Source organism: Vipera berus (assembly GCF_964194415.1).
Source record: "Vipera berus genome assembly, chromosome: 17".
Taxonomy (NCBI): Eukaryota; Metazoa; Chordata; class Lepidosauria; order Squamata; family Viperidae; genus Vipera; species Vipera berus.
In genome coordinates, this window is record NC_138220.1 from 1,297,817 (window position 1) to 1,365,202 (window position 67,386).

The 67,386-nt window shown below is 48.7% G+C and overlaps 5 protein-coding genes across 5 annotated transcripts in view; all 5 read right to left on the reverse strand.

The window, feature by feature from the left end:
* EPHB2 (EPH receptor B2) overlaps positions 1 to 8,483 on the reverse strand; it is a 20,835-nt gene extending 12,352 nt beyond the window's left edge. The window contains 2 exon segments of the mRNA XM_081341407.1: positions 5,797 to 6,481; positions 8,424 to 8,483. Coding sequence (XP_081197533.1) covers positions 5,797 to 6,481; positions 8,424 to 8,480 — 742 coding nt within the window. The 5' untranslated portion in view covers positions 8,481 to 8,483.
* An 11,362-nt stretch (positions 8,484 to 19,845) lies between these two features.
* On the reverse strand, positions 19,846 to 22,483 carry C1QB (complement C1q B chain). The gene is made up of 3 exons (XM_081341445.1): positions 22,288 to 22,483; positions 21,466 to 21,638; positions 19,846 to 20,662 (listed from the first exon to the last, which is right to left on the reverse strand). Exons 2-3 carry the CDS (start codon positions 21,635 to 21,637, stop codon positions 20,079 to 20,081), a joined length of 756 nt encoding a protein of 251 aa, XP_081197571.1. The 5' UTR covers position 21,638; positions 22,288 to 22,483; the 3' UTR covers positions 19,846 to 20,078.
* Positions 22,484 to 23,982: 1,499 nt separating this feature from the next.
* C1QC (complement C1q C chain) lies at positions 23,983 to 26,293 on the reverse strand. The gene is made up of 3 exons (XM_081341447.1): positions 26,115 to 26,293; positions 25,353 to 25,531; positions 23,983 to 24,701 (listed from the first exon to the last, which is right to left on the reverse strand). The coding sequence occupies exons 2-3, from the start codon at positions 25,528 to 25,530 to the stop codon at positions 24,145 to 24,147; spliced, it is 735 nt and encodes a 244-aa protein (XP_081197573.1). The 5' UTR covers position 25,531; positions 26,115 to 26,293; the 3' UTR covers positions 23,983 to 24,144.
* Positions 26,294 to 28,425: 2,132 nt separating this feature from the next.
* C1QA (complement C1q A chain) lies at positions 28,426 to 30,535 on the reverse strand. Its single transcript, XM_081341446.1, has 3 exons — positions 30,396 to 30,535; positions 29,682 to 29,851; positions 28,426 to 29,137 (listed from the first exon to the last, which is right to left on the reverse strand). Exons 2-3 carry the CDS (start codon positions 29,842 to 29,844, stop codon positions 28,566 to 28,568), a joined length of 735 nt encoding a protein of 244 aa, XP_081197572.1. The 5' UTR covers positions 29,845 to 29,851; positions 30,396 to 30,535; the 3' UTR covers positions 28,426 to 28,565.
* A 13,961-nt stretch (positions 30,536 to 44,496) lies between these two features.
* EPHA8 (EPH receptor A8) lies at positions 44,497 to 57,173 on the reverse strand (the record flags this gene model as incomplete). The annotated part of the gene is made up of 15 exons (XM_081341408.1): positions 56,513 to 57,173; positions 55,008 to 55,163; positions 53,963 to 54,298; positions 51,098 to 51,222; positions 50,172 to 50,334; positions 49,644 to 49,740; positions 49,316 to 49,383; positions 48,682 to 48,807; positions 48,318 to 48,503; positions 47,755 to 47,816; positions 47,002 to 47,211; positions 46,567 to 46,716; positions 46,078 to 46,268; positions 45,676 to 45,831; positions 44,497 to 44,611 (listed from the first exon to the last, which is right to left on the reverse strand). Exons 1-15 carry the CDS (start codon positions 57,156 to 57,158, stop codon positions 44,497 to 44,499), a joined length of 2,787 nt encoding a protein of 928 aa, XP_081197534.1. The 5' UTR covers positions 57,159 to 57,173.
* Between the last annotated feature and the right edge of the window lie 10,213 nt (positions 57,174 to 67,386).

A 67,386-nucleotide genomic window follows, 5' to 3' on the forward strand; every position in this document is an offset into this window, starting at 1 on the left:
ATTCCAGGATCTTTGGCTGTTGGGGTCCTGCAAAAAGCCCCTTCTCTTCCCTCCCTCTGCGTTGCAGACCCCCGCCCCCACCCCTCTACTCACCAGGAGGAAGTCTAGCCGCTCCTTGAACCCCCCCCATCCCTTTCCTCATCCCACCCCCACCCCAAAATCCTCCCCCCAGCCTGGTGACTCGTATCGGGAGACATTGCAAAAACCTCCAAAGGGAGACATCAAAGCAGGGCTCTTGTGGAAAAATGGCATCTCTCCAAGTTACTCAGAGAAGCTCTGGTGGCTGCGAGGTCGAAACCCAGATAATCTTATCTGCGGCCTTAAAAAAGAACAAAAGGGAGGACAGCGGACCGGATAGCCGCCTCTTTCATCCCGTTGGAAAGGTAGAAAGTCCAGATTCAGGAAGGGGGAAGAAGGCTAAGAGAGCTTTCTCGGTCTCCTACGGTTTCTTTCTCCTTCTTCTCCTCTCTGCAACCCCCTCCCACCTCCCTTCTTGCCCTGATGAGGTTCCCTAGTTGGGTCATGAAACGTCTGCAAGGAAACAGCCAAGATCAGAGAGCAGCGGGGATGCCTTTTGCCCCACATTACAACCTTTCTCCCCACCGCTGTCAAGTGAATCACTGCAGTTGTTAAGCCGGGAACACCGTCATTAAGTGAATCCGGCTTCCTCCATTGAGACTTTGCGTGTCGGAAGCTGGCGAAAGGGGAATCACGTAAGCCCCCGGGACGCTGCGAAAGGTCATCGACATGAGTCAGCTGTCAAGCATCTGAATGCAAATCACGTGACCGCGGAGATGCCGCCCTGGTCGTTAAGTGTGAAAACTGGTCCTGCGCCCGTTTTTTTCTGTGCCGTTGTAACTTCGGAAGGTCGCTAAATGAACTGTCTTAAGTGGAGGACCAGCTCTAAATTAGATTTGTGTTCCGATTCTGTTGTGGTTGTTGAGTTGTGGGCCAGCGAGGAAGCCTGAGTCAAGGCAGCCTGGATTTCCCCGCCCCCCCCAAGAAAAAATTGAGACGGCGGCACGTCGCTAAAAGGGACGGGAACATCCGAAAAGCTCCGGGAGAAGGGAGAGTTTGCCGAGGGACCCCTTGACCTCCCTTCCCGGCCTGCCCGAACTGCGGTTGGCATTTTGATCCAGAAATTAAATTAAAACCGTGACGGAGGCCGTTGATTAAAAGAGAACGCGAGACTAATTAGAGGCTCTGCCACCGGGCTTGTCAAAAATCGGCTGCGCTAATTAGCTGCTTGTTAATGTCACTTCCCGGCGCTTTGTGGAAATAGGAGCCACTTTTGTTGGGAAAATTAACCCGGGAGGGGTGGGGGGAGGGGGGTGGAGAAGGGGGGGCGGGGGGCGGTTGGAGAAGAGGCTTTGATTTTTTATATGGGTGCAAGCCCCCCCCGGACCCACCTCTTTTTGAAGCAAGTTTTATAGGTGGTCCTCCACTTACGACCATCATTGAACTAGGAATTTCAGTCACTAAGCAAGACAGTTAAGTGAGCCTTTCCTGATTTCCTCAAGAAGACTCTTGAGAAGGCAAGATTGACTGAACAGAAGCTGTGAATGCTCCAACACTGGGGGTTTTTAAGAAGAGAATGGACAGCCATTTGTCTGAAATGGTCTAGGGTTTCCTGCCTGAGCGGGGGGTTAGACTAGATGACCTCCAAGGTCCCTTCCAACTCTGTTATTATTATTATTATTATTATTATTATTATTATTATTATTATTATTATTATTATTATCATCATTATTATTATTACCATGTGACTAAATTATCCAACGCGGGGATTCACTTAACAACCGTGGCAAGGAAGGTCGTCCAATGGCTTAAAACTCTCTTAAACAACCGTCTTGCTTAGCGACCAGAATGTTGGGCTCCATTGGGCTCGTACGTCGAGGATTACCTGTACCGTCAACTTGGCAAGTCTTTAGGGGGAGGGGGGGAAGGCCAATCCCTTCTCAGCTAGCTTTCTACCAGCAGGGAGAAGGAGCCTCTCTTTTTTTTCCCCCAGGCTTGCTAGAACTCCCGACGCCTGGCGCTTTCGACATGTAATGAAAAAGCAGAATTAGATTCGGGGGAGAAATCCTCTCTGTCTCGCTTAATGCAGCCCAGCTTGCCAATTTAAAATTTATTTTATGTTATTTCCTTTTGGATCTGTCTTAATCCTCGCAAGGGGAGGGGGCCGAGGACCCCCGCTGAAACTGAACACCGGGGGGGGGATTTGGATGGCTCCAGAAATCCATGCCCTTCTCCAGCCCAGCTGCTCAGCTGGGGAGGGCAGGTTTCCAGAGCCAGAGTTGGGATGGGGCTCAGCATCAACCGGTCTAGAGAAAAGAGGGATGAGGGGGGACAGGGTAGCAGTCTTCCAGTATTTGAGGGGCTGCCCCAAAGAAGAGGGGGGTCCCCCTATTCTCCAAAGCACCAGAAGGGAAGACAAGAAGCAACGGATGGAGACTAACCAAGGAGAGAAGCAACCTGGAATTAAGGAGAAACTTCCTGACACTGAGAACAATCAACCAGTGGAACAGCTTGCCACCAGAAATTGTGGGAACTCCCATCATTGGAGGCTTTTAAGAAGAGAGAGGACAACAGTTTGTCTGAAATGGTCTATGGCTTCCTGCTTGAGCAGGGGGTTGGACTAGAAGACCTCCGAGGTCCCTTCCATTGATTGATTGAGTGAATGATTGATTGAAATGGTCTAGAGTCTCCTGCTCCAAGACTTCCGAGGTCTCTTTCCAGCTCTTCTTCTGATTGATTGATTGATTGATCGATCCTTGGCCACGGGAACTGCAGCCAGCCAGCCACGCCAGCCGGGCACGGCTTCCAGCTGCCGAAAGCGGTTTCCATGGCAACGGGCTCGGAGCCCAACTGGGGCTTTGCAAGGAAAGCCACCAGCGCTGCATGGTTGCAAAAAAAAACACAAAACCCAGACAAAAGCCAAAATCTCGCCATCAGCCAGGAGCTTTGCAAAGCTTTTCATCTCCCCTCCCCCACACAGGGGAGGAGGAGGGGGGTCCTCTCTGGGACCATGGGAGCAACCTGCTCATCCCTGGCCTAGCCAATCAGGGTTGAGGGTCTGGCTTTGGAGGCCCATAAACGCCGATTGCTTTGTCTGCGCCGGGCGGATGGGATGCATGCAGGACTCTGGGGCCACGTCGTCGCTAAAATTCGGGGAGCGTGCAATGGTTACAGAAGTCTCCAGCACCCGTTTTTTTGACCTTCACTTGGTGGAAAAGACACCCTATACCTGTATATCCTAGGACAGACTTCCGGAAAAACGAGATAGCAACAAACATCATCCCCAAAACAGTGGGGAAAAGAGGAATGTAGTTTGAGCCCCTCGAAAGGAGAAACGTAGCTTGACGCCCCGAGGAAGAAAAACGTGAAGTCCTTGGAGAAGATACCCAGATGTTGGGAGGTGTCCACATCTCCAAAGATCAGAACTGGACAAGTCACAGTCTTCCCTGAGACCCTCAAAAGTTGGGCTTTGAAGGAGCAGGAGAGGAACATCGATGGCTTTGGAGTTCTCCAACTTTGGGTCTTGGAGAAAACTCTTTCTTTCTTTCTTTCTTTCTTTCTTTCTTTCTTTCTTCTTTCTTTCTTTCTTTCTTTCTTTCTTTCTTTCTTTCTTTCTTTCTTTCTTTCTTTCTTTCTTCTTTCTTTCTTTCTTTCTTTCTTTCTTTCCTTCTTTTCTTTTCTTTTTTCTTCTTTCTTTCCATTCCCCCTCCCCTCTCTTCTCTAACTCCAGTTCTCGGAATATTTATTTATCAGTTGTGAGTCATTCCTTGGATTTACTTTGTGGATTTTTGTGGTTGCTGTAACCGCCTTCCAACGACTGCCTGGCTGATGCCTCACCTTCTTGTCATTTTTTCACTGGCTTTGGAGATTAAAGCTGGGAGGAGACAACCCACTAACCCCTTTTTCGGCTCCGCGGAATACCCTGAACTCAGAACTAACCCAAATACAGGGAGTCCCCCAACTTACAATGCTTCGTTTACTGGAAAAGTTACACCATCACTGAAAATAGCGACCTAGGACCATTTTCCCACACGACGGTCGCAGTAGCCCCCGGGGTCAAGCAATCCCCTTTTGAAACCTTCTGACCAGCCAGGCCGATAGGGGAAAGTCATCACCATGTGACTAATTTAACGGCAGCGATTCACTTAACAACGGTGGCAAGAAAAATTGTAAAAAAAATCTCTCTCTCTCTCTCTGTTCTTTGCATTTCAATCTTGGTCTTCCTCCCTCTTTTTCTCTTTCTTTCTCTCTCTCTCTCTCTCTCCCTTTCTCTCTCTTTCTCCCTCCCTCCCTCTCTCTCTCCCTTTCTCTCCCTCACATTTTCTTTCTCTCTTTCTCCCTCCCTCCCTCCCTCTCTCTCTCCCCCTTTCTCTCTCTTCCTCCCTCCCTCTCTCTTTGAGCAGGCAACCTGGTTGCCTCGTGGTTCCTTCAGAAAGGGGGTGCGGCATCCCCCTCCCACACTTTGTGCCAACAAAGGGGTGGGTGGGAAAAGGGCGGAATTATCTTTTGCAAAAGAAGGTGCCGGACCTCGCAGCCAGCTGCCCATCCCACGCCTTCCCTCTTGCAGATTGGCACCCTGGCCGGCTGCTTCCAGGAGGGTGCCGGTAACAGAAGCCGATCTGTGCCGCTTGGCAAGAAGGGCGAGGGAGGGGGCCGTTGTGCCAAGGACACAAAAGCCCCCACAGCTGTCTGTTTGCAAACAAGGCTGCTCAGCCAAAAAGAGGCGTCTGAAAGCAATAATTGTCTTTAATTAAAGGAGCTGGATCGCAACCGGCAGGGACCGCAAGGCGCCTGCGCCAGCATCACATTCAGCCGCCTGGTGGGGGGGGTTGGCAGAAGGAGGGAGGGAGGGAGGGTGGCATCCTTCACACCACGCGTGTGCACACACACAGACACACAGACACAGACACACACAGAGGGAACCGCCTCCTCTCCCTTGGGATTTGCAAGCAGCGTTGCGTACAAATTCCGTCTCACTTCAGCTTCCGTCTTCATCTTGGGGCTAAAACTCTGACCGCTGCACCCCGCTGCCTCTTCTGGCTTCTGATCCAGAGAAGCGATGGACAGTGTGGTGTAGTGGCCAGAGTTTGGCAAACAGATTGGGAAGGTCCTGGTTCAGCTCCATCAACAGACTCAATTGAGTTTGGCTCTATCATCTATCTATCTATCTATTTACCTACCTACATATATCATATATATATAAAATCTATCTACAAATATAATCTCTATCTCTATCAACTAATTACCTACCTATCCATCTACCTATGTACTTACTTATCTATCATCTTTCTCTCTCATCTCTCTCTCCTACCTATATCTATCTATCTATCTATCTATCTATCTATCTATCTATCTATCTATCTATCTATCTATCTATCTATCTATCCATCCATCCATCCATCCGTCTATCTCTGGCCAGCAAGCCTCAGGGTTGTTATAGGGGGGGGAAAATGAGTGCTTGCCCTGAATTGCTACACTTCAACCTTCAACCTACTGTATATATTTATATACAGCAGTTCAATGCTAGCCCTGCCCTTGCTTTTTCCCTCTGCCCTCCCCGTCCGCCTTTCCTTGCGTGCCGTGCCATCCAAGACGACAAAGCCGAGAGCAACAATGGGCGAGCTTGCCGTGTCTTCCAGGTACGAGAAGAGAGACCCAAAGCCCGTGTAAACGATACACGGAAAAGTGTGACACCCAATTTCAGCATAGCACAAAATGTAGAAAACAGGCATTAAAAAGAAACGTCCGGAGAATCTTTCCTGGGAAAGATTCACGTACCCCTGCAGACGGTGCCGTTCTCCACTGATTCGTAGCCGGATTTGCACATGCAGCGCCCAATGGGCACCAGCCACTCGCCGTCCCCATTGCAGTACAGCTTGATCGGCACGTCCACCTCTTCGGCATTGGGGATGCAGGTGCCTCTGGCCGCCACCAGAGACGTACTCTCTGCTCCGGACAGCGTCTCTTGGAAGATGGCGCCGTTCTGGATGATGCGCAGGCACTTGCGGTAAAAGACGCGCACGGCGATGAGGGACATGCAACCGCCGTAATCTTGGAAGGCCAAATAAAATCCGTTTTTGGAGACGGGTCCGAAGCTGCGGACCTCGGTGTTGATCTTCATCACCCGCCCGCCCAGGTCCACCTGCGAGAAGCTCTCGTCGGCCGCGATGGTGTCCACCTTGGTCCAGGGGTTTTCCATCCAGGTGGGGAAGCTCTTGGTGGCAGCGTCAAAGTCCGACTCGTAATAATAGAGGTTGAAGGTCTCCTTGCAAGATCCCGGCACGTTGGGGATGCTGCTACAGTCTCGGACGGAGAACTTCATCTCCACGTGGATCCGATGGGCGCCCCTTCGTCGGATGTATTTGGTCCGTAGCCAGTTGTTCTGGCTGGATTCGAAGACGTTGCACACTTGGTACGTCCGGATGGTGTTCATGTTCTCGTCGTAGCCGCTCACTTCTTCCCACTGCAGAGGAGAGAGAGAAGACACCCCTGGGAGATCTGCGGGAAGACTACAAATCACATGCACCCCTCCCTGGCACAAGCCCAAATCTATATCTATCTATCCCATTTATCATCCATCCATCCATCTACTGTATCTATCTATTGAAGACGTTTTGCATAAAAACAATCCCTTCTTTTTTCTAGTGCTATTTTCACTTCAAATGTTCACTAAATGACGTGTCGTAAGTCGAGGACTACCTGTAAACCTGTTCCATTTTTGTTTCCTTCCCTAGATGAAAAAATGTCCAAAAATTCAGGGGAAAAACTAAAAGCCTCCCCAGAAGCAACCCGGAACTAAGGAGGAATTTCCTGACAGTGAGGACAATTAACCGGTGGAACGGCTTGCCACCAGAAGTTGTGGGTGCTGCATCCCTGGAGGCCTTTAAGAAGAGACTGGGCAGCCATTTGCCTGGAATGGTATAGGGTTTCCTGACTGAACAGGGGGTTGGACTAGAAGACCTCCCGAGGCCCCTTCCAAGTCTACTATTCTGTTATTTTGTTATTGTGTATGAAAGTGTCTCCAGCTTGAGCAGGGGGCTGGACTAGAAGACCTCCAAGGCCCCTCCCAACTCTGTTCTTCTGTTATTCAATTTCCATTTGATATCGCCAGCGTTTTAAAACCATTGGGGGGGGGGTTTATTCTGATCCTGCTGTTTGCATTGCGCCTGGCCTTGTGTTCAAAATGGTGGAATCCAGAGTATTTTATTCATAGGGATTAAACTGCTGGGAAGAGATTCTCCCTGATCCGGTGGGTCATCTCGGGGACAAAGAAATTGGTAGAAAATCACCCTGGAGTCATAAACAGGGATTAATGATCCCTCCGCTTCAAAGAAGCCAGCAGCTTTCTGCAGAGAACAAACCTTGTCCTAAATTCACACCGCTGTGTTTTTCTGTGTTAATATCCCAAACCGTCAGGAATAAAAAAAGTGATTTTTTCCCCCTCACCCTGATTTCCCTTGCACCCTTCTCTCGCAGAGACCCCCGCCTCTGTTAAGCGCCGTATTTTTAAAAATCTGCTGCGAAGTTAATTAATCAACTAATTGCATTCATTAGCGCTGTCAGCCTTATCGGAATTATTCCAGGAGTTTATGGTGTTCCAAGAGAAAATTGCCAAGAGGTTTTTTTTTCCGTGATGCAATTTAAAAAACGAGCATGGAACGGTGATTGCTGTCTTTTTCTCTCCCCCCCCTCCCCCCCGTATATTTTTGGGGAGGGCTCTGAAATTGGTTTGGGGAGAGGGTTGTTTAAGGCACACAAAATTACATGGATTTGTATGCGGTGTGTTTCTCCTCTGTCTGTCGGTTGCCTGCTGCTTGATGGCACAGCCCAGGTGTGCAGAGATCCCAGGTTGAGTGCGGAGGGAAGGAGAGAGGGAGAAAAAGAAGGAGGGAGGGAGGGAGGGAGGAAGGAAGGAAGAACAGAGGGAGGGGAAGAGGAAGGGAGGGGAAGGACTGGACAAGAGGGAACGAGGGAGGGAGAAAAGGGAAGGGAGGGAGGGAGGGAAAGGGGAAGGATTGGATGGGAGGGAAGGAAAGGGAGGAAAGAGAAAGAAAGAAAGAAAGAAAGAAAGAAAGAAAGAAAGAAAGAAAGAAAGAAAGAAAGAAAGAAAGAAAGAAAGAAAGAAAGAAAGGAAGGAAGGAAGGAAGGAAGGAAGGAAGGAAGGAAGGAAGGAAGGAAGGAAGGAGAATAGAATTTACCACTCAAATCAATTGTTGAACATCTTTGCTGTTTTGCTTGGCCGTCTCCCAAACCTGCATATCTGGAAAGCGAACCCACAAACGGAGGGGTCCCGAAACGTTTATCCTCCCAACAACCTGGAAAGAGACCCCCACGCCAACCCCCAAGGCCCCTCCCTTAGGTGCTGCTGGCTTTCGAGCCCCCGTGTCACCCAAACCCAAACTCACCCCTGAAACCGGGTGCACCGTCCAGCCGAGCTCGGCCGTGGCCGTGGTAGAGTCCATCAAGGTTTCTGCAGGCAAAGAGAAGGCAAACAAACCTGGTTAATCCCATCGTTTCCCCCCCACACTTTCGCTCTTTAGCTAAAACGTTCCTGCTTTGCAAATTTCTGAAACGGGGAGAAAAATATTGCAAGCTCTCAAAGTCAGCATACAGGTGGTCCTTGGGGTATGACTACAACTGAACCCCAAGACCTGTGTCGCTATGTGAGGAAATTTGCTAAACCAGCTTTGCCCTGGTTTTTTTTTACAACTTTCCTTGCCCCATCGCTGCAGTTCGTCACATGGACTCTGCTTGCCAGGAGGTCGCAAAAGGGGACGCTGGGGCTGTCGTAAAGACGAGTCAGTTGCCCACTGTCTGAATTTTGATCACGTGACCACAGGGGGGGGGAAGGAGGGGAGATGCTGCAACGGTCGTAAGTTTGGAACAATGATCAATAAGTCACTCTCTGCAGTTCACCAAACGAACTCTTGTGCCAGCACCGAAACAGCTCACACGCACACTTTCCAAGTTTCCAGTTAAGGAGATGCTTTTCAAATCCACATTTGACCTACTTTTTTTTCCTCTTTCTTTTCCTTTTTCTTAAATTAAAAAAAAAATCCTAAATATAATTCCAAGCAGGTATGTAACCCAACATCTATCCAAAATGCTATTTTCTGCCATCTCTGCTTGCAAAGGTCCCCCCCCCCGCCACATCGCCAGGAGCAAGTGGGTTTCCAATGTGCAAGGAGATTTTTCTTTTCTTTAAATAAACAAATCCGCAAATCGGAACGGCTCATTCCAGCTCATCGCTCCCAAAGGGAAACCTGTTCTGGCATCTTTCGCACCAGGGGCAGCTCTCCCAAGGGGGAAGCGGGATTCGTGTAACAACTAACTTCACAACCGCAGCTCAGTTGTGGCCATACCTTGAGGACTAGCGGTACTCATCCTTCTGTAAAAATATGAGTTTATCAACAGACAAATATAGAGTAGAATGGAGTTGGAAGGGACCTTGGAGGTCGTCTAGTCCAACCCCCTGTTCAAGCAGAAGAATCGAGACCATCTCAGACAAGCAGCTGTCCTTCTGGAAAAAGACGACTTTATCAAACAGACTTTCTCAGTAATCAGGGTCTCGGCTCCGGAGTGGGACCGTGGGGGGGGGGGTGTCTGTCCCAATCTGACACTTGCTTTGGCAACTGGATCATATTCCTGGGTGGCTGGATTTTTATTTTTTAGGGTGGGGGGTAGTTTGGGAAGAATGTTCTGCATTATGTTATATAGAAGCATCCTCCATTGATAGGCGCTTTGTATCTGATCCGATGTCTTTGAAGATGAATTTAGTCATTTCTCTTTTTAAAAAAAAAATGTAAATAAAATAAAAATAAAATAAAATAACTAATGGGGTCTCCAGCAAATGGAAGAGCTGGCAAACGTTCAGGGGAGAAAATTGCCATTGTCTCCCGTGGCTTGGATGACTTTCTTTTTTCTCAAGTTTTGGCAGATAAATACTCTTCTCTGCTGATGTGTTTTTAAATATTTTTGGATGGAGGCAGACCTGCCTCCAGGCGCCTCGCTTTTTTCGATTCTCTGTAGCTCCAGATCTATCTGCTTGCCCCCCCCAAAAAATAAAACCCCTTTCCTAGAGCTGATAAAAAGATATTTGGCTGCCAGACAGATCTTCCACCAGCCCTAAAATACAAGTGCTCAGAGATCCTTCACGTTTCTTCCACCGGTATGGACAACTAAGAAATTTGCTGAAGAACCCAGAATACCTCACCATTGTCAAATCTGGCCTTCTTATAAACTGTACAGGTAGTTCTTGACTTACGACAATTCATTTAGAGACCGTTCAAAGTCGCAACGGCACTGAAAAATGTGACTTAGGACTGTTTTTCACAGTTACGACCTTTGCAGCATCCCCCTGATCAGGTGATCAAAATTCAGGCATCCAATTCGTATTTACGACGGCCGCAGTGTCTCCCGGGATCCGCTTTTGCGACCTTCTGACCGGCAAAGTCAATGGGGATTCACCTAATGACCGTGGGAAGAAAGGTTGTTAAATGGGGCAAAGCTCCCACTTAAATGTTTTGCTTGGCAACAGAAGTGACAGACTCAATTGCAGTCGTAAGTCAAGGACTACCTATCAGAATGATTTTCCTGTAACCAGACTTTTAATTATTGTTAATATTATCGTGCGGCGATTTACACACACACACACAGACACACACCACACACACCTGTTTTCGTCCACAAGTTTTCGTCCGTGGGAAAGTTCTGGATAACTAGAAATCTCAGATAATCTCAGCATCCAAGTCTTGCAGCCCACGGAAATATATCTGTGGCGAAACATCTTTGAGATTCTTAGAAAGAAATAAACAAACTTCTATTCAGGAGAAGCTGCTGGAGATATTTCCGTTTGTTTGCAAACAAAAGTTGCCGGCTGCTTATTTTATTTTTAGACTCTAACAGGGTTTCCCCCACACACACACTCTTTTTAAGATTGCAGGTGGTCCAGATTCAATCCTCACCATCTGCAAGCAGGGCTGTGAAAACGTATACGGGAAAAACCTTGATTTATTAATTGAGCTATTTGTTATGGCGGCTTGTGTGCAGCTCCCATCTGGGGCTTCCTGTGTAAGCTCAGTTCCAGAGCTGTAACCGGAGCGAAAGAAACCCCTCATAACCACAACTACTTAATCGTAATTCATTCCATCGCGCTGAGGAAACGTAGGAGAAGCAGTCGTAACTCCGAGTTGATGTAGCTTTCAGGAAATCTTCAAGGCTAATCCCATGTAGAGCTATTGCAGTAGCCCAGCTGAGTGGTGACCCCAGCAGGGTCTGCAAATTCAATATTTCCCCCCACCCACCGAACTCGGTAGTCTGGAAAAGGGTTGCAAGAACGGAAAACCGAATGAGCTATCAAGTGGTCATCTGCACGCTGCCCATAACGCTCCAGTTTGTTTGTAATCTCACGTTAGCGCAGATGGGGTGTTATGCCAAAACAAGGTTTGAATCAAGGTTAGCTAAAATCATTCCATAAAAGAATGCATAAAAAAAAATCCAGGACCCATGACTCCTGTAGAATTGAAGTTCCTGCATTGTTCATAAATTATCTGCAAAGTTGTGGCTGTCGCAGTGTCCCCGCGCGGATCCTGGTTTCCGATGCTCCCTGCTGCTTTCCCAGAAGGAACGTCAATGGAGAAGACAGCAGGAAGCCAGCTGTGTTGCCCGCCAATGGTGATTCTGTTTAGCTGTCTGGGTGACTAAATATTGAGTTATTGTTGAAGCTCATTTGCCACTAAAATTATTTTTCAATTTAAGATGATGATGATAGATAGATAGATAATAGAGATATAATAGGATAATAGATGATAAATATAGATAAATGATAGATTAGATAGATAGATAGATAGATAGATAGATAGATAGATAGATAGATAGATAGACGGATGGAGATAGATAGATAGATAGATAGATAGATAGATAGATAGATAGATAGATAGATAGATAGACAGACAGACAGACAGACAGATAGATAGATAGATGATAGATAGACAGACACATACAGATAGATATAGATAGATGATAGATTAGAGATAGACAGATAGACAGATAGAGATAGATAGATAGATAGATAGATAGATAGATAGATAGATAGATAGATAGATAGATAGATAGATAGATAGATAGATAGATAGATAGATAGATCCCGGAAAGATCTTCTTGATGAACCTCAACTGGGTCAGAAATCTCAGCTATCGGATGTCGCCCAGGACAAAACGGTGACCACTGTTCCATTTGCTGCTTCTTGGGGCAAATTCTGACTGGCGTATTTAATGATTGCTTTTCCGAATTCTCCCCTGGCATCCAATGAGTGGGTTCTGCTAAGCCACCAGAATCTAACCAGGTTTAATGTGCTGTGCAAATTGCGGCCAGGAGAGCTTTACTCGACGGAACGGAAAACTTGGCAGCGTGGAAAACAAAAGGTTTTGAGGAAGGATTTGTTCCAAGGAAAGCGTTCTCCCTGATGCAATTTCCTACCGTCTATCTGATCGCAGGATCCGAAAAGCATTTGTTTTTTGAAGTCGTAAGAAGACCCCCTCGGAAGGCCCTAGAGACAGCCAAGAGAACAATGGATCATTGAGTAAACCTGCAAGGGTTCACCCTTGAGACACAAAGGACCAGGCTCAAAATATTTTAGACACGTGACTTGAAGACCTATCTCCTGATGATGGTGATGGTGGAGAAGAAGATAGCCAGAAGATTGAAGCAACTCTAAGGGGAGATAGAGGCACCATTGGAAGACCTGAAGGACCAAGTTAAGAACAGATCATCCGGAGAAGGTCCATCTTATGGGGTCACTTGGAGTCCGAAATAATTGGATGGCATTTTATCAACCAATCACCCCCAATATATTTCTCCAAGGCTACTTCCCACGGGGCTTGCTTTAGAGAGGACTTCTGCAGGATTGGACAGTCCAGGTTTTCCTACTTGGATACAGAAGAATTTAAAGATTAAGATTCAATAGGAGCTAGAACTTTTATTTTCCGGACTAATGAATAAACAGAAACAAATATCTCCCAGATTATTTCAATATTGCGGCCAGATTATTAGACAGACTGAGACGTAAGGATTTGATGCTTTGCTTTACCCTATGGAGGAATGGTGGATGAAAAATTGGCAGATTTTTGAGATGGATAAATTAACTTCTTTGATTACACGTCTTCTTGGTAACTGGACTTAGGGACTTTTTGTGTAAAAATGGGGGTGGGGGAAAAATGAACCTGCAAGACAGCGACCAGCGTCAAACAAAACAAATGCCAACATAAAATTTGTAAATATAATTTAAAGGGTTCATAGACAGCGTCAACGTTCCCCAGAAGACAAAATTGGGAGGCGCCAAAAATTCGAATACCGCCAATTATTTCCGTTTTGCTAAAAGCTGCCATTATCCAGTGGTGAGACGAGAGAATAAATGTAATTTTAGTAAAAATTAACGCCCCGCTCAGCCTTGTGGCATTCAGAGGCAAATCCAGACACTTTCAGCCAAAATAAAACGAAACGAAACGAAGAAACAAAAAGCTGGACGGTGAAATTCATGAAATGAATATTTGGGGTAGAATATTTTCTAGGAAAATGACTTTGGTTTGTGTAATTAATCGGTCATTCGCTAGTGCAATATAAAGGCAGAACTGATTGCAAAGACCAGAGAGTCTTCACTTTTAGGCCAGGTGGGCAGCCTTTAAATTTAATAGATAGATAAAGGGATGGATGGATGAATAGCATATGGAGAGACAGACAGAGATAAACAGATAATAAATATATAGAGAGATGGAGAGATGGAGAGATAATAGACATAGAGAGACAGAGCTAGAGATAGATAGATAGATAGATAGATAGATAGATAGATAGATAGATAGATAGATAGATAGATGGATGGATGGATGGATGGATGGATGGATGGATGGATGGATAGATAGATAGATAGATAGATAGATAGATAGATAGATAGATAGATAGATAGATAGATAGATAGATAGATAGATACAGATAGACAGACAGGCCAACTGCCCCAAAGGGGAAATTAATTTGGGGATGGAATTGATTTTTGTACCCCTCAAACCCGTCCATCCGCTCGAGCACATTTTTCCCCCCACGCCCCACTCGAGGCACTTAGAATGTTCCAGAAGCGACTCCCCCAATGTGAAGGAAGGTGAGGCCAGATTTAAGGAAGAATCTTGAGAAAAGAACCAGGTAGGTGGGAGGTGATTCAAAACAGGTATGCTGGTGTTTTTGAACCTCATGCCGGATCAAATTTAATTTTGAATTCAGCAGCGCATTAAAATGTTCAAATTCCATAAACCACTCTCGGTGATTCCCACAATTCAAACAACAGCAACAATCCGAGAACCGCCGAACCCCATTTCAGCTTAATGGGACTCAGAATTCACCTGCCAAGCGGGATCAAAATGAGGCCACTTTTTGCAAATTTTGCCAATTTGCCCGCTTTTTACAATGGAAAATGTTCCCTAAAGGGAACAAAAAAAATGGGGTGTGTGTGTGTGTGTGTGAAGCAGGAATCCCACCCATCTCCCATGAAAACGGAATTTCGGAGGAGGAATTTGGAGAAAGATGAGAGCCAGAAAGGAATTCCAACCCATTTTCCCCACCACAGTTATTAAAATAATAAAATAAAATAAATAATAAAATAAAATAAATAATGAAATAAAATAAAATAAAACAAGGTGTCCTTCAAACACCAGGCCCCCATCATTAGAGGCCTGGGGGGGTCAGTTTTGTGGGCCCCCTCGTCCCAACGTTGCAGCTTCAAGTCCAGCGCCTGTGAAAGCCACAATGACGACACATTGTGATGCCGTGGGTCCCTCTGATGACATCCTTCATGTGCCGCCATAACCAACTCGCTTCCCACATCCCTCTTCAAGACAGACCAACGTTTCTCTTCCTAGGAAAGCCCGTCTTGCGCCAAAGGAGGCTGGCGAGAATTTGGGGGCTGAGGGGGGGGGGATTAAAGGCACTCTGAAAAGTCTAACCTCCCCCCCTCCCCAAACCCCACATGGCATCCCCCCATTTTTTCCTCTCCCCCTTTTCTTCCTCCTTTCTTCTCCTCTGCCTCCAAAGCCCGGGGGCTTAAGCGCACCATCCGTATGTAAAACACTGCAGAACCCCCAAAATTGCAAGGGAACCCGGCGATCTTCTACGCGCGCGCGCACACACACACACACACACGCACACCCAAAGGAAACCAGAGGGTGTTCCCCCGACAAGGGCCGGGGTGCAGCAGCCAGGGAAGAAAAGCCGGGGTGGGGGCACCCCCAAAGGCCAGGGCTCTGGCCGGCCAAAGCCGGGGAGGCGGAGGCACGGAAGCCAGCTTCCCAGCCATTTGCAACCTCCGCCGGCCAGCCGGAGCCTCTTTTCTCCTGCCCACGCGAGACAGCAGAGACCCCCTTCGCGGTGGGGCTCAGCCTTGTGGGAGAGGTGGGGGGGTCTTCTCCGCCGCCGCAGCCGCATCCTGGGCTCGGTGGGAAGAGGGGGAAGCCCCCCTGCCCTGCCGCCAGGCTCCCCACGCGCGGGGGACGCCCCGGGCGCCCGCGGGCGCAGCCCAGACCGCCCCCCCGCCCCGCCCCCCCCCCTCGCCCGGGATCCCCCCACGCCGGGCCGCCCGCCGGAGCCGGGAGGGCGGTCCCGGGTTGCCCCCCGCGGCGGCCATGGCGGCCCTTCCCCGCCCAGCGGCGGGGGTCTCCGGACGAGCCCCGAGCATCCTCCCCCGACTCACCTTCCACGGCGGCGCCCGGCCGCGGCAGCAGCAGCAGCAGCAGGAGCCGGAGCGCGCCCGGGCCGGGCGAGGGGCTGGGCGGGGGCGGCGGCGGCGGCGGGGGTCCCATGGCCAGGCGCTCTCGCCGGCTCTACGCGGCCATGGAGCTCGGCTGGCTGCCTGGCTGGGAGGGAGGGAGGGAGGGAGAGGGAGGGGGGATGGAGGGTCGCGGGGGGGTGGGGGCGGGGGCTCTGCCCGATCTGGCTCCGAGAGGCGGCGGGGGCGGCGGCGGAGGGCGAGGCGGGGGTCTCCGCCGAGCTCGGCCGGGCGCTGCTGATGCTGCCTCCGCCGCCCAGCGCGGGGAGGAGACTGGCGCGGGAGGCGGGGAGGGGGCGGCGAGCGCGGGGTAGCCTCTCCGCCCGCCCCCTCCCCTCCCCTCCCCTCCCCTCCCCTCGCCCGGCCGGAGAGGGGGGCGCGCGGTGGAGCCTCCGCGGGCGGGCGCAGTCTATCGGAGGGGAGGAGGAGGAGGAGACACAGGATAGGAGCGGGAGGGGCTGCCTGGGATTCCCCCCCCCGGGGAAAAGGCGCTCTCGAGGGTCCTGAAATGGGCCGGGAGTGGGCCGCAAAGGCAGATCTATCTATCTATCTATCTGTCTGTCTGTCTGTCTGTCTGTCTGTCTGTCTGTCTGTCTGTCTGTCTATCTATCTATCTATCTATCTATCTATCTATCTATCTATCTATCTATCTATCTTAGAACATGTTGGAACAATTACTCAGTCAAACAGCTTCCCTCCAGAAGTTGTGAATGCTCCAACACTGGAAGTTTTTGGTTTCCTGCCTGAGTCGGGGGTTGGACTAGAAGACCTCCAAGGTCCCTTCCAATTCTTTCTGTTCTCTCTCTCTGTCTCTCCCCACTCTCTATTATCTATTTCTCTCTCTATCTATTCTCTCTATATGTTTATGTATATGTATATGTATATGTATATGTATATGTATATGTATATGTATATGTATATGTATATGTATATGTATATGTATATGTATATGTATATCTATATCTATATCTATATCTATCTATCGATCTGTGCGTGTGTGCATGTGTGTGTGTGTATGTATATATAATTTATCTATCTGTCATCTATTTATCATCTCTATCTCTCTTTATCATCATTTATTTACTGAATTTATTTCAAATGACTGGGTGGCTGACAGCACAATAAAATTAGAAACATTAAAAATCCTCAAATATCAAATGACAAACCACTGACTTAACGACATACAGCCCTGAACACAGCCCTGAACTAACCCATCTCCAGGGAAGCTTCTGATTTACCAAATTCCTCCTCAAAAACTAACAGCTCCCCACCCCACCCCACCCCAATAAGCAAAGAGACCAGCTGGAAACACACACACACACACACACCCAGAGAGATAAGAAATCTTGACCAAAACTTCAGTTATCGGCCCACCTTCCCCTTTTAACGTTGAGCCAGGGGATTTAGGTGTAAAATCCTTCCACCATAAACTTTATGGAGACGTTTTATCACAGTCCATAAATTTCCACTTCAACCGAGACTGGAAAGGGGTTTATTTAAGGGGAGGGGGCAGTTTCTGCCAATTCCCTTCTTGGGGAGGGGGCAATGAAACGTCAGAAGTCAATGGCCCACTGCAAGAAAAGTTTTCTGAAATGCAGAATTGGCTTTAAGCCAGTTCCAAGTTGGGCAACCTAGGGGGAGGAGCTTATTCTCATGGGGGGGGGGGGGTTGAGATGGGACCAATTCTGGTTATAAGCCAAGGACTATCTGTATTGGGGGGGTCTCTGTCCCCTTTCATTGCATCTTCCAGGATATCAAGAAAAAAAAACACAATTACAGCTACTTGGCAATTGGGACACCCCCCCACAAAATACAAGGAACCCTCAAGTTACAACCACAGTCGACCCCCAAATTTACGTCACTATGCATGAGACAGTTAAGTGATTTTTGCCCCGTGTTACGGATTTTCTCGCCACCGTTGTTAAGAGACTCTGTATTATGAAACAGGCCATATTATGAAACATGCATTATCTAAAAACTATGACCTAGAAGATGCTGCAATTTTAGCATCTTTAGGATATGCTATGCTGACAATTGAATTTGATAGGTTATTGAAAACAGGAAATGAATGATAGATTCATGATAGAGAGAGAGGGAGAGGGGAAAAGGAGAGAGTGTGTGAGAGAGAGAAAAAGAGAGATGGGGAGAGAGTGAGAGAGAGAAGGAAGGAAAGAGTTAGGGGGAGAGAGAGAAAGAGAAAGAGAGACAGAAAGAAGAGAGGGAGGCATTTTCTCCAGCTTGGTTTTCTCTGGGGGTGGAAGTTGGGAGGGGGGGAAAAATGGGGGCCATTATATATTCCTTTTTTCCCCCTCTGCTGGCTATTCTTTTCCACCCCCCCGCTCTTTTCATTCCTTGAAAGCTCTGGGTTTTGGAGAAAATACAGGTAGTCCTCCACTTACGACGAACAAAACAGAGTCCAAATTTTTCGTTGCTAAGCGAGACATTTGCTAAGCGCGTTTTGCCCCGTTTTGACGACCTTTCTGGCCATTAAGTTAGGAACACGGTCGTTAAGCGAATCCGGCTTTCCCCATGGCCGGAAGGTCGCAAAAGGGGGAAAAATCGCGCCAGCCTGGGATGCTGCGACTGTCCTGTCCTAAGTCTGAGTTGGGTCGAAACTGCAAGGTGCAGAGTGGCCGGGGCTCCCCTGGCGAAGGAAAAGGGGGTTCGGTTCCCGTTCCGGATCGTTAAAAGGGGACGGAGCGCTGGGAGGGGCTTTCGAGGTCCTCTAGTCTAGCCCGACCTCCGTGCCTTCTTCGCTCCATCCCAGGCGCGCGCCGAGGCGCGCGCCGAGGAGGATGGGTTTCCTGGCTGCAAAAGGAGTGGAAGCGGGGTATGCTGGGAAGTGTGTGTGGGGGGGGGAATGCCCCGAGCGGACCCCCCGGCCGGCTGTACGCGCTCCTCTCCGGCCGTCCCCATGGAAACCTCCAGCCCGCCCCAGGCCCACCAGCAGGTTTCTGGGTCACGGAAGACTTGCGCGTCGCCCCCGGCCTGGAGGAGACAAGAATGCGGGGGAGGGGGGGCACTGGAAGAGGAGGGGGCGGCTGACGAGGGGAGCCCCCCCAGGCCTTCCCCTCGGCCCCTTTGGAAGTGGGGGTGCAGCTGCAAGTTGTCCCCTTCCTTCCTTCTTCCTCCCTTACACTCCCACTTCCTCCCTCCTTCCCTTTTCCTTCCTTCCTTCCTTCCTTCCTTCCTTCCTTCCTTCCTTCCTTTTCATCTTTCTTCTCTTTTCCTTTTCCACCTAGTTTGCTTTTCATCCGCCTGGGAGGGGGCAGATGGGGGGGGGGAGCTGCCCAGGAATCCTGAGCCTGTCAAGCTGCCTTCAGACTGGACAAATGCTTGCGGAGGGGGGGCAGGGGGGTCCGGGGGGGGGGGGGCGGGCTAACTCAACCTTCTTTGCTTGCTTTCTTTGCAACGTCCCGGGGAAGGTCTGGATGCTAATCCTTGAGCGTCTAGCGCCCTCTGCTGGCTGCATCCAGGTCACCTGAATGCTGGACAGAAGAGACAGGTGATCCTCTACTTACAACAACTTGTTTAGTGGCTGTTTGAAGTTACAACGGCACTGGAAAAATTGACTTATGGCCGTCTTTCACACTTATGTCCGTCGCAGCATTCCCCTGCGGTCACGGGATCAAGATTCAGACGCTTGGCAACTGACTAGTATTTATGACGGTCACAGCATCCCGGGGTCACTTGATCCCCTTTGGCGACCCTCTGACCAGCCAAGTCAACGGGGGAAGCCGGATTCGCTTAACAACTTCCTCCCTAAGTTAAAACCGCAGGGATTCACTTAACATCCGCCGCAAGAAAAGCCGGGTAAGCCAGACACAGCTAGCAGAGGGCGCTAGATGCTCAAGGATAACCTCAAGCGGACACTAAACTGACCGCTGTAAGCTGTGGACTCCCTGTAAAGACCCACAAAGTCTTTCTCACACCCTCCAGATCGTAAACTCCTCCCCCCCCGCTCTTCCCGAGGGGACTCACCGTCCTGAAACCCCTGTTCGAATCACCCAGGAAATCCGGGAAACCTTTCGTCAATGGTCATTTATTAGATTCATTTGCAAAGGCGGCAGAGAACTCAAGTTTGGTGCGTTCCCTTGAAAACAAAAAATAGAGGGCAGGGGAGAAAAGCAGGGAGGGGGGCCAAGCAGAAGGAGGGAGACCGGCGGGGGGAAGAGGGTTGCAACTCGTCCGTCCCCTGCGTTATCCCTTCGGGGTGCACGAGAGATGGACACCCCCCCCCCCCGAGGTAACACATTCAGACATTTGCATCAGGGAAGAGCAGGAACCCGGAGAATATGCTATCCGACCCTTCTATGCCCCCCAGCAGTGAGTTCTTCTCCGTCGGCTCCAGCCACACCATCTCGCCCTGGGCCACGCGGAGGACCAGCCCGCCAGTGGTCACCTGAAAGGTGTTCAGGGCGTAGTCGCAGAAGGTGACCACGATCTCGCTGCTGGCGCTGCCTCGCCCCTTCTTCAGCTGCAGACACAGGTTGCCCCGAGAGGTGGCATGGTAGGAGAAGTAGTAGATGCCCGGGATCTGGCAGGTGAACTGACCGTAGCGATTGTTGTAGTGGTTACCCACGTTGGTGATGACCCGGTCAAAGCGGACCGGTCGAGCTCGGCTCGGGATAAAAGTGGTACCCCGCGTGGCCGAGAAAGCGGACTGGTGAGAGGCTTTGGCGACCCCGGATTCCCCCTTGGGGCCCCGGGGCCCGGGGGGCCCAGGGGGACCTTTGGCCCCGGTGGGCCCCCGGGGTCCAAATTTCCCTGGGAAACCTGCAGTTCCCGGTTCCCCTACTTCTCCAGCGTCCCGGAAGTCTTCGACTCTTCCAGGTGGGCCTAGAAAAGAGACAAAAAACAAAAAAAGACAGAGCGGTGGATGGGGAAGCTCCACTGTGGCTCCTACTGGGCACTGAGCTCCCCCCCCAGCCTACCTTGTAGGGTTGTTGCTGTGGGTGCAGACTAAGGGGGTGGGTGGGGAAGAAGAACCGGGATTGTAATGGGCTGTGAGAATCCGCTTGAGGGACAGGAGGAAGAGCAGTGGACGGATAAGAGGAGTCTGAGTCCTCGGAAGAAATGTACTTGGAGAAAGCATCTCAGAGAAGATCCCCCCCCTTGTTCTTCTCTGGAAGGGAGGGAGGGAAGGAGGGAGGGAGGGAGGGATGAAGGAGGGAGAATTTTTCTTCTCCTTCTTTCCCATCTCCTTCTCCTCCTTCATCCTCTTCTCCCTCTCCCTCTTCTTATCCTTCTCCTTTTCCACCTCCATCTTTCCTTTCTCCGTCTTCTCCTCGTTTGGGACCGCCGCCAGCAATCTGCCAGCAATTGCAGCGACTGCACGGCCCCGAATGCTAATTATGCCCGTGCTAAGGCAGCTCCTGCAGAACTGATTTGCCCCCCCCCCCATCCTCGAAATCCCATCAAACTTTCTGACAAGCGGTTTGGGCTAAGGGAGGGCAAAGCTTTGCGAAGCTCCTGAGCCGGAGACTTTGTTCGCCCCTGGGGGGGTGCTGTTGCAGTACACCTCCTCCGAGGCAGGGGGCTGGACTAGATGACCCAAGCTCCCTCCCGGCCTTTTCCTTCCCCTGCCTTGGAAGGGAAGGTCTCTGCCCACCTTAAGAGGGTCCTTTAACGGACGGGCTTACCTCGCTCTCCTTTGCTCCCGTCGACTCCATCCTGGCCGTCGGACCCCGGAGCTCCTGGCATACCGGGGGTCCCTGGGATAAGTGGGGGCCCTTGACAGCTGCTGGCCTGGGCCAGCCACGCCGCAGGCAGGCAAAGCATCAGCACCCCCACCGCCACGTTGGCGCTGAGCATCCTGGACGGACACAAAACGGAGACAAAAGAAGAAGAAAACGTTTCTCTTCTCACCCAAGAACTGAAGAAGCTTCTCGGATGAGAAATGAAATGTTTTCCGAGAAAAAACAACCACAGCAGCATGTGGAGATTCTCTGTCATCCGGGTGCCGGTTGTCCCGAAGGTGCTTTTTCCAGGAGGCAACTGGACTTCCCTGTTTCTCTTTGAAGATGTTTCGCTTCTTGTCCGAGAAGCTTCTTCAGCTCTGACTGGACGGCGGGGAGAGGAAGGATTTTGTGAAGCGCTTGTTTGGTTTCCCCAAGGGACAGATCTGCACATGGCTCAATGCACCGGACTGTCTGCAAGGAGGATAAATCCTGCCGTTCCCCACCATCCGAAGAAGCCGAAGAAGCTTCTTGGACGAGAAGCGAAACCTCTTCAAACGAAAGCAAGAAAGTCCAGTTGCTTCTCGGAGAAAAAAAAGCAACTTTGGGACAACCTGGTGGGTCCTTTTGTGGACCCCACCCCCCAAGAATCTGTGATTCACCACTGACATAAACACACACACACACACACACACACACACACATCTTGCAAAGGTGCTGAACTCCACGGCAAAAAATGTCCCCCCCACACACACACAACCCCCCCAAAAAAGGTCATTTTCTTACCTGGCACTTCTTTCTATGCCCTCAAGCTAGCAAGTCTTAGCTGCCACCCGTTGCTGGTCCGCCCGGTGCTGTTGGAAAAGTCAAAAGCGGTTTCCCGGATGGGACACGCGTGTGTGTGCACACACACCTCTGGGCTTCAGGCTGCTGACCTTCCCCCCCCCTCCTTCGTCCAAGTTGTGTTTGCCACAACAAGGAAACTGACCTAAGCTTCTCCTTTCTGCTGGGTGACACCCTCCCTCCCTGTACCCTCATCCGCCTTGCCAGCACTTTCACATCCATCCTTCTCACGGCTGGGGAGGGGGGAAGCAGGATGCGTCTCGGAGTTTTTTCTGCGACCTCTGCAAAAAAAAAAAAAAGGAAGGGGAGTGCTGGGTTCCTGGTGGTTTTTGAGGCTTTGGGTCTTATTCCCTCTTTTCTCTGGCTCGGGGGTGGGGGGGTGGGGAGCATTTTGCAATCCGAAGCAGCGTGTCTTTGACATCTCAGAGAACTTTAATTTTGCTTGGTGTGCAAATGCCAAAGGTTCCCAGCCAGCCAAAGGGAGGCGGAGGGTGACAACTGCAAAATGGTGGGAGAAAAAGAGAAAGAAAGAAAGAAAGAAAGAAAGAAAGAAAGAAAGAAAGAAAGAAAGAAAGAAAGAAAGAAAGAAAGAAAGAAAGAAAGAAAGAAAAAAAGAAAGAAGATAGATAAATAGATAGATAGATAGATAGATAGATAGATAGATAGATAGATAGATAGATAGATAGATAGATAGATAGATAGATAGATAGATAGATGGATAGATGATAGGGATGATCTTGATATACATATATATATACTGTATATATATACATATATATATATATATATATACATATATATATGTGTGTGTGTGTGTGTGTGTGTATAAATTGTTTTAAATGTTTGTTTTAATTTTGTGCTATTTATATGTTTCAGCTTTTAAAATTTTTGTATTCCAGTTTTCTTATGCTGGTTTCTGACTGTAATAAATATTTGATTGCTTGATCGGCTGATTTGGGTGTCTGTGTTATTCAACTCTGAACCAAAATTAATAAACTTCAGAAACCGCCTGAACTCTAATGGGATGAGAAATTGCAACGCAGTCAGAGTTCTTCGTTGAGCGGGGTGCAAAATCAGGTGCCACTTCAGAGGGGCTCAACGCAGGAGAGAGAACTTGGGGCTCAGATTTCGAATGGTTCATCCTTAAACCATCCAGGTCACCCAAGTGAGTCATTTATTTCATTTATTCATACACTGTATATACTGTATATTTGCATAATGTAATGCCCTAAATTGCTGATTCTCAACCTTGGCAAGTTTAAGCGGGGTGGGCTTCAACTCCCAGAATCCCCCAGCCATTCTTTTAGCAACCTTTTAAGATTGGTGGACTCCAATTCCCAGAATCCCCCGGCCATTCTTTTAGCAACCTTTTAAGATTGGTGGACTCCAATTCCCAGAATCCCCCAGCCATTCTTTTAGCAACCTTTTAAGATTGGTGGACTCCAATTCCCAGAATCCCCCGGGCATTATTTTGGCAACTTTCTAAAGATGGGTGGGCTTCAACTCCCAGAATCCCCCCCCCAGCCAGCATAGCTTGGCAATTCTGGCAGTTGAAGTCCACCCGTCTTAAACTGGGCAACGTCGAGACGCATTCCCGCGGGAAGCAATGGCGGACAAGCAAATCAAAGACAACTTGACTGTTGTTGTTTTTGGTTTTTTTTTTCAATCACAGTTACAAACTCTTTATTTTATCTTATTTTTCGCAAAGCGGAAGAGACCTGGAATGAGAGCAAAGCGAGGGGAAGATCCAGAAGGAGCCTCCTTGTCGGCTCGCGAGCCAAGGTGCCTACCCCGGGAAAGTTACTCAGGGAAAAGCAGGAAGCCGGAGAAGACGCTGTCGGCCCCCGCCACGCCAACCATGCCGTTGTAGTCGTTGACCGCCAGCCAGACCTGGTCTCCGGCTTGCAACTGGAGCAAGATCCCTCCGGAGCTGACTTGCTTGGGGTTGGAGAGATGGTCGCAGAAGCTGGCCTTCTTCTCCCGGTTCTGATACAGGTTGACGCAGAGGTTGGACGTCAAGGAGGTGTGGAAGACGAAGTAGTAGACGCCCGGGATACGGCACGTGAACTTGCCCGTGGTGGTATCGTAATCGTGGTAGGTGTTGGTGATGTTGCCGTGGAAGACCACCGGGGCGTTCTTCACCGGATGCTGGTGGGTCTGGCGCTTGACCGAGAAGGCCGATTGGTACATGAGCTTGTGGCCACCAGGATCTCCGGCCTCACCTCGTTCACCTTTGGGACCGACGTCTCCCGGGGCACCGGGAGCCCCCCGAGGTCCGTTTTTCCCCGGCAGACCAGAAAAACCGGGAGGGCCTGGTTCTCCTTTGGGTCCGTGGCTTCCAGGGAGGGCTGGAGGACCTAGTGGTGGGAGACAAGGTCAGTTGGAAGCGGGGGGAACATCAGCCAGCTAATCTGCAACTTACTACCATAACAGAGTTGGAAGGAGCTTGGAGGTCCTCTAGTCCACCCCACTGCTCAAGCAGACCATATACCCTTCCAGACAAACGGCTGTCCAGTCTCTTCTTGAAAGCCTCCACTCACAATTTCTGGTGGCAAGTAGTTCCACTGTTTAATTATTCTCACTGTCAGGAAGTTTCTCCTTACTTCCAGCTTGCTTCTCGCCTTGATTAGTTTCCATCTGTTGTTTGTTGTCCTGCCTTCAGGCGCTTTGGAGAATAGGTGGGAACCCCCCCTCCCCTCTTCTCTAGGGCAGCCCCTCAGAGATTGGGTTTGGGGTTTATTTATCTGAAATTCACCTCTGTCCTTTGTTTTTCCCACCTATTTTCCTATTTATGATACGCAGTCATCATAAATAGCCATGGCAATGAGGGTCCAGCCAGACTTGCAGAAAGATTGGCAGAGGCAACCTCAGCTCTTTTATGACTCATGGACTTCAACTCCCAGAATTCCTGAGCTGGCTGGCTCGTCCATGAGTCATAAAAGAGCCGAGGTTGCCTACCCCTGACCCAGATTGTTAAAATGAGGAGGGGGCAAACAGGAGTTACTAACCTGGTTCTCCTTTGGATCCCTTATAACCATCTCGGCCATCTTTCCCTGGAGGTCCCGGGACTCCGGGGAGACCCGGTGCCCCGTAGACATAACTTAGGGGATCTGCTGCCCAGCAGGGATCTCCCAGGATCAAAAGGAAGAAGAGCCAGACCAGCATCCTCGCCCGTGTCCTGCCCATCCTGCAGGGAGATAGGATCAAGCCATGGTTGTTGTTTGTTTTTGCAAACTTGGCCATTTAAAAATATGTGGACTTCGACTGCCAGAATTCCCAACTGGAAAGTCCCAAAATGTGGACCGTGGAATTCTGGCAGTCGAAGTCCACACATCTGAAAATTGCTAAGATTGACAAACATTTAAAAAGGAAAGCTTTTACTGGGGTAAAACCAACAGAGTGTTGGTTAAGAACTTAATAATAGAGATAATAATAACAACAACAATAACAATGGAAAAAGAGGGAATGGAAGGGAAGGAAAGGAAAGTGAGAAAGAGAAGAAAAAGAAAGGAAAGGAAAGATTGGGGTAACCTGATTATTCTTCCCCAAACCTCAATCCTTCTGCCTTACAGGGAATTATAAATGCTTTTGTCAAGAATAAATTAATTTCCCAGCTGATCTGCCAATCGCTTCCCCCCTCCGTTTCCAAATTCTGCTGGGCTCCTCCAGTTTTTCGAGAGGAACCAACTGCTGTGCCTTCCCTAGAGAGAAAGATTTATTTCCTGAACCTTTGAAAAAAGACAGAAAATTCTCTGGGGAGGGTCTCTTACCTCTTAGGGACTAGATGGGGTCCTAGCAGATCTGCAAGCAACAGGAATTAAACAGTGGCCGGCTTGTTCAGGGCAGAAGAATCGGCTTGCAGCATCATCAGACTTCATGAGGAAGTTGGTGGTCTCCAAAGAAAAAAAAAATAAGGAACTAGTCCACCACATTGTGTGTTTCTCTGTTGAATCTAAAACCTCAGCATCAACACTTTTGCTGCCTTGTAACCAGATAATTTCAATCTTCCCCTTCCCCGGAGATGAACAAGAGCAGGAGAGATTTAGCGGAAAATCTGAATTCAGCAATGAAAACTACTCACCAGGTGGCCTACCTCCTAGGAATGTTGTGAAGGTGTAGGCAGGGTGCCCTTGCTTGAGCAAGGGGTTGGACTAGAAGACCTCCAAGGTCCCTTCCAGCACTAGGATTCTATCTTCAATCAAACGGCTGTCCGATCTTTTTTTTTTTAACCTCCAGCGATTAAGCACCCACAATTTCTGGTGGCAAGTCGTTCCACTGATTAATTGTTCTAGCTGTCAGGAAATTTCCCCTTAGCTCTAGGTTGCTCCAAAAGGCAAGTCTTTGCATTAATTAAGGTAAAGGTAAAGGTTCCCCCGCACATGCGTGCTAGTCGTTTCCGACTCTAGGGGCCGGTGCTCATCTCCGATTCAAAGCCGAAGAGCCAGCGCTTGTCCGAGGACGTCTCCATGGTCATGTGGCCGGCATGACTGGACGCCAGAGGCGCACGGAGCGCTGTTACCTTCCCACTGTGGTGGTCCCTATTTTTCTACTTGCATTTTTAACGTGCTTTCGAACTGCTAGGTTGGCAGAAGCTGGGACGTGTAACGGGCTCACTCTGCTACGCGGCACTCGGGATTCGACCCGCCAAACTGCCGACCTTCTGATCGACAAGCTCAGCGTCCTAACCCACTGAGCCACCGCATCCCTTTTTTTTGCATTAATTAGTCAGCGATAAATATAATTAAAGCAATCCATAGCGCATCAGTGCTTCCAGGTCAGAAGAAGATTGTGAAGAAGCCAATAATTTAAATTATTTTAATATAAGCTTATTATGGAGAGATTGGTTATAGGCCCGACGGGTGAAATTCACAGGTCTTGTGGAGAGGGGTGAATTAACTTTTTCCGATTAGAGAAATTATCTTCACTAAACAGAATAATGGAATAACGGAACTGGAGGGGACCTTGGAGGTCATCTAGTCCAACCCCCCTGCTCAAGCAGGAGACAAGTGGCTCTCCAATCTCTTCTTCAAAACCTCCATTGATGGAGTATTTATTGATGGCTGTGACAGACATTTTCCGCAAATGTCTGTAATTGATTGATTTCAGGCTGTGTTCTCCAGGAAAAAAAATTCCGAAAAATGGAATGTTAAAAATCCTCAAATGGAAGGGTTGGAAGGGAGCTTGAAGGTCACCTAGTCCATCCCCTCCCTGCCATTATTACAGCATCCCTGATGGGCAGCTGTCAAGCTGTCCTCCTTTAAAATAGCTTTTGCCACCAGGACCTTTGATCTGATCTCTCCTCCCCACCGAAAACTCCTCCTTTTATGTCCATTTCATAGAATGAGCGTAAGGGACCTTGGTGGTCATCCAGTCTAACCCCAGGCAGGAATTCGAATTAGTTTATAAAATCTGGGATGGTAAGATTGGACGGGACATGGGGGGGAGGGGTGTCATCTAATCCAGTGCTCCCCAAACTTTTTCCTTTTTTATTCTTTCTCAGAAAATTTTATCGACCTTCAAGAACCCATCGTACGCTCCTTTCTTCAGCATCGTCATAACTTTGAACCCACGGCCTGAACTCGAAAGTACAATATTAATTTCATTGTATTCATAATTTTATAGATCAGTGGCACTGTGTGCTGCTTTTAAAATAATTCACCGTTCTGGGGTTTTTATATTTTCACACACGTTATATGTTGTGTCTAAGAATTTTATGCACCAGCCTGCAATGTGTTAACGCTATACAAAAAAATGAATAAACTTATGTCTAGGTGTTATTAACCATGTAGTATTCTGTTCTGTTCTAAATAACAATTGCAGTTCTCTCCTTCCTCCCTCCCTCCTTTTTCCTTCCTTCCTTCCTTCCTTCCTTCCTTCCTTCCTTCCTTCCTTCCTTCCTTCCTTCCTTCCTCCCTCTTTCTTTCTTTCTTTCTTTCTTTCTTTCTTTCTTTCTTTCTTTCTTTCTTTCTTTCTTTCTTTCTTTCTTTCTTTCTTTCTTTCTTTCTTTCTTTCTTTCTCCCCCCCCTAAAGCCCCTCTCCCACACGGCGCAAGGTCCACCACCATGAATTTATCAGCAGACGTTTGACCTTGAGAAGATTTTTATTTGGCAGCAGCTAGGAGGGGAACCTGCCTCTCAATCTGTCGGTCAGGCCCAGGCCTCCCTCACAGGGGCAGCGTTGCCAAGCGAAGCATTGCGTTCAGCCAAAGGGGGCGTTCTGGGTCAAGCCTTGGTGGGGAACAAGAGGAAGCCACTGAAGACGCTGTCGGCGTCCGAGCCCTTGTAGATGCTGGACCCCCCCGGGGGGTCGCTGTCCAGCCACACCTGGTCCCCTTGGGCCAGCTGCAGGACGCTGCCCCCCGAGTTGACCTGCAACAGCCCCTGGCTCTGGTCGCAGAAGGTGGCCACTGCGCTGTCCCGCTGCATCAGCTGCAGGCAGAGGCTGCCCTTGGAGACTACCTGGAAGGTGAAGTAGTAGTAGCCGGGCACCCGGCAGCTGAATTTCCCCGTCTGGGTGCTATAGGCGTTGTCCTGGTTGGTGATGCTGTGGTCAAAGACCACGGTTTTGGGGGACAGCCCGGGGGAGGGGTCCTTGCGAGAAGCCGAGAAGGCTGTCTTGGGCTGGTCCTGAACGTTGCCCACTTGGCCCTTGGGGCCCCGATCCCCCACTGGCCCAGGGGGGCCCATGGGGCCGTCCAGGCCTCGGAAACCTTGGTTGCCTGGCTGCCCCGGAAGACCGGGATCCCCCGGTTCGCCTTTCGGGCCCCGGATTCCGCTGCTCCGGGTCCCCATCCCTGCAAGGAAAGAAGAGAGGAAAAATCAGGGGGGGAAGGGTCCTCGGGAGGTCTTCTAGCCCAACCCCCCACTCGAGCGGGGTCAAGGGGCGTCAGAATTGATTGTGAGGAAGCCAACATTTGGAATTATTTTGATGTAAGATTATTATGGATATTAGGCACGAATTCCAGGATGGAGATGGGGTTTGGGACTCCAGGCTTCTTCCCCCCCGTTGAAAGAAAGGGGCCGTGTCCCCCAATAGTAGCAACGGGCAGTCGGAAACAATGCCGTGAAACGGCATGCAGGTAGCCCTCAGTGAGTTTGGCCCCATTTTACAACCTTTCTTGCCACGGTTGTTAAGAGAATCACTGTAGTGTTAAGTTAGTCACACGGTCATTAAGCAGATACAGGTCCCCTGCCCATTTTTTGCTTTTTTTGCATTTTTGCTTCCTTGTTTATGCTTTGCTTTGCTTTATTCTTGGCTGCGATTATTATTATTATTATTATTATTATTATTATTATTATTATTATTATTATTATTATTATTATTATTATTTTATTTACCTGGTGCACCCATGTCTCCTTTTTGGCCCGGCCTTCCACTCCTCCCTGGGGCTCCTGGGTGCCCGTCTCTGCCCTTGGGTGCTTGGCAGACGTTCTGCTGAGGGGCCACAATATCCAGGGTCACGATCAACGCAGCGAGGGCCAACCACGAGCGGCCTGCCATCTTGACTCTGTGGCAGAGAAGAGGGTGAGAGAACCTCGTTCCCCGCCTCCTCTTTTTCTCCTTCTTGGGGAGGGGGAAGGAAGTGCCCACCACCCAGAGGTTTCTCACACTCTGCCAGCCATGGAACCATTTTCAAGGCTTCCATTCGCAAAGCCAGGCTGTCTATTTTCTGACAAGCCACTTTGAGCTACAACTGTTGGGAAGAAGGCTAGAAATGAAACCCCATTTTGTCCTGAATTGTCCAGTAGGGGGTTGGGCTGGATGACCTCTGAGGTCCCTTCCAAACTCTGTCATTCTCTCCGTTATTCTGTCATTCTCTCATTCTGGGAGTTGAAGCCCACCCACCCATCCTAAAGTTATCAGGGCTGAGGAACCTCTTGCTGGGCAGAAAATCCAGGAGAACCTCAACAGATTTCCTACAGATGGACCTCCACCTTTCCTTCCAACCATCTGGTGAACAAGAAGGATTGTCCATCAGGGGCAAAGTTGGGGAATAAAGTTGAAATCGAATTGAAGTCCCTTCCGGAAGGAGACTCTAAAATGCCACTTACCTGCCTGGAAAAAAAAGACGATCCAGACCAGATTTCTGGAGACAAATGTCTCCCTTTGCTGAGTGCAGGAACGGACAACCGGATGGAGGAGGTTGGCTGAGTAAGGCAGCACAAAGTTTCCCTTCCTCCTTTCCCCTTGCAATTGCTTCCTCTTCCTCGCAGCCCCCACCGGCCCCCAGCAAATTGGGTCCATCGCCTCCTCCTTCCACGGAGAAGGGGGAACTCACGAAACCTGCAGACACAGAAACGGGCTACTGACTTATGGACTGGCATTGCAGTTATTCCTACAAAATACGGTGGAGATGTTTCTACCTGATTTTGTATACATCAATAGTGTTAAGAATTGTAATTGTTTAATGAGAGGGAAAGGGGGGAAAAATAGGGGGAAGAAAGGAAGATCAAGGGAAAAATACTGGATGGTGCAGTACTGAATAGATTCACACTGAAGAAGTTAACGTTAAATGCGTGAACCCAGACCACATGTTTACTAAGCTTTAAAGATTGTAATTTTTTTAAAAAATTACTAATATATATATATATATATATATATATATATATATATATATATATATATATATAGTTTCTAGAAAGAGTGCAGAGAAGAGCAACAAAGATGATTAGGGGGCTGGAGGCTACAACGTATGAAGAACGGTTGCAGGAATTGGGGATGGCTAGTTTAATGAAAAGAAGGATTAAGGGGAACATGATAGCAGTCTTCCAAAATTTGAGGGGCTGCCTTAAAGAACAGGGGGGTGGGTTTCCCGCCTTTTCTCCAAAGCACCTGAAGGCAGGACAAGAAACAACGGATGGAAATTAAATCAAGGAGAGAAGCGACCTGGAACTAAGGAGAAACTTCCTGACAGTGAGGACAATCAACCAGTGCAATGGAAGTTGCCTCCAGAAGTTGTGGCTGCTCCAACACTGGAGGTTTTTAAGAAGAGACTGGACAACCATTTGTCTGAAATGGTATACGGTCTCCTACCTAAGCAGGGGGTCAGACTAGAAGACCTCCAAGGTCCCTTCCATCCTTATGGTTCTATGTTCTTACAATAAAGTAGAATTAACTTATCTGCTCGTGTTTCCTGTCCAGCGTATCAGATATGGCTGCTATGTTGTAAGTCTAGAGATACAATTATCCCCCTCGTCCTTTATAACCTAATAAACGAGGGTCTCTTCCGAGCCCATTGTTTAGCTGAGGGCTACACAGTCTCTTATCTTGTAAAACGACATTATCAGAATCTTGCAAGTCTTATTTTGATCGCTTAATGACCTGGCAAGATATAAAGTCCGGCGCGTATGAACTGTGGCAAGGCCAAACAAGATGGAAAACATCTTGCTGAACAAAGCTGAACAAAGCTTTAATCCTCATTGTTATTATTTATTTACTGTCTCCTGACCAGTTTTGATGAAGCAACAGCGAAAGGAACAGAGGCCTTCTGCTTTTCGGCTGGAAAACAAATTCCTTCCTTTTTTTCTGACCCAGCCAATTTTCATCACTCTGCAATTTTTTGATCTCGTGCAATGCAACCAGAGATAAATGAAAGCACCCAACAGATTGGGGGAATTTTTTTTTAAAAAAGGAAGAGGACACTTTGGCGGGGGGGGGGAAGAGTGCCTTGCATCTGCCCTTCCAGTTTTGGGTGTGTGTGTGGGGGGGTCAAACCTCTAGGCTGCATTGGCGAAATCAGCTTTGGTGGCGTTGTGTAAAGAGGGAAACCAGCGCTGATCATGTGCAGATTGCTCCCAATAAAAACTATTCGCTATTTTTTTTTAATTAGGCCCTTTTCTATTTTAAATTTTATTAAAAATAGGTTGGGAAGGGAAGATCTGGGGACCACCCATAAAAAGGAAAATGTCAGATCTAAGAAGACAAAATCAAACCGACTGCAAGAAGAAAAGTAAACTGCGGCATCTTAACTTTCTGTGCAATCATAGAATGAAGACTTGGAAGGATCCTTAAGATCATCTAGTCTGGTGTTCCTCAATTTTTTTTTCCTGTTTTTGCATTTTTGCTTCATGCACTGGCATTTCTTCTGTCCAGCAGGGGGCGCTCTTTCTCTAACCTACAAATGGTGAGATCTATTTATCTGTCTATCTATCTCAGGAGTCCCGCATGGAAAATCCGCTAGATTCAGAATTAAAATATCCTGAAAGAGGAAGATTTTGCTCTGCAGAAAAGATGGCCTGCGCCCGCCTTGCGAGTTGTGTTCCAGCTTTGTGATCAGCCGCCATCCCATCCCACAATAAAAACACACAAATAGAAAATCTTTCTTTCCAAGAAAAAGGAAACTCAATTGATGCTTGTATGTCCCTTCTTCAGCACAGATCTGAATTCTATTCCTTACAGGGTTCAAAGATATAACGGGGTTGGACTAGATGACCTCCAAGGTCCCTTCCAACTCTGTTATTTTGCTATTTTCTGTTATTCCGAGTGGAGATTCTCAAAAAACCCCACCACTCTTGACATGTTCAGTCTCCGGTACATCTTCACTGATGCCAGTCAAAGCTGGCAAAATTGGGCTAAATCTTGAGCTGGCCCCGAGGGAGGCCAAGGGACCGAGGCTGTAAAACCCTCATTCAAGACAAGGAAGGGTCAGTCTGGGTTCGTCCAGCCCAGCAATCATGATTAAAATTGCTACCCGGGGATTCACGGTGAACTTTTGAATCCAGCGCGGAGGGACGGGTTGGCGCCGGCCTCATTTCCATTCGCGGTGCTCTGAAGAATTCCCTCCGGGTTGATTCCCCCCCCCCCCCGCTCTCATTTACTGGCACATTTGCAATTTGCTAGTTTGGTAATTAATTCCACGGCTTGCTAGGATCTAATGCCAGGATGGGGAGGGTGGGTGGAGGTGGCTAAGAAGAAAGGAAGGTGGAAAGAGAGGGATAGAAAGATACGCTCACCTGGCCTGGCCTGGTCTCTCTTCTCTTCTGCATTTTTTGCATTCTATTCTATTCTATTCTATTCTATTCTATTCTATTCTATTCTATTCTATTCTATTCTATTCTATTCTATTCTATTCTATTCTATTCTTGCCTTCTGGTCCTTCTGCGGTGGTCGTAAGTGTGAAAAACGATCCCTTTTTACATTGCCGTTGTAACTTTGAACAGTCACTAAAAAACTGCCGTTAAGTCGAGGATGTCCTGTAGATTCATACGATGTTAGCCAGAGAAAAATAACTTCAGTTTGGGGCAATTGACTCAGGTTTGCGTAGGGGGTAAGCATCCTTCAGGCAGCCAAGGCCCCCATGCCCAGCTGAGGGGCTGAGCTTGACCTCCTGAGGTGGACCCGGAAGGCCAGCCCTGCACCCCCCCCTCAGGAGCCACGTGAAGAGAGGTATTTGGGGAGCATTTTTGGGAGCCCCCCCCGTCCCTTCTCCCCGACACGCAGCTAATGGAGCCACCCCCCCGCTGTGGTTCTGTGCCAGTGGCTAATTTAGTGGAAAGGCCTCCTGTGAAGCGACAAGGGTGCCTCCTCCATAAAAGCCTTCTTCTCCAGGCAGAGCGGGAAAGTCACTGGCGGAAGGCGGGTCTGGCCTGAGCGGATTTTGCCCTGAGCTGGGGCACCGCTGCCCCACCGATGGCTGCAGGGCAAGGGGACGCTCGGGGGGGGGGCCTGGAGGAAGAGGAGGAGGAGGAGGAGGAGGAGGAAGAGGCTACCCAGGACAGGTGAGTCCCGGCATCTAATTCCAGATAGGTGAGTCACACTAGGAGGAAGGAAGGAAGGAAGGAAGGAAGGAAGGAAGGAAGGAAGGAAGAGACAAAGAAAGAAAGAAAGAAAGAAAGAAAGAAAGAAAGAAAGAAAGAAAGAAAGAAAGAAAGAAAGAAAGAAAGAAGGAAGGGAGAGAAAGAAAGAAAGAAAGAAAGAAAAAGAAAGGAAGGAAGGAAGGAAGGAAGGAAGGAAGGAAGGAAGGAAGGAAGGAAGGAAGGAAGGGAGGGAGGGAGGGAGGAAATCCTGAAACCGTTCTCCATTATGTTTCAGTCTCCAGGCCTTTAATCATCCTAGTTGCTCTTCTTGAAAAGGCTCCGCGCAGGGTGTCAGCTGTTCCGAGACAGGCTGCCTTTTGCAATTGACCGATGGGGATTTTCTCAATGCTGAGAGTGTTTAAGGGGTGCTCCGTTTGTCTGAAATGGCCTAGGCTAGGCTAGGGTCTCCCGCTTGAGCAGGGGGTTGGACTAGAAGACCTCCGAGGTCCCTTCCAACTCTGACTAAATGCAGAGAGCATGTATTTGGCTGCAAACGGGCCCGCTAAACTTAAAAGGCAGGGGGCTTTCTCTGCTCAGCCAAGGCAAGAATCAGGGAAAGGCTGAGAGCAGCTGGGATTAAGGAGATGTTTGACAACTATTCTGCTCTAAGCTGATCAGAGGGAGATCCCTCTGCATACCGATCAAATCTCCAGATACAAGGCCGTGATTTTCAATTGCCTCTGTTAGGTTCCTCGCCGACTTTTCAAAGCCTTTGAGGATTTGTTGAAGGAGACTCGCAAAAAATATAACACAAACAAACAAAAAAACCACAGCAATTTGGGAAGCCCAACAACAAGCAACGTCTTCTAGCCTTTAAAAATGGACAGAAATCTTTTTTTGGGGAGGGGATGTCCGGTTTTGGAAAAAAATGGGAGGGTGGTGGAATTTTTGCAAGTGTGTGTGTGTGTGTGTGTGTGTATCTCTCTGTGTGTGTTTGTGTGATTTTCCTGCCTCGAAATATTTCTTCTGCAGCGTTCCTGATTTCCCTTCCTTCCCTTAAATATATTGATTGATTTTTAACCAGCCAGAGGGCGGCAATTAAAACCATCAAAATGAGAAATGGCTCGGATTGCAAAGAGCGAATTCTAATTTGCAGACAAAAACAACATCGGATGGCGGAGATCCGAGCAGCAGAGACGCAAATGGCAAAGGAAAAAAAAAAATTGGAGAAGGAACTCTGCTCATGTTCAGAGGAGACAGAGCCAGGCAGGCCGTGGAAGAATGGAAAGACAACGTCAGGGAAACTTTGTGGTGGGTGCTCTAAGACTGGAGGTTTTTAAGAAGAGATTGGACAACTATTTGTCCGAAAAAGTCTAGGGTCCCCTGCTTGAGCAGGGGGGTTGGACTAGATGACCTCCGAGGTCCCTTCCAACTCTGTTATTCTGTCTTTATGTCTCAAGGCTCACGGAAAAGGAGATCCTCCTTTTCTCAAGGCTCATGGAAAAAGGGGGGGTCTCTCTGTCCTTTCAGCTTCCTTCCCCCCCACCCGTGAGGATGTGACAGCCCTTGTCTTAGTCATGATGGATCATGATTATAATTCTTGGCGTGTGCCGGCTTTTCTGCCACTTCAGCAGCAGAGTTTCAAACCCAGACGCGGCGGCCCTTGTGATGTGTCTGTTTGAGAAAACACCGCTCTTCTCCTTCTTTCTTTCTTTCTTTCTTTCTTTCTTTCTTTCTTTCTTTCTTTCTTCTTTCTTTCTTTCCTTTCTTTCTTTCTTTCTTTCTTTTCTTTCTTTTTCTTTGGGTGGAAAGTTCCAGTTGGTGTTGTAGATCTGAAAAGGAAAGGAAAGGAAAAGAAGGGGGGGGGGGAAGACAAGAAAAGAAAGGAAAGGAAAAGGAAAGAAAAGAACAAAACCACACCATGACACAGTGGCACAAGGGAGAAGGTTTTATACCCAAAGGGCTGCCAGGCTTCTTCCCTGAGCATGGGGGAAGAGCAGGACCTGGCAGCGTGCCGGCCTTTAGAACTGCCCATCAAATCTCTCTTAGGATCCCCCCGGGGGTCTCTTTTCCGTGCCACTGGTCTTGAGAAATGTCTTGGCGTTCCTGGGATTTGCTTCGGGACCTGAGTGCGAGGTTCACATCTCGCTTTGCGCACCCCTCCGTTCCCCAGTTTGCCGCTCGCCTGGATTCTTGCCTTGGCTTTGTCCTAGAACTAGAATAGAACAGAAAATAGGAATAGAATAGAATAGAATAGAATAGAATAGAATAGAATAGAATAGAATAGAATAGAATAGAATAGAATAGAATAGAATAGAATAAGAAAATTTTAACATAGTAGGGTAAAAAAGTGTGCATTAAATCAAATCTTTCTCAAGTAACTAACTTCCCAGCCTGGCTGAGCGAAAAAACCTGTTTTTCTTTTTTCCCTCTGTGTCAACTCACAGAGAGGAAAATAAAATTTATTTGTTCATTTTTTTCAGGGAAAGAGATTCAGTTCTCAGCCCCTCAAGTTGTTGGGCAAAGCGAACACAACACAACTGTTTTTCCGGAACACAAATTAGAATACAATTATATATATATATATATACATTGCTGGATTTGCCATGCAGATTTTTCAACCCAAAACAGCATGTTTTTGAAAGGGACATCAAAGGTGCAGGGTGGAAAAAATTGTATAAAAATGCATATGGATGTGAGGTCAGCCAGTTTTGTGTTGAGAAGGACACACAAAATGAAACGAAAACAGCCCGTTCTTGGATTTTAAAAAAAGATCAGAAAGAGTCTATCCACGGAATAAGTTACCCAAAGTCGGAGAAACAGCCTGCTTGCAAATCTGAGTCCTTTACATATTTACATATTATATTCAATGTTGAATATTTAATACCTGTTGATGTATGGTAAACCATTAACCCCAGATCTGGGGGGGGGAGTCTGTGGATTTTTATGCAATTCCCAAAGCTAATGAGGGTGCGAATGAGGCATAACTCAAACAAATATAATGCTGCTACAGACCAGAAGTAATTAAAAGTAATTTCAGACCTGTCCTTTCCCCCTTTTCTGATTTTCTTCATGATTTTTCACTTGTCTTCTTATTGGTGAGGTCAGCTGCAGGGCCTCAAACCTGGCCAATATTTACCCTGCCCAAAAAACAAAACCTCCCCATCTCTTTCATCTATCTATTATGTCTCTCCCTCTCTCTTCTATCATCTCTCTCTCTCTCTCTCTCTCTCATCTATCCTATCTCTCTTTCTCTCCTCTATCTATCTATCATCTGTCTATCCTATGTCTATCTATCCATCTCTCTCTCTCTTCTATCATCTCTCTCTCTCTCATCTATCCCATCTCTCTCCTCTATCATCTGTCTGTCTATCTATCTATCTATCTATCTATCTATCTATCTATCTATCTATCTATCTATCTATCTATCTATCTATCTCTATCATCTGTCATTTATGATCTATTGGTCTAATAGTAGTTAGCTATCTACCTACTTATTTCAATCCCAATAGTGTTCAAATACTGCTCTGCTATTCGGGAATAATAATAATAATAATAATAATAATAATAATAATAATAATAATAATAATAATAATAATAATAATAATAATAATAATAATAATAATAATAATAATAATAAATAGCCCCGGCACCTTGAATCCCCTATGAACCCCGCCTGGTGGATGGGGCGGAGGTGTGACGTGGGCATAGCAGGGAGAGTCTGTGGAGACCCCCTTGGGGGACAGGACGAGGGGCTGGGCAGATAAGAGGCAGCTGAGCCTTCAAAAGGAAAAGAGGGTGGGGGGAACCCTCCCTCGTTCCTTCGAGTGTGGAAACACGGAGGAAGAACACACTTTCAGACTTGCCAAACACTCTCAAGGTCACCTTACCGTAAAAGTAGCATTAGCGCTCACGTGCTGTGCTTTTGGCTGGACCGCCTCGCAGGGCTCGCCCGTCGTCACCTGCTCGGCTGCCGAGCAGTCTCCAAGGGCAGCCCCGGAAGGGTGCACAGGGCGGTAGTCCAACCCGCAAGGTGAACAAAGCCGCGACGGCAGCCTTACCGCTTGCTTTCTCTCCAGCTCGCCGGCTTTCATTCCTGCCGCAAATCGCCCGGCAGGCTGCGAAGGGAGCCGGGGAAAACTTGAAAAGCCGAGCAACGTATGTTTTTATGCTTTTTAAGATGTCGAGCCGAGTAGAAAAGTTCAACTTTAATCGGCCACGGCTTAGAGCTGCAGTTTGACACAGATAAGGAGATGAGGAGGCTTTGAAGTGGCTTCTGATTTTTTTTTCTTCCCCCCGTGCAGTCAGAAAAAAAGTTTCCTATTTATGCAGTGTCTGGGGGACGATCCCAGGATGCTCGGCTCTTTTTTTTCATTATAATATATATTTTCCATCCACCTTGCAGAAACGGGCCCTGAATCTCAACGCTGGCTCTGCGCCCGATGCTTGCAAGGCAGGTTTTCCTGCTTTGCGTCCCCTTCTCTCCCTCTCCGCTTCCCGTTCCTTGCTCCAACGGCAGTTGGGTGGCTTGCCAGGAAGGCCTGAGTCAGTCCTCAATGTACAACCGTGGCGGAGCCCCAAATTTAAGTCGCTAAGCGAGACACGTGTTAAGTGAGCTTGGCCCCGTTGTACGACTTTCCTTCCTACGGTGGCGAAATCAATAAGGGCAGTTGATTAGTTAGGAACATGGTCGTTAAGTGGACCGGGCTTCCCTCCCCCCATTGACCTGGCTGGTCAGAAGGTCGCAAAAGAGGATCACGTGACCCCCCCGGGGACGCTGCGACCGTCGTAAATGCGAGTCAGTTGACCAGTTGCATTAGGAGCCCTGTTAATCGGGCTAGATTGGGTCTGATGCCAGCATATTAGCTGCAGCTGTCAGAATTCACACACACACACACACACACACCCTAAGCTCTTTGCTTGCCTGGAGTTAGGAAATTAATATCAAATTATATTACTAATCAGGATCGTGCTGGCTCAGCAGCTGAGAAGGGCGGTGGAAATGAGGGGGGGGATGGATGAGTTGGTACCATTCTGCAGGCCCCCCCCCCAAAATATAGGGAGGTGCTGGTGTTTTAGAGGCCAAGTGGTCCTTGAGGCCACAATTTCCTTCCCTCCCTCCCTTCTCTCTCCTTCCTTCCTCCCTCCCTCCCTCCCTTCTTTCTCCTTCCTTCCTTCTCTTTCTCCTTCCTTCCTGAGTTAGATGTTAAAGGAAAATCTCCAGGCGGCAAAATCGGTTGGCCTGCCCTGAACGGGGGTAGCCCCTTTTTCTCCAGAAAGTTTGGAGAAATTTGAGGTGTCCTTGATGACTCTTTAAACTTTCTTGCAGACTGGACTCCATGAAGCCCGAGTTGCAACATAGGAAGTTCAAAAAACAGCCACTGGGAGATGGACCTTGGAGTCCCAGTGGACGATGGCTTAAATGTGAGCCAGCTGTGTGCGGCGGCAGCCAAAAAAAGCCAACACAATCCTGGGTTGTGTAAACAGAGGCATAGAATCAAGATCACAAGAAGTCTTAGTACCGCTTTATAAGGCCACACCTGGAATCCTGCACCCAATTTTGGTCCCGTTACGAAAAAGATGAGCAACTAAGATGATTAAAGACTTGGAGACTAAAACCCACGAAGAAGGGCTGCAGGATTTGGGTTTGGCTAGTCGGTGTAAACCCTGGTCAGGCAGGAGACCCTCTCCCATTTCAGACAAAACATTGTCTAATTTCTTCTTGGAAACTCCCAATGTTGGAGCATCCACAGATTCTGGAGGCAGGTTGTTCCACTGGTTAATTGTTCTAAGTGTCAGGAAATTTCTCCTTAGTTCCAGGTTGCTTCTCTCCTTGGTTAGTTTCCATCCGTGGCTTCTTGTCCTGCCTTCGGGCGCTTTGGAGAAGAGCTCGACTCCCTCTTCTTCGGGGCAGCCCCTGAGATATTGGAACACTGCTGTCACATCACCTTAAGGACTAGAAACTTGAGAATGCACAGCCTCGCTGCTTGTTTCTTATGCTCTGGCGTGCACGGAAGGTATAATAAAAAACGAAGAACCTCTAAAGAGCCAAAGTGGAAGAAAAAGACATTTATTTCCCTTTTTTTTTTCTTTAAAAAGAAAAAAAAAAACCCTTTCCTTGCACTCCTGCCAGCATCAAGAGGGGAAATTAACTCCAGGCCGTGCCAACCCTTGTCGGGCAGAGTAGAGCCGTGTTGTGACAGCCGTAGCGTGTAAGGAAGTCACTGTGCAAGAAGGAGCGTGTCAAAGGGTCCCGGGAGAGAAGCAGGGACCGTTGCTTAGCTGTGACTTCTCACACCCACTCCCTCTCTCTCTCTCTCTCTCACACACACACACACCCCTTTCCCAGCAGGCTCTGGAGGGGGAAAAGCTGGCGATTTAAGGTAGCCCAAAGGTTGTGATGCAAAACAAGCCACTTGAGTTCAGCTCCGGTTTGACAGCCTGGAGACCCCTTCGCTCTCTTCTCGCAGACTTCCCAGCTGCCAATCCTTCCTTGCACCCTGGATGGCCGAGCATCCCGCCGGCAGGACTTGGGCTAACTCGGCTAATGTGACCTGCCCACTTTTCATCTAGGACATAGCTGGCAGGGACCTCCGAGGTCTTCTAGTCCAACCCCCTGCTAAAGGGAGGAGTCCTTATACCATCGATCGCTTCTCAAACAGCCTCCAGTGATGGGAGCGCCCACAACCTCTGGTGGCAAGTTGTTCCACTGATGAACTGATCTGGGATTATAGAATTAGAGGACAGCCGATTTGAAAGGGACCTTTGAGGTCTTCTAGTCCAGCTCCCTGCTCCAGACCATTCCAGGCAAAGGATTGTCCAATCTTTTCTTAGTTTTCTTAGAGTTTATGACCGTACCCTGAGGTTATAGGAATTGCAGGCTCCTGCAGACAGGAGACAGAGTTGTAGGTAGCATCATCAGTGCTAGGAGGAGGAGGAGGAGGAGGAGGAGGAGGAGGAGGAGGAGGAGGAGGAGGAGGACTGAGGGGTCCTTGCTGCTTGGTTGTTTTCTTGCAGACGTTTCATGACCCAACCAGGGAACATCATCAGTGCTGGAAGGGAGTGGGGGTTGTGGAGGAGGAAGAAGAGAAAGAGGACTGTGGGGCCTTTGGTGCCGGGGGTTTTCTTGCAGACGTTGCATTACCCAAACCAGGTAACCTCATCACCCCACAGTCCTCCTCCTCCTCCTCCCCCCTTCTAGCCCTGATGATGTTCCCCGGTTGGGTCATGAAACGCCTGCAAGGAAACCACCCAGCTCAGCGAGCACCAAGCAGCCACCATCTCAACCCCACAGCTACCAAGCTTCCCTTTTACTGAGGCTTCCACGCCGAGCATCCCAGAGCCCCAACCTTGAGCTACGGATAAATCTCTCCATCCAGGCCCCCATTTGCCAGAAGGGCGCCATTTATGTTGCCTCGCCAGGCCCAGCACCGGGCAAGGCCCTTGGTATCTTCCCGGAAGCATCTGCTCAGCCGCTGACCTCTCCTGCGGAGGCCAGAGAGGAAAGCGATGTCTGCACGGCAGCGGGGGCACCGAGGCCCAGCGCAGCAGGAGGCATCGATCTGTTTGCATGTTTCCGTGCGAAGGTTTTCGTGCCTGCTGTTGCGTTGTCGATGGATCCATTCCCTTCTTGTCACCTCGCTTCAAGCTCAGGCAGAAGCACTTGCGTGCAGAAAGGCTTCTGCGGCGGCGGCAGCCCGGAGAACAGCAGGGGGCTCGGGAGAAAAGTAGATTTGGGAGGCCCCGAGGCGCCCTGGCACCCCCCCACACACAGCAATTAAAGAGACTTTCGCCCCCTCTCTCTTTCCACACACACACACACACACACAGCACCGTCCTTGCATCTTGCGGGGAAACTTCAAGGAAGTCCCCTCTTTAAAAAGTTTTTTCTGTTTTTGATTTTTAATTGAAGGAACAGTATTTGGTGAGAAAGTTAAAGAAAAACCAACAGCAACTAATCAAAAGGAGAAGCAGGAAGGAAGAAAGGAAGGAAGGAAGGAAGGAAGGAAGGAAGGGAGGAGGAAGGAAAGAGAGAAGACAAGAAAGGGAAAGAAAAGAGAAGGGGTGAGCATCCAAAGCGATTCTGGCGTCTCTCTCTCTCACACACACACACCCCGTCTCCATGGGAAATGGGCAGGGTGTGTGTGTGTCTTTGTTAGTGCAGCTGGACAGCCGGTGATAAATAAAAGATGGGCACAGGTGTCTCCCCTCATTTAAGCACCAGGCAGTGAAACTTTGGGGGTGCTGCCCATCGAGCCTCAACTTCAAAGAGGCAGAAGCCCAGCCTGGCCCTTTGAAGTGGCTGCCGTCTGTCCCCATCGTGGCAAGGGAGGGCAAGTGGGCCTGAGCAGCCGTGGGGAAGGGGGGAGCCCCAGTGGGGCAAGACGGCCAGGCAGGCTCTGCCGTTCCGGGAGGGGGCCAAACGAGACTGGGCCGGAAGCCCTGAGCCTCGTCAGACTAGGCAGCCCCCTCCTCACCTTTCTTGCTCTTCTCTGCACGCTTTCTTCCTTCCGCAAATAAGACACAAGGCGGCCGGTTACGAAGAGCAGAGTTTTATTCTCCAGCAAGTCGATGGAATGCCAAAATACAGACAGCGTCACAGGTCAACCAGGAGGGACCCTCTGCATCCCCCTCCCCTCCTTCCGGCGGCCTAGCAAAGCAGCATCCCATCCTCAATGGGGTCTAGGACAACTCGCCCCGGCCAAGTCGGCACAGCCAAATCACCCCAGCCAACTCACCGGGACCAATTTGCCATAGCCACGGGAAAACTCGCTGTAGGGTGAAGAGTTACCCTAATGTCGAAGAAAAAAACAACAACAGTCGAATGAAATCACTAAAGAAAGGATGCCGAAGGAAGGGCAACGTGAAATAATAAATAATTTTTTCACTGTCTTAAATAATCAAGCCGAACGGTTGAGTTGTCCCACGGCGAGTTTTCCCACGGTGAATTGGCCACGGTGAATTGACCGTGGTGAGTTGTCCTGGCTGATTTGTCCCATTCCGTCCTCACGAGCCCCACTCCCACCCCCCACCCCATTAGGCAGACCAGGGGTGGGCTCTGGAGAACGATCCGTCCTGCAGTGTCCCGGCTTCCCCTTCGACGTGGCATCAGATCGCCCGGGCCGGTTCTCCCGGCTACGACGGACCGTATTGCCTTGGTTCGAAAACGAAAGAACGAACGACCTTCCATAGGAAGAATACTCGCCACTGGACAGCCCTGGGCTAGACCTGAGGTGGCGGGGTCACCCTGTTAGAAGTGGGGAGGGTTGTTGTTTTTTTTTTTGTTATTGCATGTTACAAGAGCTCGCGGGGCGGGGTGTCAATCGGACACTCTCGGGGATCCTGAAACCAGGATTGTTGATCCTGGAAGTCCTGAGACGGTCTTGCAGAAGGCGTCCTTCTCGAGGCGATGTCCATTTGTACGAGCTTTGTTGATCAGCTGCGTGGGGAGGCAGATGTATTTCTGACACCTCCCGTGGTGGACTTTGAGGGCTTTCAAGTTGACCAGGGTCCTCCGAGAAGTAAACAGAGAACGATCTTGACTGGAAGGATGAAGAAGAGAGCAACGAGGTTGTTGAGTTGTCCTTTGTGTGTTTGTCTGTGTGACCGGTTCAGCGTCCCACCCCTGAGCGATAATGGAATATACCCTGTAAGTCGATAATCAACGACAGCACCGAGGGCGATCAGAAAATTATCCGGATTGAAGGAACATGGAACGGAAGACTGTCTGTCCCTGGGTGACACGGCCACAGGGACGTAGCTCGACCGGGAGAAGCGAAGAGGCGGAGGTGGGTGAGAATCTTGCTTCCCTCAGCAAGAGAGGGACGGAGGGAGACTCGTCGGAGCTGGGAAAGAGTACCGAAGGTGGGCCAGGGGAGAGCGGTCTTAGAGGGGGCTTGAGTTTGTGGGCTCCGGATACCCTGGAAGAAATGTCGAGGTCTCCAGAGCAATCCCTGGTTCAGCTCCAGCTCTGCCACACGTTGTCGTAGGGGTGGGTGGGTGGGTGGGAGCAGAGACAGGTCTCTTCTGAACCCCCCGGGGGAAGGTGCCGTTGAGGGTGCAGATCAAGAGTTATTGCGATCAGTGGCTTTAAAAAAAAAGTACAAGTCTGTACGAATCTACAGTGGCCAACTCTGGCTAGTTACAAAGACCGTCTTTTTCGGGAGACCCCCCACTCCCTACCCAATCATGGCTCTCCGCTAAGTAAGAGGCCAGGTTCTGGAGAAGTTCAGTCTGAAGGAGTCCACCCTAGGGATGAATGGTGCAGTACAGGACCCAGCCTGCTTCTGAAGCCCCTTCAACTTCCTCCTCCTGAGCAGCGAAGGGGTATCCCACTTCTGACACCACAAGCGAGGGTCCCGCTAACTCCTCGGTAGGGTTCCCCGCGCGAAACCATCTCAACAGCAAGCGACAGCTATCAGAGGGGTCTTCTGCAACCCATGGTGTTGAGAAGCTGGGCCCTCATGATCTGGATGCTGGTCAGAATCTTCCTTTGATGGCCTGTCAGATTGATTCCCAGATTTTGCACGTCCCTGGATGAGGAATAAGAGGGAAAGAAAGAAAGAAAGGAAAGAAAGAAAGAAAGAAAGAAAGAAAGAAAGAAAGAAAGAAAGAGAAAGAGACAAGCAGAACAAGCTAGAATGATTTGATGCTGAAAAGCAAAAGAGACCTAATTATTTCTCCCGACGTTGCGTTCTCCTGATTCAGGTTTTAATATTTTATGGACGTGGAAAGAATTGCTGGGTGCTTGGGGTTTTCTGATGTTTTTCTAGCTTAAAAGGGCCAGGAGATTAAAGATTGCTGGCTGGCTTCTGCTGGCTTGCAGGAGGAAGGGTGGAAGATGAGATATTAGAGCTACATCACCATCGTTCTAGCTTCAAAGGCTTTGTAGTCCTTGATCCATCTGGGGTCTACCCAATTCGAGGACCAAGGGAGAACATCCGACTGTCGAAATTAACTCCAGTTGAAACAGCGCTAGCCGTGTCTTAGCAGGGAAGAGGGCAGCTTGTCTTAACGTCTGCAAGAACATCTCTCCAAGGCAGATTAGAGACAAACCAGCATCTGACCTTCAATGAAGGTCTGCGTTGATTGACTTGGATTTGAACCCTGCCAAACGTCATGTAGATTCATGATGGTGCAAGGCAGAAATTCATCTGGAACGACCTGGTGAGGGGGGGGGAATCTTCATGGAAGGACCAAAATATCCCCCTTTTGAAAAGCATCCCCCCACAAGATTTGGGGCAGGGGGAAAGGGGTCTTCAAGAAGCAGAGATGCCCCAGGGACAAACTATGGGCCAGTTGATTGATCTTCAAGAGGTTCTCCGGCCTGGAGAGTCCCCAGCCTCTGGCATATTTGGGAGTTGGACTAGATGATCTCTCAGGTGCCCTGCTTACCGCAAAGGCCCTTCCCTGCCTGGGACGGTTTTCAGATTGGCTCAAATCTAGAGGAAACGTTGAGTTTTATCGGGGAGGGGAGGGGAAGGGTCCTCTCCCTTCCATGGGGTGCAGAGATAAGGCCCAACAGCTGAAAACCAGACACTGGCATTGTGTGTTTGTGTTGCTGTGTGTGTGTGATGGCTTCCTTGTGTGCACTTACTCAATATTCATGTGCATCACCATGCCGAGAGACGAATAGCCAGCCAGGGCGAAATTTTCCTGGTACCTTCCTAGCCGAATCGAGTCCAGCCACTCTTCCACGGAGCCGCAGTGGGTGAAGTCAATGTGGCTTCGTTCAGACAGCGTTTGTGTGAACCTGCAGGCAAAAAACGGGGGCGGGGGGTAGTCAGGGGAGGGGGGTGTTGACTGAAACGCTCTTTGGGGAAGGGCGGGAGGCGAGGCCTGGCTACTGACGGATGGTCCTTCCTTTACCTTTGCTGGTAGACTGCCCCTCCCCAGAGAAGCTCCACCGAGTTGGCCGGGATGAAATTGTCCAGGACGAGTTGGCCACAATGAATTATCCTAGACCTGGCCTGCTACGGCCCCATTTGCCGCCGCTCACCTGTTGACCGTGGCTGTGCATTTTAAGTTTTGTGGGTTGCGAATCAGCTTGTCCAGGACGCCGAGAATGTGGGAGAAACGCGGCCTCTCGTCCGGCTCTTTCTGCCAGCAGTTCAGCATCAGCTGGTGAAGAGCCACGGGGCAGCCCATGGGAGCGGGCAGCCGGTAGCCTTCCTCCACCGACTGAATGACCTGCAAGGAAGAGCTGCCCGCTTAACCTTGAACCCGAGTTCTCTCCGCTCTAAAAGGGACTGCGATCTGGGCTCTCCGGGCGCGCCTCAGAAGACGGCTCGAACGAGAAGCGTGCAAATTGGCCCGGACTTACAACTGTAAACGAGCCCAACCTTTCTGGTTGTTAAGTCACTTTTTTTCCAGTGCTGCTGTAACTTGAGCGGTCCCTAAATGAACTGTTGTAAGTCGAGGAGCTTCAAATCCAGCTCTCCCCCACCCACCACCCACCCCTTAAGGTTGCAGACCCTTCTCCGCTTACATCCTGATTGGTCATGTTCCAATAGGGCCGCTCTCCGTAGGCCAGCACTTCCCAGGTGACGATGCCGTAGCTCCAGACGTCACTGGCCGACGAGAACTTCCGGAAGGTAATGGCTTCGGGAGCCGTCCACCGAACGGGGATCTTCCCTCCCTGGAATGCAAAGCGGGTCCGACTAGATGACCTCTAGGGCTCCCCTCCAAAAATCTTACATTCTACCCTTAGCTCTGACGGGGTGGCTAAGAAGGGGTGGTGCGGATCACGCGTGGTTTGACAGAAACTCATCGCAGCTCACAAGCAACTCCATTCAAGGTGAGCCAGCCTTGTTCGGCAGCCGCCCAAAAGGCCAAGGTGATCCCAGGTTGTATTAACGGAGAGTTAGAATCAAGGTCACGTGAAGCATTGGTGCTTATTTGTTTCACAACGGAGGAGACTTACTGTGGTTGTGTAAGCAGCATCCGGGTTGTCGTCCAGGACGCGAGAGAGGCCGAAGTCCGAGACTTTGCAAACCAGGTTGCCATTGATGAGGATGTTACGAGCCGCCAGGTCCCGGTGGACGTAACCCAGATCGGAGAGGTAGCGCATGCCGGCGCTGATGCCCCTGAGCATGACCACCAGCTGGAGGACCGTGAATTGCCCGTCGTGTTTCTGGAGAGGGGAGAAAAAAACCCAAGCAGTGTGGTTTTTCTGGTACGTGGGCACCTGGTTGGAGAACCCTCGTCTCTGGCCACCCTCCCTGCCCTCGAACTTGGCTCTTTTGAGGAGCTGGACACCGCAGGAGCTGAGAAAGTAGCTACAGACCCATCCCATCCCGGGATGGACGCTGTAGGGCACTGCATGCCAGAACAGTTAGAGACAAAGATGTTTGGGACTCGTGCTGGGAACGTCTCTCTGGAACGGTCACTGAATGAGTTGCCGTGCGTTGAGGGCCACCCGTATTGCGGGCTAACTCACTGCTCAGTGCCAGGATTTCGATTCTCAACTGGCTCAAGGTGGACTGAGGCTTGCGTCCTTCTGAGGTCGCTAAAATGAGGAGCCAGATTATTGGGGGCCGTTCACTGACTCTGTAAACCGCTCAGAGAGGGCTGTGAAGCGCTGTTAAGCGGCATATAAGTCTACTGCTATTGCTCTCTCTCCCAGGTTACACCTCTGTTTCCAACTTGGAGCACCGTGGCACTGCAGGCATCTTACTCGGAGGAAAGAGTCCAGTGATCCATTCTCCATGTACTCGGTCACAATCATCATGAGTTTGCCTGCAAACAAGGTTAAACAAGAGAGCTGGTTTGTCCTAAGCCCAAGATCTAAACCAGGAGTCCTCAACCCCCTAGCGTCCATCCGGCCATCCATCCGCCCCGGTTCCAGAGACAAGAGGACAGCTCATGCAGGCGCAAAAATTCCACAAAACATCTGACTTTCTCCCGCAAAGGAGGTGTGCTCTCCTAAAAATGGGCGGAGTTGGCTGGACCCAGGGCAGGGGGCGGTGCTTAATGAGAGCGGAGGCCAGCTAGAACCGCTAGAACCTCCTGACCGGGAGCCTCAACCTCGGGAAGCCCTTAGATTTGATCTAGAACGCATTCCGGAGATCAAACAAAGATATTTGGTGTTGGCCTCGGTGTCTCCATCTGTAAAATGGACACAATGGCCCAGATGAACTTTGCAAAATCCGAAGGGGCAGAATAGGGATGCACGGCTAGTTTGGGCCGATCTAACAACTCCCAGGAACCCTGATTAGATCCGTTGCCGGAGATGCCTACTTTTGGTGACCACCCCTTCCAGATGGATGACGTTGGGGTGATCAAAGCGGGCCATGATGCTGGCTTCGCTGAGGAAGTCCCGCCGCTGCTTTTCCGTGTAACCAGGTTTCAGGGCCTTGACCGCGACGGGGACCTCTCTTTTCCCAGGAATCTTCAGACGTCCGTAACAAACTTCTCCGGATTCGCCTGACCAACCAGAAAAAAAGGACGGTGTTTTTCTCAACCCCGGGAAGGGAGGAAGAGAGGGGGAAGAAGAAGAAGAAGAAGGAGGAGGAGGAGGAGGAGGAGGAGGAGGAGGAGAAGAAGAAGAAGAAGAAGAAGAAGAAGAAGAAGAAGAAGAAGAAGAAGAAGAAGAAGAACTCACCCGAGCCGATAACTCTCTCGATTTTAATCCGAGACGCATCGATTTCCCGCATGACCTCGTGGGCTGCCTGGCAGGGGTCTTCGTAGGTGTGAGATTCCAGGTAAAATTTAGACTCGGGGAATTTCACTGTCGGGACAGGTGGGAAAACGCAGAAGCAGAAGATGCTTGATTTCGTTTAAATCAGCACGCTCGTTTCAGGCGCTCGTCCCGTCAAGTTGCAAAGGGCCGCAGAGGTCAGCTAGTCCAGCCCTCCATGACAGGCAGGAAAGCCAACCTAACCATCTAAAAGGGCTCTTAAAAGACCTGGACTTACGACCCACCCAGGTGTTTACGACCGTCGCAGCATCCCTGTGGTCACGTGATCCAAATTCAGACGCTTTTGCAAATGGACTCACATTTATCGCGTGACACACACACACACACACACACGGCCCCGGAACACTGTGGCTGTCGTATGGGCCAGGTGCCGAGCCTTTGAATTTTGACCACCTGACCACGGGGATGCTGCGACGGCCGTTAAGTGTGAAAAACAGTCAATAAGTCCCTTCTTCCAGTGCCGTTGTAACGGTGAAGGGTCACTAAACAATCCGTTGTAAGTTGAGGACTATCTGTACCAGGCTGCTCTGGAACTTACCTTGTCCGTTCTGGTAGTGCATCTTCTCTTCATCTGGGTCTTGGAAAGCCTTGCTATAGCCGCAGTGCCTGTCGAGAGCGGAAGGAAGGAAGGAAGGAAGGAAGGAAGGAAGGAAGGAAGGAAGGAAGGAAGGAAGGAAGGAAGGAAGGAAGGAAGGAAGGAAGGAAAGAAAGGGGGTTAGGGAGGAATAGTGGGGATGTTGTATTCTGTATTGTAAGATCCTTTGCTGGAGAGGTAAGGTATATGGGAATGGGGGCACATTCTTGCCCTGATGTGCACATCTGGACGAGTCCAGGGATACCCAGCTGCTCAAAGGGGAACGCCCTACCTCTTCTTGCAAATGAGCAGCAGAAGCAGGGCTACCAAGCCGCTGATGAGCGTCAGGCAGACCCACACCACCGTCATGGTGTCGTATTGGGGAACTACTGGAGAAAGAAAAAGAAAAGAGGGGATTTTAGCCATGTCCGGAGGAGGAGGAGGAGGAGGAGGAGGAGGAGGAGGAGGAAGCATACAAAGAAAGCGTCGCCTTGGGGAAGAATCCTTGCCAAAACAAAGGGGAAAGTAAGAACAAAGTCTCCACTTGCGACACATGCAAAAAAAAATGAGGGTTTTTTTTTCTCATGGCCAGGGAGCACAAGCGGGGGGGGGGGGAGAAGAAACCTCTCTCTCCAAAATCAGGATCTCTTCCTGGTTTCGGATCTGCTTTCCAAGATGGGAAAGCGGTTTCTCCTCAACATGCAGTTGCCTCCCCCCCCCCGTCCGCAAAAATCTCCTCGGGGAATCTCGCCACTGGACACACACAGCCCCCCCCTACCCCCGTCCAGCTCTTCCCACTGTCCTCCCTGTTTTATCTCACTTGCTTTGGCTGTTTCGACTTCGAGGGCCTGGCTGAACTTGCCGCAGCCGGCGGACGTCCGGGCCCGGACCTGGAAGATGTAGCGGGTGGCCGGCTTCAAGCCCAAGACGGTGGTCCGGTTGATCTTGGATTTCAGGGTGGAGTAGCTCTGCATCTCCTTGTCCTGGGGAAAGAGGAGAGGGTGGTGTGGGCTGGGGGGGCCGAGACCCCCAAGCCTTCCAGTCTGGAGAGTCCCTTGAGTTGAGAAAAAGGGGAGAGGCGGAGAGAGGCATCTTCCTTCCTTCTCCTCTCCTCTCCTCTCCTCTCCTCTCCTCTCCTCTCCTCTCCTTCCTTCCTTCCTTCCTCCCTCCCTCCCTTCTTCTATCCATCCATCCGTGGCGCCCTGTGCTTGAGTTAGATATGCCCATCTTGATATTCCCCAAAGCCCCAGAAGGCAGGAGAAGAAGCAACAGGTGGAAACTCAACCAGGAGAGAAGCAACCTGGAACTCAGGAGGAATTTCCTGACAGTGAGGACGATTAACCCATGGAACAGCTTGCCACCAGAAGTGGTGAGTGCTCCATCACTGGAGGTCTTTAAGAAGAGACAGCCACTTGACTGGAATGGTCTAGGGCAGGGGTAGGCAACCTCGGCTCTTTTATGACTCATGGACTTCGACTCCCAGAATTCCTGAGTCAGCTGACTCAGGAATTCTGGGAGTTGAAGTCCATGAGTCATAAAAGAGCCGAGGTTGCCTACCCCTGGTCTAGGGTCTCCTGCTTGAGTAGGGGGTTGGACTAGAAGACCTCCCAGCTCCCTTCCAAGGCTGTTGTACTGTTACTCACAGCTTCCCTACGTTGCGGCCTTTAAAAGCCCCCCCCTTCGCCCCCAGTGCTCCGATGGAAGAAAGGCAAATCCACACGGAGGAAAAGAAACTCCGAGGCTCACCTTCTCGTAATATTTAATTTCGTATTCCAGAATGATGCCGTTCGGATGCTCGGGCTGAGCCCACAGGAGGGTGACGCTGTTCTGACCCACGTTTTGCTGCTCGATTGCCGTCACTTGGGAAGGCGCTGGGGGGGGGGAGGGAGAGAGAGAGAGAAAAAAACAACCAAGCAGGTCAGGGGAGAAGGCACAAGCCCCGCCCACCGCCCCTCCCTCACAGGTGGGATGCAAATGAAGGGGTGGAGCCACAACTACCCGACAGGTAAGTTTCCTGGGATCCTTGAGTGTGACTGGAAGGGCCATAGGATTCCCCCCACCTTTGGATGTCCTCCCAAGAATCAAGGTGTTGGAAGAGTCCTCAGAGGTCATCTAGTCCAACCCCTGCTCAAGGCCATGCTGGTCGCCGGAGCTGACATCCTATTCCTATTGTAGAATTATAAAAGTAATCTCTCCCTCTCCCTCGCTTTCTCCCTCTCTCTCTCTCTCTCTCTCTCTTTCTCTTCTTTTTCTCCCCCTATTTGTTCTCTCTCTCCCACCCCTTTTTCCCTTCTTCCCCTCCCTCCCTCCTTCCCTCTCTCCCTCTCTCTCTTTCCTCCCTCTCTCTCTCTGAAATACCTTTTCAAATCAAAGTTTCCCCTTGGCTTAAATGGCAATTAATTCGGAGCGTTTTGCTGCATGGCACAAATTTTAAATAATAATAATAATAATAATAATAATAATAATAATAATAATAATAATAATAATAATAATAATAATAATAATAATAATAATAATAATAATATATTTTTTAAAAAAATAAATCTGTTTCTTGGATGGTTTCCCTCCCAGCTGGGAATCTGAGAAGCCCGCTCGACGGAGGGAGATAGCGAGTGCGAGAGACGGGGGGAAGATGGCTGAGCGAGGCGGAGGGGCTGGACGTGTTTCCCATTTAATGCAACAAAGAGGCAAGGTGACCTTGGTGCATCGGCCTCTTTCCTCCACCCTCCTGGTCCCCTTTTTTGCTTGTTTGTTTTAAAAAAAATCAGTTTTACTAATTAAGAAAATAAACAAGCAGGGGGGGGAAAGAAAAGATGGGAGAGGCTATACCTCGACATACATAAAATGAATTTTTCACTGTAGGGATGGGTGAAATGAAAATAAAAAGTTTTTGTGTGTGGTTGTTTTTTTTAAAAAAGGCCAGGCATCAAAATGATATTTTTAATGTATTTTTTAAAAAAGGGTTTTCTTCTTCTTTCTTTCTTTCTTTCTTTCTTTATTTCTTTCTTTCTTTCTTTCTTCTTTCTTTCTTTCTTTCTTTCTTTCTTTCCTCTTTCCTTTCTTTCTCTGTTTCTTTCCTCTCTCCCTCCCTCTTCTTTCTTTCTTTCTCTCTCTCTTCCCTTCCTTCCTCCCTCCTTCTTTCTCTTTCTTTCTTTCTTTCTTTCTTTCTTTCTTCTTTCTTTCTTTCTTTCTTTCTCTCTCTCTCTCTTCCCTTCCTCCCTCCCTCCCTTTCTTTCTTTCTTTCTTTCTTTCTTTCTTTCTTTCTTTCTTTCTTTCTTTCTTTTTCTTTCTCTCTTTCCTTCCTTTTTTTCCTCCCTCCTCCCTCTTTCTTGCTTTCTTACTTTCTTTCCTGCCCTAATTTTTATATCTTGGACATCCACAATTGAACGTTTAAATCATCAGACAGCAAAGCAGATAAGAGAAGAGAGATCATTTCAATTTTTATTTCATTTTTTTAAAGAAAAGATCTTTTTTTTTTCCCAAAGGTAGGTAGGCGACCTCAGTCCTGGGCCTCTCACTTTTCCAAATTTAAATAGAAACTAAAAATTTAAAGCGTGTTAGCAAATTAAAACATTTTACAACAGAGAACGGAGAAACCGTTAAAGACAGGAGGGGGAAATTAATCTGATTAATTAAATTAATTAATTTTTTAGGACGTGGAGATGGAAACAAAACACATCTGTTTATCTGCTTTTAATTGTTTCTCTCTTTTGTCCTCTGGAATCCAGATTGGCCGTTCTTGCAAAATCTTCTAATATGTTTTTACACACCGCGCAACCTCACACTTGGGTTGGCGGATCCAGTGTGTATATTTTAAAGGGAAAGAAAAGAGAAGAGAAAAAAAACAACACTCTTAAACTGAAGAACAGCTTGGGATCGCCAGAGAAATGTAAAAAATGGCTTAATAAGACTCCCGCCGTGAAAATTGCCAATCCACCATTAAGAATTATTGAGAAAGCGATTGCACATAAAATAGGAAATAACATTAAAAAAAAAAAAGGTTCAGCGAAGCACAGATCCATTTGCATCCGGGTTTCCGTTTTCCCGGCCATTAATAATAACAATTAGGGTAAAACGATTCCCGTCGGACCAGCTAACACTGTAAATGATTTGCCATTAATAGCTACAATTAAGGCTGCAATCTTATAACCGGGGACTGATTTGATTTGCAATACGTGAAGAAACTCCTTGCAAAATCTGGACCCCACTTTCCATTCGAGCTGCTGTTTCCCAGGCTGAGACTGGCAGGGCCTTCTCAGCACCAGAAACGTTAATTCTCAACCAACCGCCTTTCTTGAAAGTAGCCGGAGAACATGGAATGGTAGGGTTGGGTGGGACCTGTGAGGTCTTCTAGTCCAACCCCCTGGGCAAGGGAGGAGATCCTGGCCTGGCTTTTGCCATGAGATGTTTTGCTTTAGGAGCTGAGCAAGGCTGCATCCTGGCTTTCGTTTTTGTCTTCTCGCGACTTCGCACAATTTCAGCCACAACAGATGCAAGAAAAAGAAGGGAGGGAGGGAGGGGAGGGAGGGAGGGGAAGGAGGAGGAGGAGGAAGGAGGAGGAGGAGGAGGAGGAGGAAGGGTGAGGGGTGGGGTGGGGACACCTTCTCCTACCTGCCTGGTTCGTGGTGATGTTGACGGCCACAAATCGCGGGGACTCGTAGCTGAGGTCGGAGACCCCGTTGACGGCCTCCACCGAGAAGGAGTAGTTGGTGTGAGCCAGAAGGTTGGAGACGGACAGGGACCCTTGAGCCAAATTCATCTGCTGGGGGAGGAAGCGGATGCCGGAGCCGCAGGATTCGCAGTGGCCCCCGCCCCAGGTGCAGCGATGGCAGATCACGTTGTAGGTGACGTCTCGCCGTCCTCCCTGGTCGAGCGGGGGGGCCCAGTCGAGGGTCACCGTCGTGCCGTTCACGCTGGAGAGCAGGCTGGTGGGAGCCGAAGGGGGACCTGGAGAGGTTCAGAAAGAGCCAAGAGTCCGGTGGCAAGCCAACGTGAAGGACAGCGTGTGAGAAAGACCTCGGGAGACGGAGGAAAGGATGCTGACTAGGAATGGTCGGATAAGAGAGGACCTAGACCACAAATGCAGAACAGGGAAGGGAAGAATAGTCAGGAAGGACCTTTTCTAACTTATTTCTATGGAGAGTCTCCCCGAGGTGCCTTTTTTTTCAGGAGGCCGCTGGACTTCCTTGCTTTCCTTTGAAGAGCTTTCTCTTCCCATCCAAGAAGCTTCTTCAGCTTCTTGGAGAACGGAAGGATTTATGCTCCTTTGCAGTCATCTGGTCATTTGCATTCGTTTAGAGAATCGTTGAGGCCATTTGGACATTTCGACGGCTCTCTAGAAGGAGGCAAATGACCGGCTTGTCTGCAAAGGAGTATAATAAATCCTTCCGTTCCCCACCATCCAGTCAGCGCCGAAGAAGCTTCTTGGAGGAGAAGGGAAATGTCTTCCAAGCAAAACAAGAAGATCCAGCCGAAGGAAAAAAAAGGCAACTGGCAAAAAAGATCAAATCAGGGAAACTGCAATTTGCAAGACATAAAATCGGGGAAGTTGCAAATTATGAGGAAAGTGCATCTGATGCATTGAAGCTGGCAAATTTGGAATGAGAAGGGAAACTTCCCGACGGGTGAGGCGGAGGAGCAAAGAGGTAGTACGCACGTGTGCAGGCGGCCGAAGGCGGGTCCTGGGCAGCCCGGAAAAAGGTGTTTTCGCAGCGACACACCTGCGCGGCCAAGGTGTCGGAATAGCTGTTTGGGGGACACCTGGCACAGAGCTGGTCTCCGGGGGAAGACTTATAAAAGCCCACTGGGCAGGCTGGAAGAGAAGGAGCAAAAAAAGAAAGAGAGGTCAGATTTGGCAGGGCAGTTTATTGTTATTGTTATTATTATTTAAGATTTAATCTTCAGTTTGATTCACAGTCTGCGACAGGTAAAAAATTAGCAGTTTATTATTGTTGTTGTTGTTGTCGTCTGAGGTCCCTTCCAGCTTCTGTTCTATTCTGTTCTATTCTATTCTATTCTATTCTATTCTATTCTATTCTATTCTATTCTATTCTATTCTATTCTATTCTATTCTATTCTATTCTATTGTCGAAAAATAACTTTATTGTCACTTTAAATGTAGGCTAATCGGTATACATTAAAATGAGGTTTTTCTCTGTGAGTCGCAGACCAGCAGCAAAAGGCAGGGAGGCCCAAAACGTTTTCAGAGTATCTTTCATCTTTTTTTCAAATGCCACCCGTGTCCTGCAGAAACCTATTTTCATTCCCCTCCTAATTGTATTATTCCAAGTTCTAAAAATAAAATGATCTAATAGAGTAAGGACTTGGCATGAATAAATAACTTGGATTTTTTTTCCCCCTGCGAATCTCAAAGGGTGTTTATTTATTGCCGGTCCTTTCTCCTGTCTATCTGAAAAGTGGGGGGGCGTTTTGCCGGTGGGGTCTTCTTTAAGCGATCCCAAATTAAACTGTTTTCCTCCCTTCCTCCTTCTCTCCCTCCATTCACTGATAAAAATCTATCGATTTCAATGCAAACGTATCTTGATCCAGGCGCCCTTGATTTACGACGCAGGAATGAAACACGTCATTCGAGCGGCAAACGGGAAAGACGGGGGTCCACTTAACCACTGTTTCGTTTAGCAAGAGGAATTTTGGGGCTCAGCCGTGATGGTAAGTGGAAGGCTGAGCATATTTCCAAACTCCAGGCGGAGAGGAAGGGATTTCATCTTGCTAGGATTAATTGCTGTTGATGTTTCATCCAAATATTTGCCTTTCTTCCAGAAGAGTCTGATTAAGATCTGTCTTAACTTCACTCCCCAAACTGCAAACTAGGTTACCTTGAAGCATGATGGCTGTGCAACAACACAATTCACAAAGTCACTTAAACACCCATCTTGGCCAGTTGAAGGTGGGTGGGATTCAACTCCCTCCCCATCCTTTCATCCTGTGAAAACCCTTGGAGGGACCTCGGAGGTCTTCTAGTCCAACCCTCTGCTCAAACAGGAGACCCTGGACCATATCAATCAATCAATAAATAAATAAATCATTCAATCAATCAGAATGGAGCTGGAAGGGGAGCTTCCTGAATTCCCCCCCACACTCTGTTCCTCTTGCCCCCAGATTGGTACCCCCAAAACCATCCTCCCCGAAACCGGGCCTTACCCGAACACGAGTCCTTCCGCTCTTCGTAGCCGGCGCTGCAGACGCACTTCCCGATGGGCACCAGCCACTCCCCCTCGGCGCTGCAGTACATTTTGGGAGTGTCCCTCTCCTCCGAGTGCGAAACGCACTCTCCCCGCACCTCCACCAGGGAGGAGGAATCCGCACCCGTCACCGCCTCGGAGAAGGCGGCCAGGTTCCTGACCATGGCCGGGCACTTCTTGTAATAGACCCGGACGGAGACGATGGCGATGCAGGCCCCGATGTCCTGGAAGGCCAGGTAGAAGCCCCTCTTGGTCAGGGGGCCGACCCCCCGGACCTCGGTGTTGAGCTTGAGCCTGCGGACCCCCAGGTCCACGTTGGTGAAGCTCTCGTCGGCCGCGATGGTGTCGATCTTGACGAACTGGCTCTCCCGGGGGGTGCTGCCTAGATCCCGGTCGGACTGGAGGTAGTAAAGGTTAAAGGTCTCCTTGCAGGTGCCCAGCACGCCGGGCATGCTGTTGCAATCCCGCAGGGTGAACCGGATCTGGGCGTAAACCCGGTGGGCGCCGTGCCGCTGGATCCAGCTGGTCCTGAGCCAGTTGTTCTGGCTGGCCGTCATGACGTTGCACACCTGGTAGGTGTGGATGGGCTGGAAGGCCTCGTCCATCTCGTTGATGGAGTCCCACTGGGGGAAGGAAGAGAGCGGGAGGATTTGAATCCAAGTCTCCTTCGAATCGAGGAGAGAGAGCGCAGGCTAGAACTAAGGAGAGGCTTCCTGGCGGTGAGAAGAGTGAACCGGTGGAAACGACTTTGCCTCCAGAGGTTGTGGGGGCTCCGTCCCTGGAGTTTTTTGTTTTTTTTAAGAAGAAGAGAGCGGACAGCCCTTTGTCTGAATTGGTAACGGGGTTTCCTGCCTGAGCAGGGGGCTGGACTAGAAGACCTCCAAGGCCTGTGATTCTATGATTAGGGGATTAAAGTGTATTAAAGAGAGAGGGGGAATAGGAAGATGGCAAGTACTTGTTGGAAACAGGGGTAGAAGTCATCATTTTATGTTTTTCCTCTTTCTTCCCTTCCCTTCTCTCTCTTCCTCTCCTCCCCTTTCTCCTTTCTTTCTTCCTCCCTCCCTCCCTCCATCTCTCTCTCTCTCTTTCTTTTTCTTTCCCATCAGGGAAAGCCAACTGGGTGGCTGTGGATCAGTCCCTTTCTCTCTTACAGCCAGACCCACCTCACAAGGTTGTTGTGGTGGTAGGACAGACGGGAGGAGAAAAGAACCATTTGCCCCAGGTTCACCATGTTGCATTATTTATAAAAATAATAAAGGCGGGATTGAAAACCAAATATCTAACAAATATGTATAACTGCCAGGCTGGTCCACAGAGGGCCAGTCCGACCCAAGACGGCTTTTTCCTCCTTTGCGATCGCAGTCTCAACGCCGCTGGCTCTGCGCTGGAGGCAACCTCCATCCTGGCTAGCGTTGATTAAGATTTGCCTGTCTCTCTTGGCATCTAGAGGGGTGTCTGTGTCTGTGTGTCTGTCCTGGATGCCAGCCAAAGGCTGAAAGCCGATGCCAGCAGATGCATTTCAGGCTGGCAGAGAAGTCACGGCTTCTTGCCTTCACGTGGCTCGGGGTTCACCGCGAATACCCGGGGGGGGGCTTGCCACCCCCTCTGGGGAGAAACCCCAGCTGGCAGATGGCGAGGCTGCCAGCTTCCGCAGGGCCGTCACGTCTGGCAAGGCTGGGAAAGTTAAGTGGCGCTTGCTGCAAAGTTGGCTGTGCCAACAAGCTTTCCCACCCGGATTGAAAAAGAGAAGAACAAAGACGAAAGGGACCTTGGAGGTCTTCTAGTCCCACCCCCTCTTCAGGCAGGAGACGATTCGGCTTTTTTTGGGGGGGGGAAAGGAATGGAGAGTCTTGTACTCTTTGCAAGAGGTTTGGGGCCAAATTCTCACAGCTGGGGGGGGGTCAGGTTAGAGGAAGGTTTTTCAACCTTGTTGGCTTGAAGAGGGGTGGGCTTCCACTCCCAGAATCTCCCAGCCAGCTTGCTTTAAGAGGGGAAGACTTCGACTCCCAGAATCCCCCAGCCAACTGGCAGGTAGTTCTGACAGTTAACTATCCCAGTTTCCTGTGATCACCGTTTGCAACCTTCCCAGCCGGAAGCCAATTGGAGAAGCTGGATTCAGTTCACAACTGTGTGTGTCCCTTAACGACCATAGTGATTCGCTTAATGACCATGGCGATAAAACCGGGGCCCGGTTCACTTAACGACCAGCCTCCAATCATAGCCGTAAGTCGAGGACTACCTGTCGTCCGAAGTGTTGAATTTTGCACGGTTTGGGGAAGGCCGTGCCGAGTGTATTTGTAATAACATGCCAGCCGCGTGCGTTTTCCCAACCCGCCAGAGATGAACTGATCAAAAGCGTTAAGCCTGATTAACGGCCGCTCCCCGATGATCTGGAGGCCTGAAAAACCAGATTTTGCTGAAATAAAGAGACAGGCTTTTTTTTGATAACAAGCCGCCTCTCCCTAAGAAGAAGGGGGGGGGAAAATCCCTTCGCCGGACACAAAGTGTGGATGTCGTCGTTAATGTGCCAAGACAGGGCTCTTGATTGCATCTCTATTCGGGAATTGATCTAATAGTTTAAATGGAAGTTAATGCTAGATTAAGGGGGTAAAAAAAATCAGATTATAAAGGATAAAGAGGCTGGAAAGAGAAACGATGTCAAACGAGCTTAAAATTGAGCCGACGGAGGCAACAATGACTTAAAACGTGGAATCGTAAAGCTGGTAGGGACCTCGGAGGTCTTCCAGCCTGACCCTCCCCCTCCGAAGCAGGAGATCTTACACAATGCTGGTCAAACGGTTGTCCAGTCGCTTCTTGAAAGCCTCCAGCGATGGAGCCGCCAGTTCAACCATTGGGAAAATTGGGGAATCAAACCAACTCCATTCGGTGGTTTGATTGAGGGCAAGGAGGTTGCACAGTTTGCACAGTGTGATTGTGATTGTGACGATTATGATGGATTTTGATTGGGATTGGGATTGATTTTGATTGTGGTTGTGACTGTGATTGATTGGGATTGGGATTATGATTGATTGGGATTGGGATTTTGATTGTGATTGATTTTGATTGGGATTGTGACTGTGATTGATTGGGATTGTGATTGCGGTTGATTTTGTGATTGTGATCCTAGTCACGGTTATGAGTACGCTTGTTGTTGTTGTTGTTGTTATTATTATTAATTACTTACCCCATGGGAAGGATAAATGAGCCAGCCCCAGTCACCAATAATCTTGGAGGTATCCAGCAAATTCACTGCAAAAGCAAGAGAAAAATCTGTTTTTAGATGATCCGAAGCCAGGAATCCTGCAACTTTGGGCATCACCTTTCATCTGAAGCCGAGAGTTTGGTTTTTCCTGCGTTTTCACAAACAGACTGGATAAATACAGTGAGTCCCCGACTTACAACGGTGCGTTTACTGACCGTTCAAAGTTACAATGGCACTGGAAAAAAAGGGACTTAGGACCGTTTTTTCACACTTACGACTGTCACAGCCCCCCCCCCAGGGTCACGTGAGCAAAAATTCAGACGCTTGGGAACTGACTCATATTTATGACGGTCGCAGAGCCTGGACCCGCTTTTGCAATCTTCGGACCAGTAAAGTCTCTGGGGAAGCCAGATCCACTTAGCGACCGTGCTATTCAGTTAACAACTGCAGCGATTCACGCAAGAGACGTTGTCAAATGGGGCAAGAACGCCCTTGACAAGCGTCTCAGAATTTGGGGCTCAATCCCGGTCGTAAGTCAAGGGCGACCTATAATTGGACCCGCATGGGATAAGGTCTCCTACCTTGGGCAGGGGGTTGGACTAGAGGACCTCTGAGGTGCCCTTCCAGCCCTTTGGTTTCACATTTCTCTATATTCTGTGGATAGAGGAGTCTGTGGGGGTTGTGTGAAGACACACAGACACACACACACACAGACACACACACACACAGAAAGCTGCACCATCAGAGACTGCGAGCGGTGTTTGTTTTCCGAGCATGTTATCAAGATGTTTAAAATGCTCTCAAACCCCTGATCAAAACGGTGTGGAACTGCAGATCACGATAACTCTTTGGCAGAGGTGGATAGAATATCAATTCCTAAGACGTTAACTCTCTGCAAAACATTTATAGGAGGGGCTTTTTAATTGCAGTATACAATTCCTCTTCACTTATTTTTTATTTTTTTCCCCCTACCGAAAGTTGTGTACTCTCTTCTTCCCCCTTTTTCCATTGCTACCGGGGGGGCGGGGAGGAGAGGGGAGAATTCTATTTTTTTTTATTTTTTTAAAACCCATTTTCAAATCCGCAACGGCAATCAGCCAGACTCGGATTCCTCTGCTCACCCCAGGGGAGAAGATGGCGAGAAGGAAAGGCAAAAGAAAAAAGAAAAATTAAATCAAAGTCCCATCTCTAAAGTTGCCGATCGGCAGGAAATTGGGATTAATTATAATGGGGACATTATAAGAGAACGGCGGGAAGTCTGAGGCTGGGTGTGTGTGTGTGGGGGTGTGTGAAACCCAGCTTTGAATTTGTGGGTGTTGTTTTTCTCTTTTATCCAAGCCAGGATTTGGTGGGTGTGTGTGTGTGGGGGGGGGAAATTATAAATTTATAATTATAATTTTATAATTAAAAATTATAAATTTGTAAATTATAACTCTGTTTTCTGTACCAGATTTTTTTTTGGGGGGGGAAACACCATAAAATTGTGTGTGTGGGGGGGTGGTGTTTATCATAATTTAACTCTGGGATTAAATCTGATAGTTCTCCAGATCAAGCTGGCTAAGCGTCACGCAATGTTGCAAGCGCTTAAATAATGCAGCTATTAAAGCTTGTTTTAACATAAAGCCATCTGCGTAGCTGGAGGCCAGGTTTAATAATTCCCTCTGAGAAATAAATCTGCCCTTCTGGGTCAAAATAGCTAATCATATTTTACTTTATGGAGAGCATTTTTCAGAAGACGAGGCATAGTCTGATGGCTGACATGCGACTCAATGTATTGAATGACACAATGTCATTTTTCTTTTGGCTTCATTTTGTTTATTTTTTAAAATTATCCTGGGTTTTACCTATCCCCAATTTCCTTCCTTCCTTCCTTCCTTCCTTCCTTCCTTCCTTCCTTCCTTCCTTCCTTCCTTCCTTCCTTCCTTCCTTCCTTCTTTCCATCCTCTTCTTCTCTTCTCTTCTCCTCTTCCCCATGGACTTTGCTGGTCACAAAAGGGGGATCACATGATCCCCCCGGGATGCTGCGACCGTCATAAATGGGAGTCAGTCGCCACATGTCTGGATTTGGATGCACCGTGGGGATGCTGCGATGGTGATAAGGGTGAAAAACGGTCATCAGTCTTTCCAGCGCCGTTGTAAATTGGAATGGTCACTAAGCGAACACTGTAAGTTGAGGACTATCTGTATAACCCAAAGAGGAAGAAAAAAAAGCAAGGCTAATTGGGTCAAAAAAATAGAGAAAGCTTTTTGGAGACGATACCCTGATTGCAAAAAAAAAAAAAAATCCGCCTTCTTATCTTTGGAGGGAGACAAAGATTTCCTTTTGGAAAATAACGACTTTTTCAAACGGTGTCCAATTACGGGCCGTTTAGGATGCTCTCCGCAGGCTCTCGGGATTGATGTCTCTTTAATCTGGAGGCTTGTGGCATCACAAGAGTTGTGAAGCTTTGGCGCTAAATTGCCTGGTTCTAAGGAAAGGACCGCAGCGTCCAACTGCCCAGAATAGCTGAGTGGACGTTAAAGGTGGACAAATTGTGTCAAATCTGCGCCGGCCCCCCCACCACCACCGCCTCCCGCCAGCCGAGTAGATCAGTTCAGGAAAAAAAAATAAAGTTGTGGGTTGTTTCGTAGGAGTCCAAGGGGGGAGGAGGGGAAAGAGGGTTAAGTTCAGGCTTGCAAGATGTAAAAAAGATCTGGAGACTCTAGAAAAAAGAGTGCAGAGAAGAGCAACAAAGATGATCAGGGGACTGGAGGCTAAAACATACGAAGAACGGTCGCTGGAACTGGGTATCTCCAGTTTAATGAAAAGGAGGATTAAGGGGGACATGATAGTGGTCTTCCAATATTTGAAGGGCTGCCACAAAGAAGAGGGGGGGGGGTCAAGCTCTTCCCAAGAGCCCCGGAAGGCAGGACAAGAAGCAACGGATGGATGGAAACTCATCAAGGAGAGGAGCAACCAGGAAGTGAGGAGAAACTTCCTAACAGCAGGAACAATCAACCAGTGGAACAGCTTGCCACCAGAAGTTGTGGCTGCTCCATCACTGGAGGTTTTTAAGAAGAGACTGGACAACCATTTGTCTGAAATGGTAGAGGGTCTCCTGCCTGAGCTGGGGGTTGGACTAGAAGACCTCCAGGGTCCCTTCCAGATTCTATTCTATTCTATTCTATTCTATTCTATTCTATTCCCATATTTTCTATTCTATTCTATTCTGTTCTGTTCTGTTCTGTTCTGTTCTGTTCTGTTCTGTTCTGTTCTGTTCTATTCTATTCTATTATTCTATTCTATTCTATAGAACTTTGCTTAGCCTGGTTAACTTCACAGCAAGTGATTTGATTCTGGTCCAAAATCTAAAGAATACCCCATTTTTTCTCCAGCCCAATCTATGTCAAAAGCAGATTTTTTTAAAAAAAATATTTTTTTTTGCAAGCATTCTAAGGAAGGGAGCACATTTTAATTCCCTCCAGAAACGTGCAAAAGGAAATAGAAACAATCTGGACAGTTTTATCCTCTCTCTGGATTGCAGCCCCCTACGTCCCCCCCCAGCCAAATCCCCCAGAATATCAACTTTTCCAAAGAAAGAAATTGTTGGACATTTCCCTGCAATGGAGCAGCAGCAAATGGTCTGCAAAGCTGCAGAAACCTCCTCCTTCAGTAACTCCGAACAGTGTGATGGCAATTTTGTGCCTCTTCTCCTCCCCGTCGAGAGCTTCAAAAATAAAATAAAATAAAAATATCATCTTAGTGTCTCTGGGCAGAGCAAAAACAGTTGTTATTTGGCTGGGCTGTTTTTTTGCCAGTCCTTTGCAGTCCATTAAAAGCGCCTCTTGCTGCAAAGCGCCCAGTTAATTTATCTTTTGTGTAGAGGATGAGCAGAGAGGGCTTTGTGTGTGTGTGTGTGTGTGAGTGTGTGTTGTGGTGGATACACAGCTTCTGATCTTGTGCTGCTCTTTGACACTGCAAGCTTTTAGTGAGACTTCTCTTGCCGCTTAATTGACTCCCTCCCAATAAGTGAAGGCACAGCTGGCTCGGCCCTCTGCAACCGGGCCTCCTTGCCAAAGGTTGAGAAAGAAGGACCTCCCGGAACTGGGATTCACACAACAATGTTGACCCGGGTCAGCAAGAAACCCAGAAGCTGCCTGGCAGCCTTAAGGGCACCACGTTCAGCTGGAAAGCCCTTTTTCATTATCTATATCTATCTATCTATCTATCATCTATCTATCTATCTATCAAAAGGGACGCGGTGGCTCAGTGGGTTAGGACGCTGAGCTTGTCGATCGGAAGGTCGGCAGTTTGGCGGGTCGAATCCCGAGTGCCGTGTAGCAGAGTGAGCGCCTGTTACTCGTCCCAGCTTCTGCCAACCTAGCAGTTCGAAAGCACGTAAAAATGCAAGTAGAAAAATAGGGACCACTACGGTGGGAAGGTAACAGTGTTCCGTGCGCCTTTGTCGTCTAGTCATGCCGGCCACATGACCACGGAGACGTTCTCGGACAAGCGCTGGCTCTTCGGCTTTGAAACGGAGATGAGCACCGGCCCCTAGAGTCGGAAACGACTAGCATGCATGTGCGGGGGAACCTTTACCTTTACCTTTACCTATCTATCTATCTATCTATCTATCTATCTATCTATCTATCTATCTATCTATCTATCTATCTATCTATCTATCTATCTTCTCTCTCTCCATCATCCCTCTATCTAGCCATCTATCTGTCTGTCTATCCATCATTCAAGGTTGGCTCAGCCTTCCATCCTTCCGAGGAAGGTAAAATGAGGACCCAGATTGTTGGGGGCAATAAGCTGACTTTGTAATAATGTCGCTTGGGGGGGGGGGGCGAAAGCCCTAATAAGCAGGCATATACATAGAATGAAGGCTACTGCTAAGCACATTGGTTTGTGCTTCTTAGATTGTAAGCCGCCCTGAGTCTTCGGAGAAGGGCGGGATATAAATGGGATTAAAATAAAAATCATATATCTCTATCTAGCCATCATCTTTATCTATCTATCTATCTATCTATCTATCTATCTATCTATCCATCATCTCTCTCCATCATCCCTCTATCTAGCCATCTATCTGTCTATCCATCCTATATCTGTCCACCATCTGTCTATCTATCTATCTATCTATCTATCTATCTATCTATCTATCTATCTATCTATCTATCTATCTATCATCTACCTACCTACCTAAGAAAAAAGTTACTTTCCACACTTGCAACCATCACAGTGTCCCCCTGTGGTCACGTGATGAAAACTCAGACGCTTGACTACTGACTCTTACTTATGACCGTCGCAGGGTCCCGGGGTCACGTGATCCCCTTTTGCGACCTTCGGACAAGCGAAATCCATGGGGGAACATTCGCTAAATAATCCTCATAAAAGGGGGTTAAAAGTGGTCATAACAACTGTCTCGCTGAGCCACCAAGGTTTTGGGCTGAACTGTAGCTGTACATTGAGCACCACATGCCCTTCCTGCATCTGGACTACCTTGCAAGGCTGGCAGCTGCAGAGGAAGAAAAAAAGGGGTACGGAGTCCCTGCGCAAGCCCATAAGACCCATTTTGGAGTTTGTTCTGGTTGAAATGCCCTCAACCAGCCTTCAGGCCAAACATCTGGGATGCCTTCTTTTCTTTGGGGGTCTCAAATAAAAGAGGTTTTTTTTTTCATTTCGCGCACACCTGTCCGAGGCGGTGGATGAGACCCACCCTTTAGACAAGTGAATAATTCAGTGTAAAATTGGTTTTTTAAAAAAGCAACCCAATCAGGATAGTTTCATGGGACAAATAAAGGACAGTTTAAGCTTGGTGGGCATGTAAAAAAGCCCCCCCCCCCCAAAAAAAAAAGGGATTGCAAAAAACCACACAATCGTGCCGAAGATTTTAAGGGATAAAGTACAACTGCAAAGAGGCTTTTCTTATCAGGCTAATGGATAAGCAACTAGGAAAAATAATAATAATTGAACTATGTTTTTAGATATCAGAATGGCAGCGGGATTATTATAGGTTCCGCGGTGGAAAGATTTCACGCGGTGGGAAGAACGGGTGGCTGAAGATGATGGAGCTTGCAGAGATGGCTAAATTAGCTTCTTTGATTAGAGGGGGAGGAAAAAAAACCACAACATCCGCATTTATGGATGACTGGAAATCCCTTTTGACTTCTTGCGCGAAACGGGGAAAAAAAGGCACTCATGATTTGTGGGTTTTATGATAAGACAAAAAACAAAAAGAGACTGCATAATAGAACAGAGTGGGCCTGTCTCTCTAATCGGAAAGGAAGAGATAATTTTGCAATTGTGCTTATATTTTCCACTCCATTCCTTTCCTCTTTCTTTTCTTTCTTTCTTTCTCTTTCTTCTTTCTTTCTTTCTTTCTTTCTTTCTTTCTTTCTTTCTTTCTTTCTTTCTTCTTTCTTCTTTCTTTCTTTCTTTCTTTCCACTAACCCTTCTTTCCTCCTTCCTCCCTCATCTTTCGTTCCTGCCTTCCTTCTACTCTTTTATTAGTTTGCATTAGTTTTTTCTCTTTGTAAATGTTTTAACAAAACGTACACTTAAAAAAAATAAGGATGGTGCGTGTGTGTGTGTGTGTGACCAAATTCTCTCCACTCTGTCCATTGATTGATGGATCAATCCAACCAATCAAATCCGACTCCCTACCCATTGAGGTCCCAGTTGGGGGTGGGGGGCAATGATCAAAGCAACAGAGCTTCTCCAGCCCGAGGCTGGGTGAAGACACGGGGGCTTCTGGGAGGAAAAAATCGGACCTTGTCTAACCTGCCTACCTCACCAATTGGGCAGTTGAACGCTGACCTCTATGGAGAGTCCATTCTCTTGGTAAAAGTCCAGGTGGTCCTTGATTTATAACCATTCGTTTAGTGACTGCGGCTAAGGGATTAGACTAGATGACCTCTAAGGTCCCTTCCAACTTTATTATTATTATTATTATTATTATTATTATTATTATTATTATTATTATTTATTATTATTATTATTATTATTATTATTATTATTATTATTATTATTATTATTATTATTATTATTATTACTGTTCACGTAGTGACCATTTGACATTGCAATGGCTCTGAAAAAAGTGACTTATGACCGTTTTTCACAGGTACGAGCGTTGTAGCATCCCCCACGGTCATGGGATCAAAATTCAGACATTTGGCCAGTGACTCACATTATGACGGTCTGAGCATCCCGAAGCCTCTTTTAAAGACTGCAGGGGAAAAAAATGTGAAGCTGGAAATATGCCAGCCGGCCAGAAGGCAAAATTCAAGATGAAGCAGGGCCCTCACACATTTTGACAGCCGGCGAAACGCAACGACATTCACTTCCGCCTTGGAACAACCAAGAAGGGCAAAAATATCTTTTTCCTGGCACTGGATGAGAAAAGCAGGAGAGCGTTTTCTCCCCTCCTGAGTTAGAAAGCCAGCAGAGCCCTTTTCTCAGCCCTCGTCCAGCCGGGCCAAAAGGCTCTGAGCCCCGACTCCACTTTCCGTCTCCTCGGCAGCTCGGAAACTCTGGGTGAAAACTGGGGTGCTTGAGGAAAAACCTCACCAGCGGCAATAAAACACCTGCCTTGGGCAAAAGTGTAGTTTGTGTGAAGGGGGAATAAGAGAAAGAAAGAAAGAAAGAAAGA

What these genes read in the sequence shown, in the direction of transcription:
- C1QB (XM_081341445.1), bottom strand. Translation starts at nt 21,637, where the DNA reads ATGCTCAGCGCCAACGTGGCGGTGGGGGTGCTGATGCTTTGCCTGCCT. An exon ending in CGGGAGCAAAGGAGAGCGAG is followed by an intron (nt 20,663 to 21,465) that starts GTAAGCCCGTCC and finishes TCTCTTTTCTAG; the next exon opens with GCCCACCTGGAAGAGTCGAA.
- C1QC (XM_081341447.1), bottom strand. Translation starts at nt 25,530, where the DNA reads ATGGGCAGGACACGGGCGAGGATGCTGGTCTGGCTCTTCTTCCTTTTG. An exon ending in GGGATCCAAAGGAGAACCAG is followed by an intron (nt 24,702 to 25,352) that starts GTTAGTAACTCC and finishes TCCCACCACTAG; the next exon opens with GTCCTCCAGCCCTCCCTGGA.
- C1QA (XM_081341446.1), bottom strand. Translation starts at nt 29,844, where the DNA reads ATGGCAGGCCGCTCGTGGTTGGCCCTCGCTGCGTTGATCGTGACCCTG. An exon ending in AGGAGACATGGGTGCACCAG is followed by an intron (nt 29,138 to 29,681) that starts GTAAATAAAATA and finishes CTTTCCTTGCAG; the next exon opens with GGATGGGGACCCGGAGCAGC.